At 38.9% G+C, this 66,832-nt stretch overlaps 7 protein-coding genes across 8 annotated transcripts; 6 read left to right on the forward strand and 1 right to left on the reverse strand.

The window, feature by feature from the left end:
* The first annotated feature begins 183 nt into the window (after positions 1–183).
* Positions 184–4,242, forward strand: LOC139641766 (TPA-induced transmembrane protein homolog). Its single transcript, XM_071516352.1, has 4 exons — positions 184–315; positions 723–883; positions 1,820–1,890; positions 2,025–4,242. The coding sequence occupies exons 1-4, from the start codon at positions 249–251 to the stop codon at positions 2,203–2,205; spliced, it is 480 nt and encodes a 159-aa protein (XP_071372453.1). The 5' UTR covers positions 184–248; the 3' UTR covers positions 2,206–4,242.
* A 3,275-nt stretch (positions 4,243–7,517) lies between these two features.
* On the forward strand, positions 7,518–9,982 carry guca1c (guanylate cyclase activator 1C). Its single transcript, XM_071516364.1, has 4 exons — positions 7,518–7,712; positions 8,260–8,409; positions 8,891–8,978; positions 9,846–9,982. The coding sequence occupies exons 1-4, from the start codon at positions 7,518–7,520 to the stop codon at positions 9,980–9,982; spliced, it is 570 nt and encodes a 189-aa protein (XP_071372465.1).
* A 2,741-nt stretch (positions 9,983–12,723) lies between these two features.
* On the forward strand, positions 12,724–13,143 carry thrsp (thyroid hormone responsive). The gene has a single exon (XM_071516365.1). It carries the CDS (start codon positions 12,724–12,726, stop codon positions 13,141–13,143), a length of 420 nt encoding a protein of 139 aa, XP_071372466.1.
* A 377-nt stretch (positions 13,144–13,520) lies between these two features.
* ndufc2 (NADH:ubiquinone oxidoreductase subunit C2) lies at positions 13,521–16,683 on the reverse strand. Its single transcript, XM_071516348.1, has 3 exons — positions 16,463–16,683; positions 15,155–15,298; positions 13,521–13,715 (listed from the first exon to the last, which is right to left on the reverse strand). Exons 1-3 carry the CDS (start codon positions 16,599–16,601, stop codon positions 13,666–13,668), a joined length of 333 nt encoding a protein of 110 aa, XP_071372449.1. The 5' UTR covers positions 16,602–16,683; the 3' UTR covers positions 13,521–13,665.
* An 815-nt stretch (positions 16,684–17,498) lies between these two features.
* rab30 (RAB30, member RAS oncogene family) lies at positions 17,499–22,894 on the forward strand. Of its 2 annotated transcripts, XM_071516346.1 has the most exons (5): positions 17,499–17,627; positions 20,030–20,128; positions 20,220–20,303; positions 20,393–20,576; positions 21,084–22,894. In XM_071516346.1, the coding sequence occupies exons 2-5, from the start codon at positions 20,036–20,038 to the stop codon at positions 21,332–21,334; spliced, it is 612 nt and encodes a 203-aa protein (XP_071372447.1). In that variant the 5' UTR covers positions 17,499–17,627; positions 20,030–20,035; the 3' UTR covers positions 21,335–22,894. The 2 variants fall into 2 exon arrangements, with proteins under 2 accessions (XP_071372447.1, XP_071372448.1); XM_071516347.1 differs by lacking the exon at positions 17,499–17,627 and having other exon boundaries at positions 20,009–20,128.
* Positions 22,895–23,846: 952 nt separating this feature from the next.
* prcp (prolylcarboxypeptidase (angiotensinase C)) lies at positions 23,847–37,780 on the forward strand. The gene is made up of 9 exons (XM_071516360.1): positions 23,847–24,313; positions 28,968–29,108; positions 29,200–29,301; positions 29,648–29,829; positions 30,668–30,825; positions 32,668–32,840; positions 34,858–35,025; positions 35,465–35,652; positions 36,503–37,780. The coding sequence occupies exons 1-9, from the start codon at positions 24,134–24,136 to the stop codon at positions 36,705–36,707; spliced, it is 1,497 nt and encodes a 498-aa protein (XP_071372461.1). The 5' UTR covers positions 23,847–24,133; the 3' UTR covers positions 36,708–37,780.
* Positions 37,781–41,561: 3,781 nt separating this feature from the next.
* On the forward strand, positions 41,562–42,524 carry LOC139641760 (protein FAM181B). The gene has a single exon (XM_071516343.1). The coding sequence runs from the start codon at positions 41,562–41,564 to the stop codon at positions 42,522–42,524; it is 963 nt and encodes a 320-aa protein (XP_071372444.1).
* The last annotated feature ends 24,308 nt before the right edge of the window (positions 42,525–66,832 follow it).

The raw sequence follows: 66,832 nt of genomic DNA on the forward strand, positions 1-66,832 counted from the left end.
TATTCCTTTTAAAGTGTGGTATTTTTTTTACAGAACAAACTGCTATTGTGTACAAATCAGTATGTTTGATTTCTACAATTCTTTCGAAAATTTTCCATCATGGTAAATGTACAGTGATTGTCAATGTGCTGCAGTACTATTGCATGTTCACTAGATTATATTTAATCTCACAACACTCCTAGATTAGCTCAGTGTGCAAGATAAAGACAGATCTGAATGAAGTCATCTTCTGGAAAGTCAGACTGTGGATGGTCATCATCTTCATCTTTCTCCTCATCGCTGCTGTGATTGGGATCTCACTGGGCGTGTGCTCAGGTAACGTTTCCAGGAATGTTAAATATGTTCAAGTTATCAAATGTTAAAGGCATAAACAGTTTGAGAGGTCAGGTAAAGATTCCTCTATTTAAATACTTCTGTTCATCTACTTTAAGAAAGGGTTTCTGACTTTGATCCATAACAAAGCCGTCTATTATGTTTTCAAGCACACGTGACAAGTTCATGGCCAGCTAAGGGTCAAAGTGGAAGTGCTTGATAACATAACACTCTGCAAGAATATAATATTAACACACTTGGTGCACCAAGCTTGAGGATAATTTTATAAGTCTAAAATAATACAACGATAATGATAATGTTTAACAACATAACTCTAAGTGCATTGTAAGTACTGAACGGACATCAGCGTATTCAGATTTGAGGCCTTGACCCAGTCTCTCTTTGAGCAGTGATCCATGAGGATGTGGATGAGAAGTACGACTCTTCGTCATTTGAAATCCCTCGGTATTTCAATGGAAGCTTCCGACTGACCAATCAGATCTTCACAGCAGAGCTGCTCACTCCTTCTTCCAATCAGAGCCAAGCCCTCTCCACTGAACTTCGAGAAAAGGTTTGTCTCAAATTGGTTATGTATTTCAAATGATGTCATTAATGGTTTATATTAATTGGTTAATAATTGATATTCAATATATAGTACATTAATATAGAAACTGTGGATTCAGCTGCCAACCACTAGCTTATTGGGTTTTGTATCGTCTTTTTGAATGTAGTCTTTCAAACTATAGAGGCTTTGCAGTTCCACACCATGCTAGCAACCACTTATGGCTCCATCATGGAGGTCCAGCGGAGCATTGGCTGGGCACAAGTGATGGCTAAATATATAACAACCGGGCACAAAAAGAGATAACTAACAAAGCTTGTGGTGTGGGAGTAGGTCAGTTCATTAACGTTAATAGTAAAAATGAATAGTCATGTTAAGGTAGATTTGTTTCCAAATTAAGGTTACTGTGACACTACAAGTTTTAGCTAAAGCTAACTCAGTTAACCCAAAGAAGTTGTTTTTTGGCTTTAGCTAGCGAACTATAGCCATTTAGCAGAACAACATAATGTTAGCCACTACTAACACAAACATTACTAGATATGTTTCTAGTGTGCAAATCGGACGTGTTTACGACAGTGATGGTTAACTGACCAGATACTATGATTAGCTAGCTATGCTTACTTTATCTAAACTCAAAATCCATCACATGTATCAGTGGCGAAACTTTCAGTCCCAAGTTAAAAATGGTACAGAAATTGACATCTATTCTGTACTGCTGAGAATTCATACATTTAGAAACATGACCAGCAGTTGACAGCCATTGTTGCCAAGAGCCGAGGACCCGAAAGCCCTCAATATCTACGAGTCATATTTTTGTTTCTGAATTAGCTCATACTGTACACTGTGGTGCAGAATAAAGCTCTCAAGGCGGTGAAAGTATGTTTGTATCAGCCAAACCTATTCACTCCTATTGTCTCCTTTGTTTATCTTCTCTGCCCCACCCAGCTGGCTGACCTCTACAGATCCTCCCCTGCTCTGGGGCGATACTTCTCCACAGCTGAAGTATATGCTTTCAGGTAAACACACACTGCACTGCGTAGTTAGAACTCACACTCACATCTGCTCCTGCTCTTTTTTTTTTGTCATTTTTACTTTACAGGCAAAATGTGTTTGAGCTTTAGTGCCTCAGTGTGTTTCACTCTCCCCACAGGAACGGCTCAGTCGTTGCCCAGTACCGGCTGAAGTTTCTCATGCCTGCAGAGCACGATCAGCTGGAAAAGTTCACGCTGAGTCGGGAGGTGGTGTATAACGTGTTCAGACAGTTTCTCTACGACCAGGAGCCAGAGACGGAGCCGATGTACATCGACCCACTTTCCCTAAACATGTTCTAAGAAATGGGAGAGAAATGTTCTCTTAGCTTCCCTACTTCTTATCAGTCCAACTGTTGTCATGTACTGCAAACCACAACCGATTTGTTGGCAAAATTTGACTCATCCTCAAAACGGACTGTATTTTGCATTCTTTGCCATGGTAGGTGAGATAGTTAGTAAGCTGTGAAGTCCCGTAGGTCGGTTAAAAGTAGCATGTGAGTTGTCAGTCTGTAGAAATTCATCATATGATGCTTCTTTACCACAGGAAGCTGCAGCCCACATGCTTCCAGTCACATTTCCAGTCTTTTGAAATGAAGACAAACACAACGTTACTGTATGTTGTATGGATGCTTTCATTTTGCTTGGCAAGCTTTTCATAACCAGTCTGTTCCCACGCTTTATCAGACTGTTCTCAAGGGTATCAGTCAACAATGCAGGACAGGTCATGACAAGGGACTGATGACTGTCAACCTGAGTGGGCTGACTCACCACCAGAGACTGCACTTCCTGTATTGGGGTTTCTCATGTTCTCGAGATTAACATGTTACATGATATTTCAGATTTCAATGTGCACCGCTACTACCACTATCGACTGCAAGCCTATTAATAGAGTACTGGAATCAGTGTCAGTGTTGTAATTAACGTTTTTATATCCACTCCCTGACTTTCACTGTGATTTTATATATGAGCTTTTGTGCATGTAAGAAAACTTGTGGCTGAATGAGCTGTTAATTCAAATGTTTTTTAAATGGAAATGCAGACATTTTAATGTTTTTTGCATATCGTCGATATTCTGCTTCAGACAGAAGTTTCAAACCCCAAATTTTCCTGTAGAACGCTATAACAAAATTAGCCTAGAGAGCGTCATAGGAAAATTAGAGAACTCCATTCCCATTCAAATCTACACCACAGAGACTTAATCTCTATGATCTACAGTCTTGAATGGTCAAATTTTGGCTTGGCACACTGGGGCTGCCATGGAATATTCGATAATGTTGTCATGTGTTGATTTGGTGCATGAGTGCTTGTGCGTTACCATGGCAACGACATCATTTAAATGAACGTTCCAGTGGCAGTTGTGATGAACATTCTAACTTTCTGGGTCTCATGTTCTGTCCACACATAAAACCTCTTTGGACAACATTATCAAAACTCTATGGAAGCCATGTTAGGTGAACCAAAGGAAATCACCATGATGCACTAGGAAGTGTCCTTTCCATCTACAGAAATAGAATGGATAGAACAGTCATTCCCATTAGATTTCTGTGTTTCTATCCATTCTATCCAAGTTCTGTGTGTGATCCTTTTTTTTTAGCTCGACTCTGAAAGCTATGCATACCCATATAAAACTACATGTGCTGTACACTATGCCAAACCTTAATGCAGTACAATATATTTACAATCTGTATTTGGTGAGGAGTGTATACACGCTCCCATTTTATTTTTTCCCCAACCTTCAAATGCATTACATTTTGCACAATGAAGTTTCAAGTCTGTTTATGGATCTTTTTGATATATTTTTTTTGTTTGTGATATATACAGTAGGCCGAGTAGTCTTTCTCATTTACCCTGCTGTTATTTTAATAGTCCTCATGACTGATCAGTAGAGGGAGTGCATGTTCCATGTGCAAGTGTGAGACCATCTTAAGGTGTGACTGGCCTCTCCCTCCCTCTCTCTCTCTCTCTCTGTTTATGCATGTGTTGTTGCACTTCACATTTATATTCATAATTTTCTTCTTGGTAGTATTTGTAGTAGATGTTTGTAGGTAATAGTACTTGCAGTAGGTCCTAAGTTTAGGAATTAGAACTATGCCAGTGTGTCAGTCAGCAATCTGTCTCTTGGCAGCGATCATATAAACATGTCTGCCCTCTAATAAGATTACAGATGTGATTAATCTTTATGCCAAATTGTCTCGCCGCAAGGAGCCATTCGGTTATTTATTAGTCCTCATTTCCAGTTGGCTGCAGTCTTTATAAAACGTGATGGAAAACAATACAGCCTTCTTTTGGGAAGCTTAAGCCAACTGAGACACTAATTGCCATGTAGTCATTTTTTTTTACAAAATGTTATCAATTTATGTTTCTGGTAAGAATACATCTGATTATGGTTGATGGTAATGGTTTGATTAAGATAATTCTATTTCCATAATCCAGACCCTTTATGTAAATGCCAGGATGTTGCACTCAGATGTATACGGTTTTTATCTGTCATAGTCAGGTGCTTTCCACTAATCAGTTAATTTGTTGATATTTGGCATATAGCTCAGATCTTGTTAAGTTATTAGAATCACTATAACTTACTAAGGGTCAGCTAACCTTCCTACCTCAGGTGGACTCTGAAATATTTACAATATCCAAGAATAGTGTAAAATATGAGGTTTGCTTATGAATAGCAGAGTCCATTTCCTTGAGTTTCAAATAAAGATAAATAATTAGATAATTATATGACACATAAAAATACAAAAAAATGCCCAATGGAGAATTTTGACAGAGACTTAACCCAACACCATTGAGATATACTGAAGAGACCTATATTGAATAATTTAGCTTAAAAGACAGAATCACTTTGAAAGGAGAATATTATGTATATGATATACTAATTCTCCATAATATATGATAGGAAATATTCAGCATTTTTTTTTAACTTACCCAAACAAAACAAGAGAGAGGAAGTTTCTTGACCCACTGTATTTGAAGTGGGATGTAAATTTTCATGTTCACCACAACGAGTCCTAAAAGTCTTTGCTGCAGCGTGACAGTCACATGCTGGCCAAAAGGTTAAGTTTAAACAAGTGCATCAGGGAGATCCAAGAGATTTCATCAGTATCATACATTAAACCCAATCACACCACCTGCACCTTGAAACCCAGCTCACACATTGCAAATATTGCATGCAATATTGCATATTGCAGCAAGAATAAACAGCATCAGCTCTCTCTATATTCAAATTATCGATTTAGACTGTACAAGCAGGGTTTACTTTAGCCACTCTTTACTGTATCTTGTGTCCTGTAGTTGTGTCTCTTTAAATGCTAACTCAAAGTAAACAGTTTCTGGGTTTGAAGAGGTTGGCAGCAGTGGCAGATTATGTGCCGTGGCACTAGACAGTCACAGGAGAATAGATCTAGGTTGTATACACCTGATAGGCTAATAGATATTAGCTGCCAGTCCTGTCTGTTGTAACTGGTGGTCCACCTTAATCCTGTTTTGAGAATTGTTAATCGTCTAAAGGGAGATTTGCTATAACAAGCACGCCAAGCTTTGATAGCCTGGTTGGTTTAAACAGTGCTCTGCTTCTCTCTTGTATAGGAAAGCCTTTGCCGAGTAGTTATGCAGATGATCCTCTGAAACAGGTCATGCAGAACCACGCATAGGTCAGCCACCGTCTCTTCCAGAGCAAAAGGTCTTCATAGGTCAGCAGCGCTGGTTAAACGTGGATTTATCCGTTCTAGAGTAGTGCAAGCCATTTATGTATTTATATAAACCCAAACTCAGTCATGGAGTAAAATGTACTAAATATGTACAATGCAAAACATGCTATGAGAAAGACTTGAGTTGGTGTATCATGAAAGTGACAATTATCTATGTTTTTGTACAAAAATGTGTGCAAAATGCGTAGAGTATAATTTCATTGCAGATGGGATATCTGTGAAGTATCTTGATTCAAGTGAAAAAAAATGTTTTTACATTTATTTTTATAATTTTTTTTTTTTTTTTATATTTTTTTTTTATATTTTCAGGACACACAGTTAACTTTTTCCATTTTAACAATGCAGTGCAGAGATTCCTAAGGCCATGTTAAAAACTCAGTTTATAGTTTTTGACCATGTATGTTTAACTCAACAATGACATGAATCCAATGAATGGCAAGAAATAACACTGCAGTTACCATTCACATTTTGTCTGTCTGTATTATTTTATTGCAAAACAGCACAAACTCCCAATATGATGTGCACTGCCGCAGCATCCCTCACACTGTAGCCCCTCCAGAGGCTGACCTGGGACCAGCAGTAGCCATCTTTGGTCTGGCCTATCAGAAGGTTAAACCTATATTTACCCTTCATAATGATAAAGTGTTCACTCCTTTCCATTTTTATCTTTTGTTTCTTAGTATTGGACACAATTTTAACTGAAAAATGAATTTGACAGCTACAAGGGCGACTTGGAATGAAAGGCTCTCAGTCCTCATAACTTAAATCTAGCAAAAAAAAATCAAAAAAAAAAATCACTTTATTCACTTGTGAATAAAATTGTGAACATTGTACATGTGTGTGATTGTTGTTTATTTCATATTCTGATTGTTCTTCCTGATTATTTCATATTCTGATATATAGGACTATATTTATTTCTGGTGTGTAACAATGTATGGAAAAGCAAAAATAGAATTTCTATAATAGGTTTCATGTGTTACTTATAGCTCAGAAATATCCTTAAATCCCCCTTCATGTTATGTATAATAGTAAAGAGGATAAGTCCATTACACAAGGAATTCCCCGAGTTAATCATCTGTGCGTCGGGAATCCCAGTTGAGTAGAAGTCTATGATAGTCTTGGTCAGTGGGTATATCTGGGAAAGTTTACATTAAGATTATTTATTTGCATGTATTGATTGATTGATTTTATTTTATTTTATTTATTATATATTATTATTAGTGTCATACACCATACTGGTACTCAGCCCACATAGGCTTACAAGACAGTGTGAAACAAAGTGATCAAACAAAAGCTACAATACTGAAAACATAGAATGCATGTTGTCCATCTACAATTCACCTTTATATATATATCTATAAAGAAATGTACAGATTACATAGAAGAGATTACAAAAAATATGGCACTTATAAACATCTTACACATCTTATTTCAAAATACAATTTTGAAATAAATAGTACAAAAATCAATACTGAAACAGAAATATGTCAATCAAACACGCAGCTGTATCCCGTGAGCCCGTGGGTGATGCTGACATTCAAGGCAAAGCTCTTCAATGAAACACCATAATCCTCCGGGAGGCAAGAGTTCAAGATGAGGGAGAGGCCCTCCGTGCACGCTAGACCCCAACCGAGTCCATATAACCATCCAATCCCATTGCTATCCAGCGTAGTGCATGTCAGAGATGTCCCGAGGTTCTTGGAAGACTTCAGCACTTATCCCATTAAAGGGTTATCTCTCCTTTTGGCAGTCAGAAGACATAAAGATTAAGGCTTTCGTTGCATGAGGTTTCAGCCAGGCTCAGTGCTGCCTGACTCTACTACCTACTACCGTCGTCCTCAACCGTCCCCTGCTTCTCTGCCAGCTCTCTGCAGGAATCTGAACCTCACCTCTGGAGGAATCATGGGCGCCCACAACTCCAACCTGGACGACATCCTGGAGCAGGACATGCACCACTGGTACAACAAGTTCATGAAGGAGTCTCCGTCGGGCCTCATCACGCTGTTTGAGCTCAAGACCATGCTGGAAATGAATGGCATGACGGAGGAGGCCAGCAGCTATGTGGACCAGGTCTTCCTCACCTTTGACATGGACGGGGTAAGATAATGCAAACACCTACGTATATTTGCCTTTCCCGTGCCAAGGAAAACTGTATGATTGTATGAGCAGCTAACATACAATATCACTGGTGATTTGCCAAATAACTGATAGTGAGGAGTTGGGTCAGTTGAGCGTCAGTGCTCAATTTCAAATGGATTTACATGGAAACTTTAACACTTTAAAAGGAGCTATGAGCGATAATGGTGGTTTCTGACATTTTAGGAGGGATCAACAGAGGTTAAAACCTTCTCAAGACTGTCATGATCAACTGTGACCCATGAGCTCTTAAAATAAGTTTAGGATGAAGGATTATAAATGGCACCTTATAGGTGTATGATTTATATGTAACTAACTGCTCTAATTTCCCCATAACTGAATTACCCTTAAATATGTTACTACAATGAACAACCCTCTGCTTAGAATGATCCAATCTCTCTTGCATGAGTTCAAGTACTGAAATCTACTATTGGTGCTCTTGTTGCAGTAAGAGCATAGGCATTTGTAGTTCCCTCCCTAACTGTCTCTTTTATCTCTTCTTTTGCAGGATGGATATATAGACTTTGTGGAATATATTGCAGCAATAAGCTTATTACTGAAAGGAGCAATAAACCAGAAACTAAAGTGGTACTTCAAGCTCTTCGATCAAGATGGAAATGGAAAAATCGACAAGGAGGAAATGGAGACGATATTTAAGGTGTGTTTTCTTTTAACGTTGCATCAGGAGAGTTTCACAGATCGAGGGCCCCGGGCAGTTTATAGTCTCTCTCGCCTCTTGTCACTGTTCCCTGAATTGTAAAGCTTATCTCTGAAAGGGTAGAAAAAGGTTTAACTTGCCATGAACTAGACGACAGATAATCCAGGGGGCTTCTTATGTAATCCTGAGTCTAAAAACAGCCTTCTCCATAACCTAATTCACTGACTACAGTAATCACCTCACAGACTACATTACATTTTTTTAGTAGTAGTAGTGGTGGTAGTAGTAGTAGGAGCATTAAATTATATTATTAAAAGTATATTAGCATAACATATCATTCCATTATTCAGTCTCCTGGTTAGTCCCGCAGGCACAAAGCCAGAAGCTGTGAGATCGTTGAACGTGCACAACTTTATATCAAGTTTTTAGTCCTTTGTAAGTTTCTGTTTAACCCAATTAACTGAATAAACTGTTCTACCAGGCTATTCAAGATATCACCAGGAGTTACGACATCCCACCAGAGGAGATAGTGACTCTTGTATACGAGAAGATTGATGTCAATGGAGAAGGTAAGGAATATCTTCGACTCTTGTCAAACCAGTATTAACATAATAACATAATCATTCAGCATCCCTTATCATATATGCACAATTTCTCAACATAAAGCCCGGAATGTTTTCCTGGTTGGTAATACCAGGCATGTAAAGTAAAGTTATCCTCAGATGCTTCTGGTGTTAAGAGTGAAATATTGCATTAATGGGAATGACTTTGTTGGCAACGAGAAGTTGATAAACACATAATTTTCAAATTTATGATTTGTCCCATATACACAATAGAATATCCTCCATTATGACAACCCCACAGAGGTGTGGCCATGTCAACTTTGCTCGAGTCCCAAGTCAGTCTCAAGTCTTGAGGCACAAGTGTCAGGTCAAATCTCAAGTCTAAATGTAGATTACCAAGTAAAGTCCAAGTCAAGTACATGTCATTAATGTCAAGTTTCTAGTCAAGTCTCAGGTCTAAATGTAGAACACCAAGTCAGGTCAGAACAAATCAAGAGTCCAATATCAATTTAATATCTTAAAAAACTTAAAAGACTTGTCAATGCAATATTGTTTTAATAGGATAAAAACTTGGTAAGTTTGAGCATCGTGAGAATGATCAATTTCAACTTCAATAAGTTCAATCATTCCATACAAATTCAGAAAACAATTGAAATTCTCATAACTTTCAATCTAAGTAATTTTCACCAACACAAGATCTAACCCAGGTCATCATAATACAAGTCAAAATCAAGCCCCAAGTCACATGAACCCAAGTCAAGTCAAATCTCAAGTATTCTATTCATGCATCAAGCCAAGTCTCCTCACCTCTGCAAACCCAAACATTAAAAATACAAAGATGTAATTGTTCATCTTTGCTATGTGTTTCCCCAGGTGAGCTGACGCTGGAGGAGTTCATCAGCGGAGCAAAGGAGCATCCTGACATCATGGAAATGCTCACCAAAATGATGGATCTTACCAACGTCCTGGAAATCATCGTCAATGGTCAACAGAAGAACGCTGTGAACTGAATCCTCAGTTTCTAACATGCTGGACTGTATAGAGAGTTTGAGAAGATCATTTCCTATCCAAAGGTAACGGTGGATTTTAAGACGCAACAATGATGAGTAAAGAGTGCAAGTGCTTGATGAGAGCCAAGTCCCAGCTCAGTCAGGACAGGCTGAACTGATTTGGGTGAAAAAAAAAAAAGAGGAGTCCTGAGCACTTGTTTGCCGATATGATCTCTCTGCACGTCACCTGTGGGAAGCAGAGACTCGGTCCTCTCCGCTCTGCTGGAGCTCTCACTTTTCCTCTATGCCCTGCTGTTAAGGTTTAAAACACTTTAACAGGTGAGATGTTCTGAGAGACTCAGTGAGAGGTGGCCCATCTGCTTTCGGGTTCCCATCAAGGTACGAGCAGATGGCTCATCGCACCTACAAGGTGCATACTTCACTTCTGAGTTACTTAATTAGACAGTTGGTGATCATTAAACGCTGTACTGGGTTCTTGGATTGCAGATCTGTTGAATACGAAGTGACAGGCAGAGTGTGGCACTTTAGTCTAAAATGTCTTGGACATCTTTGGGATAATTTGTGTTCATATTTGCATTTGAATTCCAATTGGTCCAGTTTAGATCATTTCTCCAAAAATATCTCCACTACAAAAAACACCTTCCTATTCCAAATTGGATCTAAATTTCATTCTATTACAAAATGATTCCACTTAATGGGCGATTACATTTGTGAGGACCATCTGAAACACAATGTAAGTGCAATGTACATTTTTTATCTTGTTTTGTGTTGTTGCCATTCTTGCTATTGTTGTATAAAAACTGCATGAAATCTACACTTTATAAAAAATGTAATCCTAACTGAATAACCATGGAACGATTGCAAAATGTTTGTCATCATGTACATGACGTTTACTGAAATGTTACTGTATTTTGCTTAAAAAAAATGTTGCCTTAACAATCAATACAATCTTTTCTTTTTTCTAAAAAGTTTCCTTGCATTATTTTTTTTTAAGAAAAATGCATCACCATGGATTGTTTACTGTATGGTTGTTCAATTTTCCTCCAGAATAAGACACAGAAGTCTATTTCACAGGCCTGTACCCAAATTGCATCCTAAAAAAGAAAATGGCATCCTAAAAAAATATCCATCACATGTGGATAGCATATCTATTTTGTTTTATGTAACACACAAATTAGTATGTTATGCAGATGGGGAATACAGCAGCAAATAGTTGAGAGTAAGACAGTGTTAACCAATAAGGGGTGACAAAGGCAAATAGAGTGTTAAAGAAAAGAAGAAAAAAAAACATTATAGCACTTTGAAGCATCACTCCATGTGGGTCAGTGAATGTATAAAGAAGGCAGGGTTTGGAACATTGCTCTAGGGCGCCATCTTGTGAGTAGAAGAATTCAACCAAGTGTTAAATTGGATGTGCTGGGAACAGATCTCTGGTGGAGAGCCAAGTAAGCTCAGTTACTCTCACATGTATAAAACACTGCACAATCTTCCAGTACACATGTTCCTTCCTTGTAATTAATCACAAACATAATGTATTTGAGTACATGTGAACAAAATCAATTCCTATACCCCTTTAACTCCTACAATGTGAGGGAGTCAGTCAATGTGGCAATATAGCTTAGTTGGTACATTTTATACCTTTCTCAACAGAGGATCCAAGAAATGAGACAGCAGCATTGAGAAACTATTTCTGTTAAATTAAAATAGGATACATGTCAATTAACGTTAAGGAATCAGACTCAGAACATAGGATGAAGGCAAATGCATGGTGCCCAAATGTCAAGCTGTAAATATACATCACTACATTATAATTTAAATCCTATCTGCACCTAGGAACTGCTGCCCTGTTCTAGCAAAACAGGATAGCAGCTATATTGTGTTCTTCAGTGAGATAAACTAAGATTATGTTGGGGTTTTTTTTTTGTGTAACACAGCCCTTTGGCTCCTCTCGTGAACTTGTCTGCCAAGGGACAGACTGTCTGCAGAGCATTCATTTCCATTTGTGCAGAAAATACTAGAGCATGTCACACACATGAAAGAGCCTCAGCATCAACATAATTTAGTTTGGAGGGGGACCCATAAAAAATGATTTCACCCGGCCCATCTGCACCCATCTTATCCTAAACTGCTTTGTCCCATTTTTTTTTTTAATTATTATATCAGCACCAAACTAAAGCTTGATTTTCATTTCAGTTGCAGACTGATACCTTACTCAGCCAAACTCATTTTACCTTTGCAATGTTATGTGCAAACAGACAAGAAAAGAACTGGGAGTACATATCTGTAAGATAACCTCCTACTCTAAACAAAGTTGACCTTGGCTTAACACCAAGCTTTAGGTCACATCAAAACTTGACATCCATCAGGCCATTTTTGAACTAGAGAATCAATAGAAAACCATCTTATTCTTCCATATTTAAGGTCATCCAAATTGGTCTGCATGGTTAATGATTTAACAGTATATGATATGGGTGGATACTGGTCAGTTGCCATTACAAACTCAAAAAAATGGCAGGTTGTGTAAATCAAATAAAGATAAGACTTTGACTCGACATAGCACTCCAAACGTTCCTAAATCTATCGGACCATCCAATTACGTAACTGTCCTGATCAACCCACCTCAGGCACAGACACATCGTATAAATACACCAGTGTCTCTCCTCATGGCTTTGCACTGCACTCAGGCTTCCTACCACACCACCACAAGCACAGGAACAGCCCGCCAAACCCAACTGGAAACCATGCAGTCTGCCGAGGCCAAAATCAACAGAAACAGCGTGCTGCTGGCACTGAGGCGGTACAGCTCGGCCGTCCGGGACATGGAGCAGACCGTCCTCCTCCCCAGCCTGCTGCGGGACGTGCCCTCCGATGAGGTGTGGGACTGTGAGGCGGCGGAGGAGTTCTGCAAAGACTTGTATGAGAGCTACCAGATGTTTAAAGCCATAAGAACCACGGCGGAGAGCGGCCTCATCCCGCTGGATGAGCGCAAGGCCAGGAGCAACACGTCTCTGAGCAAAACCCTGGAGCCCCTGCTGGAGTCGGACCCAGAAACCCTCTTCCACTTCCACCTGAGAGGACTGTATTCTGTCATGAGCAACCTCACCGAGAAGACCCAGAGTCTCACAGACAAATACATGGACATCATCGGAGTGGCAAATTAGACACCAAGTCAGATGTGTGGACATCAAGCAAAATCTTGTTGGTGTTTGAAAACATGTAGCAAACTAACTTAATCATCTCAAATGTCAAACTGTTTACATTCAATAATAACACCATGCTTCTGACTTAATGAAATGGAATAAAAGTGCTTTGCCTTCACTTGATCATTTGTACCTTTTGAGTTGCCAGTTGCACTTGGAAAAAGCAATACTATGCATTTCTTTACACATATAATGCAACACTATTCTTGTTAATGTATGAACAGATCAGTGTATTTGGCTTGATTAACATCCAAAGACACAGAGAATTAGGAATTTACTGTCTAAAATAATGACACATTTTATGAGTGAGGAAAAACATTCAGTCGAAACAAAAATAATTACATTTGGGTATGGTTTTTATTATGTACATAACTATATTTCACACAATATGTGACAGAAAGCTTTCACAAAAAGGACAGCACAGACAGATGGTAGTCTGCAAAATGTTCTCTCTCTCTCTTCCATCTCGCCAGCCGCCAACGCTTAGCGCACAGGATGGAAAGGCTCGACAATCTCTGCAAAGGTCTTTTTGTCTGGTGAGATAAAGGGAAAAGAGAATACGATTTGATTACACACAAACGTGGGCCGATATATTTTAACCTCTGATTACTCTGTGTAGACCTACAGAATGTCCCAAAACACTTCTTACTATACAGAAATCATAGAACAAACTACAGACCATGGAGATCATATCCCCATTTATTGACTGGATTTGAATAATTTGGTCTATGATCAATATATGATGTATGCTGATAGAAGCAGGGCAATATGATACTATAGCTCAAGATTATCCCTCACATCAGAAATGTTCTAAACTTTTTAAGACCCTGGAAATGATCAAATTCAATCTTCATGCTTCCCAGCCCTGTGTAGGAACCCTTCAGTAGAGCCACATGATTTGACAATATTGTCTTTCGGGCGCAATACATGAGTAGGTCTGCTGTGTACTCAAGAATGCAGACTTCTCAGCACATCTTATTCATTTTTTGAACACTAAGAAGCCAGATTTGTGAAGGGAAACCATTGTTGAGCACGCTGCCTTAGAAATCTGTAAATGTCAACTATACGCAACTTCATCCTTTGAATTTTTAAATTTTGACAGGTTATAGGAAAGACCATGTCTTGCTCTCAAACAGTCTAATAATTAATTGATTCGTCGGATCTGTTCAGAACACTGATCTACAGCTTTCCATATCAAAGCGTCACATTTTGTTGGCTCATATTCACAAAACAATTGTTTGTCTTACATGAACATTGTCCTTAAGGGAAAATCTTTGACAAGGCCACAAGGAGAGCACTGAGGCTCTATCTCAAGAATCTAATCAAATTCAACCCTTGCTGTTCTGCCCATTGATTTGTTATATAAAATAAGATGAAACTGTAATGATCTCCATGTAGGAAATTGGGTCATTGCAGCAGCAAATAGTAGAAATAAGAATACAGTAAATGGGGGGTATTTAAACATAACACAACTGACAATTACAACACTAGAATATATCACATAGAAATATATGAATACAAAGTATGAAAAAAATATGAATTCTAGCACATATGAAAGTGTGCAGCCATAAAACATAGAGACAAAAGAAAAAAATAATGAAATATAAGTACAATATTAAAATATACCAAAAATATAACATATAGACAGTATAAAATAAGTGACAAAAATAAGTAGATATAGGCATTATGTAAAAAATGAGAATACAACAAATACGTGAATTAATAACACACACACAGGCCATACAAAATGTGTGTCATATTCATATTAACAGGTTTAAAGACGACCATACATATGTACAGAAAGTGTCTAAGCATGCAAAATGATTATGATATGAATGTAGCCTAATTGCTTTAATGATTTTGCAAAAGAGGTGTTTTGGAGGGAGAGGGTATGGAGAAGTCCTTTGCAATGATGTTGTTGTGTCCTTCTGTCTTTTGTTTTATGATCAGAAAAACTGAAAAAGCTACTTACCCTTCATTGCAAATTCCTCTGGGTGGAGTTTTATATACTCGTTCATGTCCCGGTCAAGTCTGGCAAAGGTGTAATTTTCATATTTGGTGACATGGTAGCCAATGAACCAACCAAGGGTTGCGAGCAGGAATTGCCGATGAACACCTGGAAAAAAAGATCATGTGGACCTCAGCATACTTCAAAATATGACAATACAAGAATGTCAGAGCTGCAACACTCAAAGCACAATTAAATGAATGGTTTGAAGCCTTCAACCCTGCCAGTCCCACTGATGAGTCCATCATTACAAACGCATGTTGCACAGCCAAGCTTTGTTCAAACCCACAGAACTTTATATTAACTTCTAGTGAAGATCCCAAGGTTTCCAAACATACCAAACATCACACACAATAACATGGAAATGTGTATAAACTGATGCACAAGACATGACATGATGACAGACGTTATATAACTTCAATGAAGCGCTGGACAGGAAAGACAGAATATGTTTGTGACACTGACATAATGTATGGGAAAAAAACTTTGAAGCTCAAGGGGTTCAAGGGGTCAAGCTTGCCGTAAGCTTATGTAGGGTCACATGGCTTGCACCTTATACTTTTCAAGGAGGAAACAAGGTTTCTGCAGGTTTTAGAAAGCTAAATTTAGGACTTTTTAAGACCTTTTAATACTACCTGGAACTGAATTTAAGACCAACTTAAAAACCCTCCAAAAAAGAAAGAAATCTAACAAAACCTCAATTATTTGTGCCTGAACATGGCTTCAGAAAGTTATTAAACTATAAATAAGCAATGCAAGAAAAAACACATCAGATTGTTAAGAGATATTAAGTCCATTTGTGTTTAGTAAAGCGTAGATGATGCATACTAACCCTGCTGCATACTACTAACCTGTTATGTGGACATGCAGCAAAATGAAACCTGTAGCCTAATTACCAAAGAAAATGAACCTCCAAGGGCTACATTTGAGACATTTTAATACTTTTTAAGGAATTACATTTAGATTATTTATTTTAAGACTTTTTCCAGACTTTAAGGACCAGGTGACAGGGTTAGCACACACACACACACACACAGCACACACACAGTCATCATAACATGGATGTGTCAGAGATGTTTTCGTTGCCCCATGACAAGTTAATACTCTGCTGCGACAATGCATGTGTCGACTTTATCGTAATTATGCCACGAGTCATAATGACAGGGGAGGCTGACGAGGCTAAGCTTGCACACTTTTAATTAAAAGTTACATACGCTTGAAAGGAAGGTGTACCATAATCGCAGAGTGGAGGAAGGAAGCTAACATGCTAACCTGATTTCAGCGGCGGCCTGCGGTTAATGGCATTATGGAGCATCGCCGAGCACCAGCCGACGCCAGCCAGCCACAACGAGTTCCTGTTCACGATCCCCGGAGGAGGGAGAGACTTTGCCTCGTCCGGCATTAACCCCATGGCGAGACTGTTTTTTTACCCCGACCAGAAGATTTGTTACTGCCTTCTTCTGAGCTATCACCTCTCATAGGAAGCCAAGGGCATAGTGTGTAACCTAATAAGACGTCCGGCCACAACAACAATTCAGAAGCGTTTGGTTCCGCTCTCATCTTCACCGGGCGCTCGTTTCGTCACCTAGCAACCTACGAGAGGGGGGAGCGTAGTTATTATTTAACACGAAATAACTAGAAAAGGTAGCTAACGTTAAATTTCCTAGAGAAAATACGTGGGATAGCTGTATGCAACTGTAGTAGTAGTAGTATTGGTAGTAGCAGTAGTGGCAGTTGAAGTGGTAACGTTAGCAGCAGTAGAAGTAACGTTAATGTTAGCTTAAAAGTAGCAGCAGTAGTAGTAGCAATAACATTAGTTCTAGTAGGAGTAGCAGTAACGTTAGTAACTTCGTACTAGTAACTAGTTTTTTGACCAGTGTGAAAGGGGCTTTAGTGTGACTGTCTTAACAGTGAGTCAACAGTGAGTTTATAGTGTATATATGTAGCCTACCTTATCCTATTTTATTGTTTGTATCCTATGATATCACTATAATGCTATAGACTTAACGTTAGTTCTGCTGTGTTATGTGTATGATAAGCTTAAAACATTTAACGTTATTATATGATAACCAATACGAAAAGAAAAAAAATGCATAACATGTTTATTTTCGAGGCCTTGGCATGCGGAGCGCGATTGGCAGACCATTCAAAATTAGATTAGAAAGCCTCAGGTGTTTTCTCAGTCATGTGAATATTATCAAAGTGGATTTTTTTTTGGTTGAAATAACACTTATTTAAATGGTACTCCACTTCAGAGCATTGCACATCAAGCGCTGATGACATCATTGGAAGTGCAGTCCTCGGTGGAGAGACAAGCTGCTGAGCTGCTGAGGACAGAGGAGGAATATGCCCTGCCCAGCTGCTGCTTCGCCCATCTGATGAGTTCACCTATGCATACCAAGTAGTTTAAAGTCGGGGGGATATCCCCGTGTTTTTGGTAAGTACAAATTATTTTCCAAGTTCGATCCGTGAGGCTGACGTTGATGTTTTCCTCCTGCATCCTCTGATAGTGCCAAAATGGCTAGTCACACGGTAGCCTGCTAGTTGCTACTGTTGCTAGCTTCGCCCTTATTCCACCCAGATTGAAAACGGCACATTCTTGGGAAGAAACGTAACGTTATCTCAGATTAACTCAGTACGAAATGACACAGTGTAGTTGCTTTGCATTACAGAGCAAGATATTAAAGGGCGAGGAACGAAATGCGACACAGGGATAGAAAATAACACATTTGCAAGCGGATTTCAATTGACGTTAGCCATAAAACATGACTCATTTGATCATGGTTGTCAAGTCAGTGATTTCAACTATTTTGCCAGCAACAGCCAAGTCGGCTAGTTCCTAATATGTTTCACAAGGGGATATTTGCTTCTTATTTAGTAATCACGTAGGCCCGATTCACAGTCCTGATCTCTGTAGATTTATGCTGTTGCAGAGAATATTAGAATTTGCATTTTATTAGTCATGTGCACAGCCATTTCAAAAAGCTTTTGTGTTTTGTCTGTTGTGGACATTGACTGACAGTCGCAGAAAAGAGCCATTTTAACTTTGCGTTACATTTTGCAGGGTATTTTCTCCAAAAAATGTTTCCAGCTCTCATGGCTCCATAATCCCCCCTCAAACTGATGTACACCCCTCTAAACCAGGAGCACAAGCCACAAAAATAAATAAATAGGGGAAACACGTTGTGCAAATATTATATAAGATACAAATGGGATAACCACTTGGAGAAGTGCATGAGATGGTACATTTCTTATGTGTTTTTTTTCTGCTCAGTTCATGAAGCCATACAGTATGCTGTGCTTATTGGTTACAGCAGGCCTGTAAGAGGATATTTTGTCCTCAGTGGCGACTTATTAATATGTATTGCATACCAGTACCAGAGGCAGGGAGGTGTAACAAGTGATAACAACACATGAATAGCAAATTGATAAAACTGAGAAACCTCCAGGGCCTGTTTGGAGTGAGTAGCTTGCAAAACGGGATGGAAAGTAATAGAGTTCAAAGGTGCCCGCCCCCTTCATGCATTTTTCCCCACTTATTTATAGTGTACAGTCTAAATACTTGACTATAAAAACTAAGTAGTGTGCCTGTTGATGGTGAGTAGCCTTTTCCAGTATACTGCATTTGTAAACAAATTAGTGGTTATTTTCTCGAACATAAGTGCACTTTAAATCCAATATTGTTATTCTGTTTTCCAGTTTTGAATTAGCTGGCATTACGGAAATAATATCCATAAAGTAGTGGAGCAAAAAAACCCAAAAAACTAACCATATTGGCATGCAACATGAGCGATGGTAAAATGAAAATCAGTTCGCTCCATTATAGTTCAGAATTTAATTTTGAATGTTGACTTAAGGTTTGACTTCACTATGTTGGAACTGTCAGGTTGAATGTTGATATTTTTCACATAGCCTATACATATGTACTTGCAAAATGAGGTTTTAATAGTAAATGGTAAATTTAATATGGACCGTAACCACTGTTGGGGTTGTTTATGTGCCTAACATTTGTGCTATGGTTGCTGCGGACATTGCTTCAGTCTCACCCAAGGCTGAGATCAATTTTTTGTCCGTATATTAACTGAGTCTTAAAACCTAGTAAAAGATGCTGGCTCTTTCTACAATACATTTTCATAGTTAAGGTTTACAAGGTTTCATTGGGCTTTTCTCTAAAAATATGTCTGTACCTTCAAATACTTCAGTTTAGAAAACAACTAAGTAGACAATAACTTTGGTTTTTATCATCATCATCATTTGACCTTTTTGCTCTCTTTTTATTCTAGTCTCACCTGTACAGATTTTTTTTTTTCTCTTTGTTTCCAATGTTATCGTTGTATTTGAACAAATAACATAAACCTAAACTCAAATCTACATACTGTCAGGTAGATTAGATTGCCAATTTAATCCTCTGATGTACACTTTTCACTTGACTACAGTGACTACAGTTATGTTTTTTAAACATAAAATAATCAAGCAAACTCAAAACGATGTATGTCTAAAAACACACACAATTCTATCAGCCATTGAAAGCACTGAGGGTCAGGGTCTATTTCACCCACAACTCTTTTGATTTCTATTTGTTAAGGGTATTTAGGCCTTATAGAGAGTATGCTCAAATTTCATTTATGATAACTCCTGACAACACTAGCCTAGACCTACAGTATATTACAACAGTTTAGTAGTTTCACTGGTATCCTACATGTATTTATTTAAATTTCAAAGCATTTCTGTCGCACCACCATGTCCTGGAGGCAAATTTATTCAGTGAGTCAAATTCATTGATTTGGTGTTAATATGTTTACTCATCGCCCATTTTCTTTTCTCCTTTTATTTTTCCAGTTTAGCATGAGCATGGAAGATTATGACTACCTGTTCAAAATAGTTCTGATAGGAAATGCTGGAGTTGGGAAGACGTGTCTTGTCCGGCGCTTTACTCAGGTTTGTACAGGTCTGTGCTTGTGAGTTTTGAGTTACTGAATTACAGGGGAAAACACAAATTACTAGACTATTTTTCTATTTTTATTTTTAGGGCCTTTTCCCACCTGGACAAGGGGCTACTATTGGAGTTGATTTCATGATTAAAACTGTGGAGATCAAAGGGGAAAAGGTCAAGGTATGCAGAGTTTCAAAAAGGTATGCTCCTTATGTGTTGAAAGAACAGCATGGACAGACAATTAACCATTTCAAGCATTTGTTTTACAGCTGCAAATATGGGACACGGCTGGACAAGAGAGATTTCGCTCCATTACTCAGAGTTATTACCGTAGTGCCAATGCCCTCATCCTTACCTACGACATTACCTGTGAGGACTCCTTCAGGTGCCTTCCAGAATGGCTGAGGGAGATTGAGCAGTACGCTAACAACCAAGTGGTGACTATATTAGTCGGTGAGCAAGTGTTACTTTCTACTCTTAATAATTGATAGGGCTGTATCGTCATCAACATGCTGATGGTGCATTGTAAGAAAAAATGTTGTGTGAACTATATTTCTTTCTAGGATATGTCCTAGTTTTCTGAGCCCACTTGACATGAGACCATAAACTTGCAAGCTGATAAAAGTAATTGTTGGATAGATTCACAGAAAAAAAGCCAATTTTGTCTTGTCTATTGTCTAATTTCTGTGAAATTCTCATCACTGAATACATAAAAAACACAGAAAAAAACATTTTTTGTCTGAAAAAATTAGTCACAGTCCCCCCCACACACAACCCTTGCTTACATCTATCCCAGACAAGCATTCACACACACACACACACACACACACACACACACCTCCCCTTCCATCTGTGCCATATACACACACCCACCACCATTGTTAAGACAATGTGTGTTGTGACGTGAGAAGCCAAAGTCTTACTTGTTACGTTGACAGATGAAATGTGTTTTCCTCACAGGTAATAAAATCGATCTGGCGGAGAAGAGAGAGGTTCTCAGACAGAGGGCTGAAGACTTTGCTGAGGCTCAGAGCATGCTGTATCTGGAGACCTCAGCCAAGGAGTCCGACAATGTCGAGAAACTCTTCCTTGATCTGGCCTGCGAACTCATTCGAGAGGCCAAGCAGAACACGCTGGATAACAATGACACTGCCCCAATGCCCGGCGAGGGTAAAACCATCAGTTACTTGAGCTGCTGCAGCCTCAATTAGAGAGAGCTCGGCCTTACGGCCATGGTAACCAAGTAGCCATTGACTGTAGAGGGCAGATGGCAGAGCCCCAATGCCTCCGTCCTTCTGAGCTGGCATAAGGCCACTTCTTAGTCCCATCACTTTTAGTCCATGCCTTTTTAACCTTCAACTGTACAAGGGAGTTAGTCAACCTTCGTTTGGCCTTCCAGGAACAAGTATGTTCAGAGGAAACAGTTTAAGATGCTGCCATTATGGAGAATATTGTCCTCAGTGCAACAGGATGCAAAGTACATCTGGCTTTTTTGCTGCCTGATGCATCCAGGAACTCTTTAATATGTTTAAGAAGCTCACTGAATTTGTGTGGGGCTCTATTTTGTCCTGTTTATAGTGAAATGGCAGTATCTCCTTGTTTGCTTTTTAGGATCCATTTTCATGAAATCTCAACATTCACCAGCAGTATTATGTGAGTAAAAAGCTCTACCAGCTATTTTGTTACAGACTCAATATAGCTAAACACATGTTTCATAATCATTGGTGAAGGTTATCAGTTAATGGTAACCATATGTTTACATACAATATGTTTTAGTGATTACCAAGTCTGATCAAGTTGCAAATAGGATTTGCAAACTTAACCTAAAATCAGTTGCACAATCATTTTAATTCCCACCTCAGTTTCTTCTGCTCTAAGAATTGCATACAATGTTTTTAACCTTCATAATAATTAGGTTTTTCTTGAGTGGTTGTTTGCACCTGTCTGTCATTACAAACTGTGAAATATTTCTTTTCAATAGAACATTTAATTTTTACTTGCTGCTATAATACATGTTTTCATGTCAGATAACAAACTGAAAGACATTTATAAAAATACATTAAAACAGTATTCTTCATTAACAACTTGCGTCCCTTTTTGAGCATATTTGTAGTACTTAACGATAACAAGTCAGTTGATACGGTGTGAAACAGATGAAAACGCCTCTTAAATTGTCAGCTCATCAGTAGAAATGGTATACAATTTAATTGACATTTTTATTCAACTGTCATGTTTCTTTTACCCATGGAAGTGTATACTCCTGCCTTTTGTTGTTGCTGCCTATTCATGAAATTATATCACTTTTTATTTGTTTGAAGGGGTATGTTCATGTAGTTTTGTATACGACTTGTATTTGTATTTCATATGCTTTTTTCGTGAAATTTCTTGATTGTCCAGCATGTTCTGCCATAATTTCTAGTGTCTAACTTTATCTTCTATATACTTGCCATAATTGTAATGTACTGTATTGCACAATGCCATATACTGCACACTTATTTTTTAGTGTCATATTTTGTCTTTTGTTGTACAGACTTGTAGTTGATCTTGGCACTTTGCTTTTATACTTTACTGGTATTTTTTTTTTCTTTTCAATAATCCCTTTGTGAAGCTGGCCAGAGAGTATTTTGTTTTGCCGTTTACCTTAGAGTTAACAGTAATTACCCATTGTTAATCCCTTGCATCTTCTTTTCAACACATTATTGGAAATACAAAGGACAACGCTATGGGGATATTGTATTTCTTTTACTTTATGTGTACAAAATAATCCCAAAAGTTACTCTGTATAACATTAAATAATTACACTAAATATCTCATGATCTTTGTCATTTTATTATTGGCTATTTCTGATCTGTGTACTGTAAATGGTGAAATGAGTTGCAGATTTTGATATTCCTGTGGTGGCAGATAGGTGGAGCTAGTCAGAGGCAACATTACAGTAAGATGCACCAGTGTGCAAATTGGAGTTACACAAATGTTTATCAGAGGTAGAGATAATCTCATTGGTTGAGTTAAACCCCAATGGGTGAAGGCAAAAAACAGCTTTTCCTGCTAAATAAAGTTAGACTGAGGCTTGCAGTGAAAAAGGCAAGAGGTAAGTAAGAGGTAGCTAACTTTATGAAGCCTAGCGTTATTGTTACTGACAAAATGCAGTCTTGTTTGTACATTGTTAATATAAAACCTCCTTGGTCTACAGGGATATCTAGGTTAGCTGTTGGCCTAGCTGACTTTCCAGATCAAATTAGCCATACTAGCCTACAGCTATCTAGGTTAGCCAATTAGCTACCCTGCTTGCCTTCCAACATCATTTATTTAACCTTTATTTAACCAGGCGAAATCAATTAAGAACATGTTCTTATTTACATTCTCATAAATAGCCCACCATGGTCATGAATGAATGCAAGAAGTCATCTCCATTTACGTTTTTTATTTTTATTTTGACCAGAATTCATTCTGCCATTCAAATATGCCAAATGTTAGCTAATTAACATTTAGAGTCTCCTCATTAACTGAGATTAATGTTTTTTTGTACATGGTCCCTGACAAAATAAACAAATAAACAAAACTGGTTCTTTGGCTCCGCCCACTGAGGGTTAACTCAACCAATGACATTATTTCTGCCGCCAAACTCCAATCTGCCACCAGCGCGCAGATCCAGAACTCAGACTCCCATCATCCCTTGCGAGTCTACTTACAGTAGGCTCCTTTCTGTGTCAACTGTCTGTGCTCTTCTAGATCCAGGTCATTTACAGGATAACTACTGTAGTTGAATTAAACAACATAAAGCTGTGTGACGACGATGAGACCGCTGCATCCCGGACCTCGTGCTCTCTCTGCTAAATTTAGGCCAGAGTCTGACACACCTCTCCCGATTTGCTGACAAGCGATTCTTACTTCCTCTCCAAGGGAAACAAGACAGGTCTGCTCTTCCCAGTGCGAGGATCATGCGACCTCATTGTGTAAAGATCAATTTGTGAAGGGGTTTTGCTTGACAATCTGCCACAGTAGCAGCGATGAAGGCGGACTTGAGGACTGGGGTTTTGGAGAGAGCTGCAGCTACGCTCCTTCTAACGCTGTTTCTCAGTTGTTTACATGTGATCGCGCTCAAATCACAACTTTTCACTAGGCTTGGCGTTTTAGATTACTCCACTGAGAAGACCATCAGCTATGAAACACTTTACTTTGACCAGAAGGTGAGTTTAAAATTATCCTCAAAACTATAACTTACCAGAATTGCACAAGTCTTTTGAAATAGGCTACATTTTTATTTATTTTTTACAGTATGATTTGCACAACTTGGTTCCTTATTTCGCTTTCATTTACTTGTTTCTGTTCTCTTTAAGTTCCCTATACATAGTTGGTGTATTGGCTGCATTCATGATCTAGTGGAGTGTAAATCCACATAAATTCAGTTTACCCACATTTTTAGGCTAACATAAATCCTCATGATTGGAAATCATACATCATATTAAGTAGGAGCAACTTGATGTAAGTTGTTATGAGGATATGGTATGTTAAAGAAAAAACAAAGTTATGCTTTTATGAAAATCTAATTCATTTTTGTTTATTATACTGGCTGTTTGCCTTATGATAAACACCGGCTGATTATAGTTTAGCCAGCTTTTTATTTGCCACTACATCACTGGCTGCATTGTTTGTTGTGTACTCATAACTACACCACTTGCTCTTTCTGTAATTTTCTCTGTACTTAATTCTGCAAAAGTTATTCATGTGTTGTGTCTGCAGACAATAGGTACTTCCCTCTGGCTTCCTGTAGTGAGGGAAAACCATCACAATTGGCTCTGTTCCTGCCAGCAGAACTATATCTCTCCCTCCTGGCTCCCTGCCTAAAGAGGTCTCCGGGGCCCAGTGAATTTGAAACGCTGTACCTCAAGGGGAACCACAGCTATTCTTTCAGCCCTTATTTTTTCATTTAGTGTTACTCCACTGAGAATCAAATTGCATCTTCACTGCGGTGGTGAGCAAAGCATCATGTTCAGTGACTTGTGAACGTGACTCATACAATCACAAGACTGTGCTTGTGTCTCAAAGCCCCCTCTACTCTGTTCCCTGCAGTCAGAGGTGTAGCGGAGGGTAAAGTCACCCAAACTCAGTTTACCCATCTTTTCATTTGCGGAATAGCCTACAGTTTACGCATCTTTGTAGGCTGACATCAATCTTCATCATGTAGCCTAAATTCATAGTACACATGTTAAGTTGTATAGGGTCTTTTAAGGAAAGAAACATATAAATTATTGCCTGAAAATCCTTCTTATTTACCACCATATCACTAATTCGTAAGCCTTTTCAGTGCATTGAATTTAAAATTATTTTGGGGGGAATTTTTTCTCTACAGCATGAGACACTTGGGATGTGTTTGAATGCAGTCTGTTGAAATGATCATGTAGTGTGTTGATATTTTTCACACACTGCATGCACAGTTATACTACCCACACTAGTACATACCATGCCAGTAAACAGCTAGTGATGGTGCATTCAGGCGTTCCCCATAAACACGTAAACTGGGAAATGTGTTTACTGAACAGCCGGTATTTATAAGGTGGTAGTGCTCAGGTCTGAAAAGTAAACTTAGTATGCGCTTACTATTGATGTTTTACAATGTTTTATGCACAAATATAAGGCTTTGTGTTCAGTCCTACCTCACAGCCTGTAAAACTGAGCCTGAATTTCCTTGAACGTCAAACTTTGTTGAGCATTTAGGCACAATGTAGCGCATTGTCAGACGTTTACCATTTTGCAAGGACTGTCCAAGCACAGAATGAGTAGACATCTGGACTGTGTGGTCCAATAAGTAGTACAGTAAAAAGAAAATACTCCTAATGCTGTTCCAACATGACTGATATGAGTTAACTTGAAAATACCAGTGAGCTAGAAACACTTCAGTAGGGTTTGAATGTAGGAGCATATTGATATACCACTAATCCCTTAAAATAACCTTACATTTACATTCATTTACATTCATTTGCCCCTTAATTCATGCCCCTTAATTCATGCAAAATACCCTTAAAATTAGTTAGGGAGTTATTAATAGTGGAGACCCCATCAAAACTAAAACTATGCATAAAAGGTATAAAAGAATCCATTGATTACTAGTGTCTTAATGAATAAACCCATGAATAGATCCCTTAAAAACCCATGATACTAACCCTTACTTTTTTGAAGCGATGTTATTTTTAATGGATAATTAATGTTTATGTAATGGAGAAATTAAGGACATTTCAGGGATAAAATTAATAAAAATAATAAACGTTATTTATATATCACTTTACAAAACAAAGTTACAAAGTGCTTCACAGTGGAAAAAATACAACATGAGTTACAAAAAATAGAGTAATATCAATATCATATATAAAGACAATAAAAAAAATAGGCTACATTTAAAATGAGACACTAAGAAAAAGTACCAATGGGGATAAGGGGTTTGGTTTTGTAGTATTGTACTACAGTGTGTTTATTAGCAGTACACAGAATGGTTAGTATGGATAGTACATACTGTATGCACTTCACAGTATTTGGACATGGGGACAATGCTCCCACCTGACCCAACCCACGGCATCCTGCCTCATCAGCCGGGCCATCAAGAAGATTGAAAAGACCATTTCCTCCCTTTTGATGCCCATTATCCTGTCTGGTTTTTGTCTCAGCCAATCAACACAAAATAGGATGCTTCTTCTTGGTAAACACCTAACATCTCTATATTCCTTTTTTCATTATCAGTAGCTTTAATACAGCAGACTGCTGTTTGCACAAATAAATCATCAATTATGAGGCCTTCTCTGTGTTTTCTGTGGGACAGGGTGGTGTGAAGAAAACAGCAAGTGATCTAGCAGTTGTCCAGAGGAAATCCTCTCGACTGCGTTTTGCTTCCAGACAATGAATGGAAGTGTCCTTTAGCATCCTTTTGGCAAATTGACTAGTTTAGTTTACGGTTTGTTCTCTGCTCGTTTCCCACAGGACTCTATTTGCAGGACAGTAGCACAACAGATTTAGCTTCCTATCTTGTGGTATAACTGCAGTGCTGGGCGAATAGATGTAGTGTGTGCATAGAATTTCATTTGAACACCCTGATGCCCAAGTGCTGCCTGCAGTAACCACATGGTGGCACTAGTTAGCAGGATGTGGATATGTTATGAAACCAATCTCATAGTTTTTGTGATGTGCATACTGATTTGGGGGAAGTGATACTGTACACACCAGGGGTTCTGTTGGTAAGGCCAAGTTATATATTCAACCTCTTTATTTTCAGTATTCAGCTCATAGTTGTTTATAGGAATATTATAATTTAAAGTATTAACATTGCAAGAAACTTTGATTTTGCTAATTGGAGAGCTTCATTCCAAAATTAGATATCTACTGTTTGAAAAACTTTAAACCCACAAATAAAAAACAATTGATGCCACACAATCTAAACAAATTATGGCACTTCTAAAGAACGGAAAGTAACTTAAATGGTTTGTTGACAAAATTGCAACACTTCTACCCTCTGGGTTCTCTATATTTTTTCCTATTTTGGAAAGAACTCTTCACTTTTCCAACAGTGAAAGTTACTTTGCTGCTGAAAGCCTGAACCTTTCCTTTAAACCGTCTGATGGCTCCTCTCACACTTAGAAGCACTGCCAAGCGCTAAGGAGTGGAGGCTTGAATGAACACATTCAGGCCCCAGAATCTTTTTGCTGTCATTGGCTCATAAAATTGCTGGCTCCTTTGTATCCACTGAGAAGGGAAGTGAGCGAGAGAGGGGGAAAAAAACCCCAAAACAAAAACATTTTGTATTAAGTGTTGGGGCTGTTTCAAGGGTTGGACGACTCCGCCGAGGCGCTGAGCCTCATGGGGCTGTCTGCTCTGTGAAGTTATTGGTTTCTTTCTGTCTTTGTTTGATGCAGAATGCAGGAAATATGGTTGAAAGGGGAAGATACCCGAGAATCCCTGAGGTTTGATGAAAGGATATCTCAGAACTCATCTAAAGTGGAACTAATGCGGCATCCCTTAAACTGGCTCCACGTTTTTTTAATACAAATTGAGGCTAATTACCCTAGTATCCAGGCTCAGGGTTGTCACTTCGCAACACCAGGGTTGGCACGAGGCCAGGCATCCACTGATCACACCCAGCTCACAGCAGTTTGTCTGGAGCGGAGCGGATCCTCCAAAATGCTCAAACATAGCTGTTGTATCTTATAAGATGCCACGTGTGGCAGTTTGACATCAAGAAATCATTACCACATTAGTTTTTGGATGTTAGCGTGATTACAGTAAACATATAAGACCACTGCAGAGAAGATTGGCAGCCTTTGTGTGCCACCAGGTCTGATCATATGGGAAATTTGCTGCATTGCTTTACAGCACACAGGGATATTGCTTTATGGCACAAAACAAAAAGATAATAATAAGTAATACACAACTTTGTTCCAGTTCCACTATTCTAACTGCATAGTTTCAAATGCTATTTGCTGTTATCGGCTCTTATCCTTCTTCTTGCTCTACAAATCAAACACATGCAGAGTGATGCCAGGGAGGGGGAGGGGAACAGTTTGCAAGTTTGCAACAACAAGCAAAAGGATTCATGGGAAATATGGTCTTAATTTCGACACTAGCACTAATAATATCATTGGGATTAGATACAGGCTACCAGTCATCATGGTCTCATTTCTTTACAGTAATTATACCAAGGTTTCACCATTAATTTGAAGATATATTGGTATTAATTTTATTATGAACTTTCTAGCACATTTCAGCAACACAAGAGTGTTAATGATGTCTTCATGAAATTATATCATCTTATGTCCTTTAAGATACTAATTTTAGAATTGGCTCATGTTCACTTTACAGATTGATCATTTTGGATTCTTAGAGGATGGCACCTTCAAACAGCGATACCTTGTGGCTAAGAAACACTGGAATCAGGAAGGAGGCCCTATTTTGTTCTACACTGGCAATGAAGGGGACATCACCTGGTTCTGCAACAATACTGTAAACACCCAAGTTTCCATTCAGCTTCCTTGTATTCACATTTTATCTAATCTTCAGTCTAATACAAAGCCTGCCATGGCCTTATTTTTAGGGCTTCATGTGGGAAACTGCGGAGGAGTTGGGCGCCATGCTGGTTTTTGCAGAGCATCGTTACTATGGAGAGTCGCTGCCATTCGGACAAGAGTCTTACAGTGTAAGTGAAGATGCAGTGTTACACTTGGAGCATATTTTAATCTGATACATTCTGCTTAATTACATACAGTATTGTCTTTTTAAGCCATATACAGCACTGACAAATATATGCTTTAAAAATGATCCCCTGAAATCCCCCCTGAAAAAACACTCTTTGAAAATATTGTTGATTCCATCCTAAAATGCCAGTATTTAGTAGCAAAAGGTCTTAAAATAATGAGTAAATATTTTCCAAAGTGAGGTTCACTTTCAATGCCAGCAATAATCCTTTAGGGGTATTTGTTACTTTTACTGTTTTCAAATGGTGGCCATCTCATTTTGGAACAAAACTTGTTATTTACTTGCAGGACAGCAAACATCTGAACTACCTGACATCAGAACAGGCCCTGGCAGATTTTGCGGTTCTAATTCGGGAGCTGAAGAAGAGCGTACCAGGAGCTCAGCTCAGCCCTGTCATCGCTGTCGGAGGGTCCTATGGAGGGATGCTCTCTGCCTGGATGAGGATGAAATACCCCAATATAGTTGTAGGGTAAGATGTTTATTCTGATTGTGAGCAACTGCAGGCTAGACTTACTTAACGCTGCGCTAGGCAACTTTGCACATTGGTGGCTCCAAATAGCTGCAAAAAGTAACCGTTTAACTTCGGTACCCAGAAGTTACATGAAACTGCACACAACACACTTGGGTTACCAATGCAGTCGGTCTGATGCTTTATACCAAAGAAAACCAAAGGGACAAAAGAGGCAAAAGATCTAACGTTGGTGAGTCCAGCTTTCTCTGGACGGAGTGCTCACTCACTGCTGTTTAAGAGACAGTGTTTTGGTCTGAGGTTTTCATTCATGTGGGTGGAGAAGTGACCATACCCGACACCAGACTTTCATTTGGGCAAATAGGATGTATCTACTGGGTCTCAGCTAGGGGGGATGGGAGACTCTTCTGTACTGCAGCCCCACTTTGTGATGTAGGCTGATAGGATGGCTGTATTTTTACATAAACATTTTGCCTAGTGCAGCTTTAAATATGTCATTATTTGGCTTTGTTGTATCACTGTAGTTTTAGCCCATATTAACTAATTTCCTATGCCTGTCCTTGGAGCAGGCTGTTACTCATATAGGCCTATACTGGGGTTAGGTGCCCTTACCCAGGCACACTTTGGCAGAATCAGGTACTGTTGTTGTTGGGGATCCAACCAGCAACCCCTCGACTACTATGCAGCCTCTCTAATCAGTCTGTTGTCCTAGCATGCATGTTACTTAAGTGTTCAGATCAGAGATTCAGATCACCTGGGATGACGGCTGTGAAGTTGTAAGGTTGAGAAAAAGTGGTAATGTTTTTGTGTCTCCAAAGTGCCTCTTTCTGTGTTTCAGAGCTCTGGCAGCCTCTGCACCAATATGGCAGTTCCCTGGTCTGGTGCCATGTGGAGACTTCTACAAAATAGTAACACAGGACTTCGCCAGAAGCGGCTTCAACTGTGATGTAAACATCAGAAGGTCGTGGAAAGCTATTGATAACGTCTCTTCCACTGGTGAGTCATGCGGTATAAACAGAGGGAAGTAGTTATGTGAGAAGGTAGTGGGAGTCTGCTGTTATTGATAGTTTTGGATGGGCCATCTGCCACCATTGAACTCTGAAAATACGGCAGGCAGTGTGCTGATAATTGTGAGTTGTTATGATGGATTGATTTAGCTTTTGTATATTGTTTTATTTCAAGCAAGTAATACTCTCAAGGTGGTAAAAAGGTGGTTGTCTGACAATTTATTTAGGATAATAATCTATAGGGCTGCTTACTTTGTAACCTTTATAATACCAAATGCACCATGCTGGATTTTTATCTCCTTTCACAAAGAATACCACTCATTAAAAAAAAATCCTACATAGCCCAATCAATATATGTGAATAAGACCAATCCTCCCCCAAAGCCAGAAACCAGAGAGCTGATACTGAAACTTGTGATGTCATCGGGTATACAGTCTGGAGCTGCTCCATGCAGCCGCTGCAATGAATGACGAAAGAGTGATTTTGTGGACCCACAGAATTAATAACCTGTTTCACACTCAAATTATCTTTGTTCTTTAGCATTCTAGTCAGTTGAATGGATGAGTGTATCCTCATCCATAAAAAAAATCCCCAAGTACTCTCCCAGTCCCCCATCTGTCATAATCCTAGACTGTAGGAATACCAAACAGGCATTCTTGAATTGAGTGGTATTTTGGATTTCTGTCAGTAGGTAGGCAGTAAAATAGACTGATAAAAAACTTGGTAACACGTTAGATTAGGGGACACATATTAACTATTAATAAATTGCTTATTAACATGCATATTAGTAGTGTATTGGTTCATTATAAGTCATTACAAACCACTTATTCTATAAGTAAACCCCATTATCTATGGGTTTTCCCTCAATAGCCTCCTAGTTTGTGTTTATAGCAGTAAGGAAGTTGTTGAACATAATTGGGCTTTTAGTCTGCTTTGCTCAATATGGGGCTTATAAAGTGCTATTATCACATATTATTGAGAGAAATTATTAAACTATTGAGGGGAAAAGCCAAAGTTAATAGTTAATATGTGTTCCCTAATCTAAAGAAAAAACTTTAATTAGGCTTGTTAGGTATTAGGCTTATTAAGTAACAGAATATTTCTGTACTTACATTAAATACTATAGGTTTATTGTTACTTGGGTTACAAAAAAATCTCAAAACACTCACAGCCAGGCCAGACACAAGCTGCATTTAGAGTTTACTAAAGTTTTGATCAACACCATCATGTTATAGGACAATGAGCAAGCAGTTGTGACATGACCTCGTGTTCATCATTGTCAGGTGAATTAAATGTAGAAAAATGTGGGAAAACATGTTGAATGTTGATATTTCTTCAGCCAATCACAATGATCCAGAAGACTCAACTAGGAGATTGATGATTGTCACCTTGTTTGTATGTTAGTTGTCATTTTCTTGCTGTTGCCCGCACATGAGACACAGAGGAGGAAGTTGAAATGGACGGGGAGAACCAATCAGAGAGCAGGAATGAAAGTAGAAATTGGCTGTTACATGAAAGTTTGTTGGTTGAAGTGATTTAAGAGACAGCGTTGCATCGTTGTGTTGCACAGTCAATTATTGTGCTGACTGGTGGCACAAAAAAGAATAAAATTTTATATTTTAAAATAATTCCTCTGGGGGCGGAGCCATAGCACGCTGTAGTGCAAAGGTGCAAATTCAGCTGCTGGTTCTCTATGCTGATGCAATGCGGACAATTTTTATATAATATGGACAAAAATCGAATGCAGTTCACTTAAAACCTGCCAACACAGGGATTTATTTCCGCATTCGCAATGACTTTTAATCATTTCTTTTTGTGTTCTTTTGACAAGGTGATGGTCTTCAGTGGCTGTCAGAGGAGTTTAGTTTATGCTCCCCTCTCAAAAAGAAGGATGACTCTGTCAGCTTCAAGGCCTGGCTGCAAGAGACCTGGGTCAATCTGGCTATGGTGGATTACCCATATGAAGCAAGCTTTCTGCAACCTCTTCCTCGCTGGCCAATCCAGGTAAACATGATCACAAATTAAAACAGTCACCAGCTAATATAAGAATCAATATCTCAAAATGAAGTGTCATTATTTGTGACCTGGACTCCAAAGAATTAATCAAGAAAGTTTAAACATTTAGTTAAACTCCAAATTAATTTGTTGTCAAAACTATTCTGTTTCATTTGCAACTTTCAAGTTTATGTTTGCCTTTAATTAAACGCCTGATTTGGCCTGACAGCCTCTCCTTAATTGAAATGAATGTCTGATTCAGCCGATTGTGCGTTACAAGTGTTTGTTGTGGTCTTCCAAACTTTTGTTTACAACAGCTGTCAATTAACTTCATTAATATTCATAAGGATCTAGTTTCCTTTTGGATTTTAAGTATTCTTTAGATGAGCAGCTACAAGTAAGCCACCGTTCTTTTCTTCTCTCTTACCAATAGTCCTTTCATTTGCACACTCCTTCAGATCTCTGAGGTGTTCCTCTGAGGCCGCTCACATGGCAGCACAGAAAGAGGACATTTTGCCCAGTGCATTAGACAAAGGTTCACCACACTCAATTTGAATGGGACTGTAACAAATACTTATCTAAACACTTCACATGAAAATAGGCACTAACTTGCCAGAATAGCAAAGTATCTACAGTACGTGCAAATTACATACTGTAGATATTTTACTATTTTGCAAACACACACACTTAAAGTTGTTTTTTCACATTTTTAAATCCTCTTTTTCTGTTCTTCACTTTATAAATGTCCTTTGTTTTCCTTGAAAAGAACTTGTGACAGTACAGCGGCTGTTTTGCGGAGCCTGATTGACTTGGGTGCAGTGTATTCTACCAGTCACCTTGGCACGTCACGTGCATAAACCAAGCCCTGCTATTGACCCTCAGCTCGAACACCCTCTGCGGCGCCCCACACAGCAGCCTCATACACAAACTATTTACTATAGCGATAGATTTTTGTTTGGCTCAGCTATCCGTTCTAAAAGTGTAAGCTGACTTTTACAGAATACCAATGGACACATTTTTTGCCACGGAATAGATCCAGGTGCGACATGCTAGGTGAGATAAACACTAAATGGTCATTTTGAGTTTTTTGGCTCCTCGCCTTTAATGTATGCGACCCCTATGGGTGGTTTAAGCGGTTTAGGCAGTGGGTGCAAAGAGGAGCTTTTTTAATGACAAAGCTAATGTGATTATCTGAGTGAGTGTGAGAACGGGGTATTGAGGGCTTAGAGGAGGGAAATCTGTTGGCAGAGATGAATGTATAAGCCTAATCCTATCTGAAAAGTAGGGAGAAGATGCTTTGGAGCAATTGCAGTTTTTTTTCACGGTATAAATCTTTGGTTGGACATGTCTGTAGCCCTCCTCATCCATCGACCACCAACTCCTCCCCAGCCTGCAGACAAAAGCCTTAGTAACAGACTCAACACTAGCGCAGCTCCCCTCCAACCTCCAAACAAGCAAGCCCAGTTTCTCCGCTTCACAAAGAGTGCAGAACAACAGCCGTGGCCAACTCTGCTGCTGCAACCATAACAACACGCAGCGCAGCCACTACAGTGAAATCAAACACAAGCTGAGACTCAAAACATTTTAATATCAAACTATTAATTTCGGGAAATCAGACATGCTCAAATGAAACGGGAGTAACGAGAGGAGAACCTCCTCAGTTTTAAATCATTGAGATCGTTTGTTAAGCAAATGGAATGTTTTTCTTCTCATGCCAAGATTAGAGCAATAAATTCAAGTTAGGCTTACTTTCATTCCAGTGAATTTCATATGCAAATCAGGCGCCACCACTATGTGGAAAAACACTTTATGGGCCACAAGAAAACAAGTCTTGTAAACAGCTCAGCTCCAAGGGAAGCAGATATTTTGATAGCCTACTTTTTCACTTTAATGTTATTTGCAAACATCATGCTTGGGAGGTATTAGTGCCTTATTGAAGCTATTTATTACCTGCCTAAACTGTAATGTAATCACGAACCTCTTATTATTATTTCTTTAGTGTTATGAATGTTAATGTGTTTTCAAGGCGGTGTGCAAGTATCTCGGTTTCGATTCGGCGGTGTCTGACTACCAGCTGCTGCACGGCATCTCCCAAGCAGCGAAGGTTTACTACAACTACACCGGAAGCGCTTCTTGTCTCAACACATCCCAGACTGCAACTGGCAGCCTGGGTCTCATGGGCTGGTACTATCAGGTACAGTAACACACAAAAAAAAAGTAAACATCCATCTTAATAAGTCATTCAGTCTCATATTCAGCCTTGAAATCTCATTTTTCTTAAAACAAGAGAAGAATTCTGCCAATGAGGTTAGATAACTCCACTTGTTTCCAATGCAGCTTCACTTGTTTCAGGAATTTTCTAGAAATTAGTGTCAGTATCTTGAAACAACTGCACTACTATCAAGAAAATGAAACTTGATTCTACAAAATTATTGAAACAAGTTAATTTGCATTGGAAACAAGTGAAATTATCACCCCATTGGCAGATTTTTTCACTTGTTTTAAGAAAATTATGATTTAGGACTCAATAATAGACTAAAAGGCTAGTTAAGATGGAGATTCTTTGCAGCGTAAATCACCGGTGAGAGGCTTTACTTGTTGAAATGAATGTGGGTTCAATCCCTCTTCCCCAGGCTTGCACAGAGATGGTGATGCCCATGTGCACAGACGGCATCCAGGACATGTTTGAAGCTCAGGACTGGAACTTCCAGGCCTTCTCGGACGAGTGTCACACGCTGTTTGGCGTCCGGCCGCGGGCCGACTGGGCGCGCACAGTCTACGGGGGAAAGGACATCGCCTCCCACAGCAACATCATCTTCAGGTAAACGCTGCGTGTGAAATCCCAGACCCGAGGTTGAGTTACGATCTGAATCTGGTTCCATGACTTTTCTGGGCTTTTCTGGTTACAGTGGAAGCAATGTGCAAGTTCTGCCCGTCGTGTACTGACCTACTGCAGGTCTGAAACATGCTCCAGTTCAGCTGGTGTGGCCTTCTTTTGACTAGATACAGTACATAACAGAAAGACAGACAGAAAGAAAGAAAGAAAGAAAGAAAGAAAGAAAGAAAGAAAGAAAGAAAGAAAGAAAGAAAGAAAGAAACTTTATTTACATACTTTACTTACTTTGCTTTACTTCACTTGACTTAATTTACTGACTTAACTTTACTTATTTTATTTGCTTTACTGTTTTTACAGTTTGTACATGGAAGGAAAGAAAGAAACAAAGCAAGAAAGAAAGAAAGATACTTTATTTACATTACTTTGCTTTACTTATCTTTACTTAATTTATTGACTTAGTTAAGTTAAGTACTTAGTTTACTGTTTTTACAGCCTGTACATTGAAACACAAAAGAACAGTCACGGCACACAGACATGTAGACATATTGGCACTAGAATATACAACAACAATTATACCAAAAGTAGTCTGAGATGTTTTTTGAGGCAGTTTGTTGAGAGCCATGATGGCAGAGGGGACAAAGCTCCAAGCGAGCCTTTTTTTTTTTTTTTTTACAGATCCAGGATCAGTATCTGTGGCCAGTCCTTAACTCTAACACATTATACCCTGTATCAATGCCCCAATATGTCATACTTTGTGTTATAAGTGTAATGACATCTGTACCCAGACTGCCTGATCTTATTCTCAGCATTCGTTCTCTCTGCTGTTGTATTTCAGTAATGGAGGACTTGATCCGTGGTCGGGCGGCGGAGTGACTCACAACATAACAGACTCTCTGGTCGCCATTGTGATTCCTGACGGAGCCCATCACCTGGACCTGCGCTACAACAACGACTACGACCCTCCGTCCGTCCGCGCGGCCCGGGCCATGGAGGTGGCCTACTTTAAGGAGTGGATCATGCAGGCTAAGAAAGCAGCTTGAGCTGCGCTGCTCCATCTAACCTCTAAAAATCTGCCAAATTGTTCGCCTACTGGGATGTTAATGATGTCCAGGATTTCCCAGCTTTCAGTTGTTTGACCTGGTGCTTGACACGGTGCTCTTTGTCTTATGCCAAAGTTTATCCCTCTTTTAATCAATGTTGGAGATCATTGTTATTTTTTTAACTGAAATTATGAAATTTTAACTTAATTTTTTTAACTTCACGCTTCACTTCAATTATAGTAAATGTCACAAATCAATTCAGATGGCTTTTTATGTTTGTTATTTATGTTAAATGCTGGAGCAAGAGAACAAAAAACGGGTTTTTACCTAATTAGACACACTCCAATGCTTTATGTCAAACCATATGTTTTTGAGGACTTGGAGCCAGAAAGCATAACTGTAATATTGGGCAAAAATAGATCTGCATATCAAGGAGATTTATTTACATGTGTAAGTATTTTTTATTTGTCTATTTATGTGATGACATTGTCATTATCAAAAGATATTTGCAGCAGATGGTCAAAGTTGGGTCCACTTTTTTGTTTTGACTCTCCTGTAAAATTTACCAAATCCTACTTCTACCCCTCTGGCTCCAAGCGCTCACTTTGTCCTTTTCAATCAGTGTGAAGGAGGGATGCATTTGCCAGTATTCACATCTTTAATTTCATCTTTTCATTCCACTTAGTTTCATAGGTATGAAATAATTCTACCAGTCATTCTAAACCTTTTCTATAAAGTGTGTAGGTCTGTTCCTTGTTACTGTCAGTTGCTGTCATTTAGCTCTATTTGTTCTTCCAAAATAAATGTATGTTGTAATTTGGCACACACTGTAAATTAACTTTTTAACAAGTCTCAGGAGAAATAGTTGGCAGCGGTTTACCAAACGAAAAGAGATCCAGTTTATTTCTGTCTTTGAATACTTTGCACTACTCTGAGTGTAATATTAAACCTGATTTGTAATTGTTTACAGAAGGAGAACCGTCTTCTCACTTTTTTTTAATGAATGTTTCACAGACAATAGCTTTAAAATGCTGTCATTCTCAAGAAACTTGTCTTCCAGTGAGTTGATTAAAAACCTGTGTATGAAATGAATGCATAATCTCTTTAATTACTGTCTTTTAATCATATATGGGCACGCCTGCTCTCTTTGTAATGTTTTAGAAAGACTGGGAGTTATTTAGGTGTCTTCCGTCTAGCAGGAACAATTACGTGTGCTCGCGATTTAATAAAATCCCAATCGGAGGAGGCCAATAAAGCGAGTGGTGGGAGGTTATTGCAGCAGCGCCTGCTGACCTCGCCCCTGTGGACCGACCTGTGGGATTCCCCCTGGCACGTATTCATTCACTGGCCGCCTTTAAAGCTCTAAATTGCAGCACCAAGACAGCCCATGGTCCCCGGTTTGTTCCCCCCCTGCTAGTAATATTATTAATACAACACATGGGGTGCCGGAGAAGGGTTGATGGAAGGTTAAGAGTGAGGCAGTGAGGGGATACAGGAGGCGGCAGGGACGAAGAAGCCTTTTGTGCTTCACCATGAAGTCACAGTTGTTTTTTTTTTCTTTTTGAATGTCAAGATAAGTAAAAGGGCTTTTGCTCAAATGCCATATAAAAATGCCAGGGACTAAAGCACCTCGACTGACAATGACAGAAGTGTCTTCTTGTTTTGTAATTTTCTTTGAACCATTTGGATCCAGGTTTTTTTTTCCCCTTTGCTTTTTTTTTTATCCAGAACAAGTAATAGTTCTTGACATGACATGACTTTGTGAAGCAGATGGTGAACATGTCCTGCGCCGGTATGTGGGTTGATTTTCTACCCAGACACACAAAGGCTTGACTTCTTAACATTTTGTCACAGGGTTGACTGAATCTCGGACGCCCCCGCAAAAAAAAGAAACATAGCTAAACATGGGGGAGGAGGTCTCCGTCACTAAATGCCCTCCTTAGACTTTTCTCAGGACTTTGAGAGGTCATTAATTTTGCTAGCCTTTTCTATGTCTCTGACACCGGCCATCAATCAAAGGTGTTATTAGTATTCGGCTGACCCTAAACTCTGAGTATGTCCCTGCTCAGACAGGGACCACACACTAGTAGGAAGAGATTAAGCCTGTGTGTGTCACATCACGTTGCAGCGAGCGCTCTGGGACGGCCCAGGCTGCAGCCTACCTCGCTGCCTGGGGGTTGGGTGCTGAATAAGTAAATTCCCCGGGACAGAGGGCGTGGTGCTAATGTTTAACAATATCTCAACAATATGGATCTGTGTACTTAACAACTTTGCTGGGTGTGGGAAGAGGCGCGGAGGATTTCTTAACGATTTTCTCCAAATTAAAATTCCCCCTAAGAGTGCACCTTACTCACAATTTAATGAGTTTTTCAAATAGCAATCTATAGTTTGGCCTCTGTGATTAATGCCAAGATAAACACTGGTCCATTAGAGGAATTTAACAAATAACTTCACAATTGACCTCGCATTGAATGTCTTGCAAGTTTAAATCAGTCAAAAACCTCCTCGGTTGTTCTCCTAGTTTATTTTTTCCCCCAGTTGGTCTGCCACAGCCCGTCCCCTCTCGTCCTCTCAGCCTTTATTCCACAATAGAAACTTGTTTCCGGAATCTGAGCGTCAGGCTCTGTGATGTGAATGACCCAGCAGCACAAAAGCCAAAGCCCCCTTGACTGGAAAAAAGGGGGGGGATATGGCTGCCATGAAGGCTGTGATGATGTCACTTTGCCAAAATTGTGCCGCTAGCAAAGAGAGTGAGGCAAAATTGCTTTGGGCAGGCGTTAAAAAGCTCAATACTCCTCCGCTGAGTCCATGAGATTTCCTGATGTGGCTGCTGTTGGCCTGCAGTTTCCCCCACGCTTTTCACTGTAATAATTTAAAGCTTTGAGTCTGACACTATATGTCCGAATGTAATGCCAGGTAAAAACTGCTATGACTGAATAGCCAAAGTCTCCATAGTTCCCCCACATGCATTCTTTGTTTTGCTGTGAAATGACAGAGGGCTTTTAATTAGCAGCTTTAAAAACAAAGAGAGAAAACACAAATGGTCTTTGTTTTGTAACTATTTGTTGTTCTTCGATTTTAGTTTTTCTGGGAGTTCCTTTCAGTCAGGGGTTTGTGTCGGGCCACAGATAATTAGATCAGTGCTATCAGTTTCACTGTCCCTTTTCTCCCCAGGAATTTACATAAGAAAGAATTTTTTAACGGTCTCTCTCCCTCACCGCTTTAGACTTTTTTCCCTCCCTCCGACTCTTAAATGAGTCACTGCCTCACCTCAACATGCACTTTTAAAAGAGGAGGAATCCTCTTTCAGTTATTCAGCCAAAACATCTCTTGAGATAAAATGAAAGAAAAAATAATAAGAATAATAAAAGAAGGAAAAGCTTTCATGTTATCAGTGAGTATGGGATACATAATGACAAACATTCCCATTAAAACAAAAATTTAAATATACATTATAAAATGTGTTAATGCATTACACACTTTCCCATATATATTTTTTACTATGTGTGACAGTCCATCCATTCAGAATCACAGGAGAAATTCACAGGAATTTCACTTAAATCGGGATAAGCTCTCGCTCCATCCCGGACTTGGACAAATCTTCCAGTGTATTCACTGCTGGCCAAGAAACTTCCTGTAAATGCATTATTGTTTACAACAGAAGTTTCATACCCAGGATTTCTTAAGGTCAACATTTCTTCTGGCACACTGAGCTTGAACTGCACTTTATTCCCCTTTAATTTAACAGCTCCGGCAGCTTTTCTAGTTAAATCGACTGTTCATTATTGAGACCCATTTTACGAAGGGGCTGTGAGGTGCAATTTAATGAATCTCTGGCACAAAGCTCCCTTTCACTGCCGGGCGAAGAATAGAGGCTATTTAGACCCTGTAGGGCTTTATGTCAAAGGCAGCCCATAATAGTTGTCAGGCCAGGGCAGAAATTCCCACTGGCCTGGGAATGCACTAGAAATCAACTTTTGCCATGAGCAGATTAAGACACAAGCAAGCAGTTGGGAAGATTCCCCCAAATAGTGGCATCTGTTTGGGCACAAAGATTTTCCCACAGAAAAGAAGCCTCTCATTACTGTATACCAGAGGCTTGATTTTATAATCTGACATGTTTTGATGCATAATTGAAGGGTGATTAGATTGCTAGTTAAGCTCTATTTGCTGATCCAAATAGGAACATCCATTAAAGTAGTAGGTACAATGGTGACTAAATAGAGTTTGGAAAAATGTGAATATAGGGGAAACATGTGAATAATGACACTGACTAATAGTGGAGGAATTATTGTTTCTAGACGGACATGTACTTTCGAGGAATTCATGCTTTCTTTTGCTAAAATTGTTTGCTAAAACAGAAAGATGTTTGTAGAGCACTTCTACTCAGCAGAAATGCCCTGTCCATTAGGATTTAAAAGGCTTGTCTGGCCAGTGTTACAGTAATATCCTCCAGTTTCTTGAAAGCATTTTTGGTTCAGAGCACACATAAACAGTTAAACTGGAGGGGGAGAGTTCTAACAGTCCGTATTGTCTTCAACTCAGCAGGGAATTTCAGACAAATCCCTCTTAGTTGCAGGTGGTCAGGCATAAGCAAAGAGTTAAGTCCTGCGGTCCCGCTGCCCCTCCTCTTTGATGTTCTGACATCATTAGTCCGGCCCCCTGAAAGATCTCCCCGCTTTCCTCAGTGCCCGTCACTTTTACTCTGGAATGTTTACAGGAACTTCATGAGCAGCATCAGGACCAAGTGTTTGCAAGCTTCCCTGTAACAGGAAAAAGACATGCTTTGAAGAAACTTCTGGTTTGGGGATCACAGCGGACGCCACAGGTAAAGCCGCCGGGCTCAACAGAGTAATGGCTGTTCAGACTGCAATCATGAACCCCCAGTTCATGAATTTCTGCTTCCCTGGATCTGTGATGGAATACGACATGGACAAAAGTCTGGATGGGAGTCTCCTGGGTGAGGCAGAAAATGACGGGGACTACAGAGAGACCACTAGGGACCTACTGAGTTTCATAGACTCAGCCTCCAGCAATATCAAGCTGGCTCTGGACAAGCCAGTAAAATCCAAGAGGAAAGTCAACCACCGTAAGTATCTGCAGAAGCAGATCAAAAGGTGCACAGGCATTATAACACCAGGGAACATAGCAGACGCCCCAGTAAAAAGACAGGGCTCCCCTCTGGCTCAGCCCAGCCCTTTGCAGAGCAAAACTCTACCTAAGCGTGACGGGGTCCAGGCCAATTTGCAGAGCAAGAGCTTGGCAGCCCTTTTCAACCCTGTGAAGGATATTAGGGGTGAAAAAGCCAAGAAGCCACCCCTGAGGCATCGCAACCTTCCCCCCTCATTCTTCACTGAGCCTGCCAACTGCTCCAAAGTCAGCTCCACGTCTGGGATGACCCTGAAGGACTTGGAACGAGGCAATCCTGAGGCTGCGGAGTTCTTCGAGCTCTTGGGGCCTGATTACAGCAACATGGTCAGTGACCAGGACCTTTTTCAAAGCGTTCCTACTCGGGCGCAGCAGGAGATAGCAGGCCCGGATCCCGCTTCCTATGACGCCCACCATTTAGTCGGTGGTCTCCTCTACTCTGAGCCCTGGACTACCTGCTCTGGACCTTCTAAGAAACTGGGTGACAGCCTGCGGTCAGGCCCGGCCCAGCCTCCTGCCTACTGTCACTCAGAGGCTGCTGCTGGGCCGATAGACGACAACACACTGTGCACTTTGGCCTTCCCAAACTTCTTCACAGATTGCTCCATACCTCAGGTCACCTATGATTTAAGCGGTGGTTATAGCAGACCGAATTTTTCATCTCTATGAGACATTGACAGTGTTGTTGTTAGAATCGCTCATAAAATAAAAGCATATAAAATTGTGGTGCAGAATTTAACAGTAGTCTAAGAAAATTTGATATCCCTGTATCATGTTTGCTTATCTGTTGTGGAAGTTATATTGCTGTTGGATTTGAACATTTTGTATCATCCTTGCACAGCAGCCATCTGTGTGAAATTGCCATTTTTCTATAATTTAAAAACATTGTGAAAGAGAAATTTACTGTTCTACACAGGTATGTACTTTTCTGGATGCCTTGTAGTTTTCAACATCCCAGTGTTAATTACTACACTTAATTACAACTGTGTGTTGTTAAATTGTTTCATATGAATTTATATGATTTTCTTCATCTCAGGCATTTTCAAAATACATTCTGAATGGAAATACATTATTACGTTTTGGGCTACATTTCTGTCTTGTCGCCAGAGGTATGTTCATTAGGCTGTATCCAACTTGATCTGAGAATTTGTTAATTTTCCATTAGTTTTATATTTCACAAAAAAAGAAACTGTAAAACATACAGAATACAGAAATAATTGTTGGTTTTAGTCCGCTTAACATCAGTTTATGCTATAGGAAATGATGTTATAGATGTGTTTGCCACTTCTGACAGAACAAGCTACAAACAAACTCTGTGAGGCACTTTTTTTTGGTTCCCCCAACAGTTATGTGCACAGCAGTAGGGGAGAAAACTCATTTGCTGAAATGATGATTACAGCAACGTGTGATGCCAAGCTTGCATGATCGCATTCTACAGCTCAGAATTGATTTTCAGGTGGCAAAATTATCGTTTGTATCCATTTTTTGGGGAAAAACCTTTAATGTATCTAGCTATTGTGAGAGGACAAAATAAAGCTGGCCTTTATTACTATCACAGCAACGGTGTCTGTTTTGGTGTTCATGGCTAATCATATTGGTGAGGCATGGTGAAGGAGTTCAGGAGTACAACAGAGTGAAAAGCAAAAAGAAAAATGGTGTATGCCTCTAAAATATAACCGTACAGTGATGCAGTTACACAAACATATAGGCCAATGCAATGATATTTCACTTTTATGATACCAAGTGTTTTTTAATTACAGATATAATGGTTTATAAAGTACTTTTGATTTTACATAAATGCATTGAGAGAGTTGAGACTGACCATCTACAGTAGATGCAATGCAAGTCACGCTTAAATACTATTTACATTCTCCTTTGTTGAGATCTCAGACAAGCCTCAGAAAATCCATTTTGTGGTAATTTTCTCGCAGAAATACATATTTAAAACGTGCAAAAAGACCAGAGGATGACATTTTTGAGTGAGCACAAGTAATAGAAAAAGGAGTCAAAGCACTCAGCACTGAATATCAGATCAGGTATTTGTTGAAAGTAAAGAAATGCTGCATAATTTCTTTTTCATTTATTTTGGGGGTGGAGAGGAGGGCGCTAAACAGCCTGTGCTGGACAAACAGGTCATGTTTGTTTTTTTTAATGTTATGAAATTAAAAAAAAAGTTCATGTTCATGTATTTAACCTCTTGACATCATTACCCTTAATTAACCTTGCGAGTTTAAAGACCAAAAACACGCTCTTATTTCCATTAACGACCTGAGGCGGTGGTTACAGAGGGAGGGAGGGTGATACATATTTTATGATTACACTCACACTTGGAACACACTCACAGCACAATTGCAGTTTTGTACTTTTGGCTACCAAACAGCTCCACTGGGCTAGTTGGTGGCCAGTAAGTGTCTCAAGCATTGGGACAAGTGTTGAGGATGAGGAGAGCAGCCTTTCATCCATTTCCCCCAGTTTTGACAGTCTTCTCACCTTCACACAGGCTCGCCTCTCCAACAATTAAAATACCCCCGCCCCATTAACATTATGTGTTGTTACCGCCCTCTACTGGCTGGTGAAGGTTTGTTCATTTCACCTTCTAACACTGCTGCTATAACCTCATAAAGCCACAGCAGTCTTTCGGCTCAAATGTCAATCTAAAATCTATGGACACTTCCCTTGAGGTCGATTATCTGCTCCTTGTCTTTCACTGCATCCTCTTCTTATCATGCACTATTTATAGAGCAGGTGGGGTGGGGTGGGGTGGGGGAGTTTGGGGTGTTTGAGGGTTTTATTTAATCATATTAGGTTTGAGCCTTATTCTGTTTTGCTTTGTTTTGTTTTCTTTAATTACATGAGAAAGCAGAAATTGTGTTTTCACGACCTACATCTTGAAATCCTTTCTCCAATAAAACATACTTGAAATAAATATCAATCTAAAATCTTCCTTGTGTTCTCTTAGAAGTAAGAGATGGAGTGATAGTGTTATGAGTGCATGATCAGAAAGCTGACAATCCTGATGATCAGTCAAACTTCATCTGCATTTTACAGCCTGCAAACTTCAGGAAAGTCTAAGGAAAAACAAAGCAGAGTGAGAACATGTCAGCTGTGGCTAGACAAATGATTATTTTTTTAAGATTATCCAATGACACAATGAGGCTATTCTACTGATGGCCAATTGTTTGTGTGAGATGGCCAGCAACTGCTATTTAAAGAGGAGAAATTTCAAATCAAGAGAAGGCTTGAGCTCACTCACCCTGTATGAATTTCAAACTTCCTAATCTGTAAAGTATCAGGTTTAGCAATACGACAATTTTAGTTTTTAAAGCATTTACTTATCTGGGAAAGGCTGACTGAGCGTGCATGCTCTTTTTCAGCAACACCCTCCTTCACGCTTATGCAGGTTCACACATCCACACTGGGATCAGCACAGAAGTCTCCAGTTATTTACCACTTAGCAGCTCCAAATTAGTGCAAATTAGTGGTGAAGTGCCTTGGCCTGGACAGCAGTTGTTCAGAAAGGCGAGTGTGATTCTCTGTTTCAACTGTTCATCAACCCAGAGCCCACCTCCTTCCTCCAATTTCTAATTAGAAAACAATATAAAATGGTAAAAGACCACAGATGTGACCTTTAGTGTCGACTCCCCAGGCCTGCAGGAGGCTGTCCAACACACACACTAGATGGCAGTGATGTTCCATTAGAAACCCGACGCCGTCCACTCTGGAGAGATTCCCATCAAGACAAACAGCCACTTCCATCTGATGTATGAGATTATGTATGCAATCATGGTCTCGCGTAGCCAGAACCGAGTGCTTCTTCAGATGTGTTTCCAGAAAATACATTTAGTGCTGAATTTAGTAAGTTGGAGGGAAACGAACAGCTTGTAAACTTCCCTGTGATTTTTAATCTCTCTGTCTTTTTCTGCTTAGATTTAAATGGATTCCGACAGACCGCCGTTAAGATGCTTACTCCTGTAAGCGCATTATATGATGGTTTACGTTTTCACTGTAATGTATGCTCTACTCTGAAGCTAATATTGTCCACCAGGCTGTTTTTTTGGGGGGTTTTTTACCCGCCACCAGCTGGCATTACTGGCAGGATGGTCAACACTATCCGATGTGATAGGCAGGCCAAAACCATATCTGGCAACCTGCAATACAGCAAACTATGGACACAGGAACCATATGGATTTTCTGTCTCGGGGTTGACACCAGCTGATGGAATCAGATTAGGCCTACTGTTGGAGCCACAACTGTATCATGCTTTGATTTATGGCACATTGGAGATGTAATGTTTGTCAAAGCGATTAACAAGATCTCTGTTGGCGCAGACCTGAATAACAAGAGACAGATATCTAAGTAAACCAGATAATGTACAGCACATTTTCTCTGGCAGGGTATGGGGGTGTGTGACGCAAACAATATGTACACACACAGCAGACGATATGAGGTGCTATACGTGCACACACACACACACACATATATCACATGCAAACACAGGAGAGAGGTAAGACAGGAATAGAACCGGGAGGGGAACGAGGCTCTGCTATAAGAAAACTACTTTGCATGTGTTAGTTATTTCTCCATTGTGCTACACTGGAGATTGAGCATCTTTCCATACTTGCCCTCTCCCTGACCTGTCACAGCTAGTCCTCATGCCTTGTTAACACCGCTGGGGTGGAAGCACCACGCAACTTGATCTTCACAAGCCTCTCGCCTATCTCAGCGACATGCTACCCTTGTCTCTCCGTTCAAGTTGAAGGAATCATTTTTATACATCTCTGTTTCATTGCAAGCCCAACAAAGCCTACTGTAGGAGGAGGAGTTCATATGCGGGTTGCTGCAGCGTGGCATTGCAAATTATATATTTTCATGTATTTGGGGTATGACACTCTCTTTGCAAGAAAGATGACAGCTGTACATGCAGGTGTGCAGATTTGAAACCACTTGCTTCCTCTGCTGCATATGGTTAAATAAAACAGGTAGCAACTGGCTGATCGTTTCTGCTGATTATAACATATTTGCTGATTAAATCATCTTCAAAATTCACCCAGTGCAACTTTTAACTCATTATAATATCATTTCACCTGACTTTTCTCTCTAAATCCTCTCTGTCCAAATGCTGCCTTTCTGCTATCAGCACACAAATCTAACAACTGATATCTCTTTTGTCCTTCCTGAGTCCTTGCAAGGTTTTTGCTATTGAGGTCTTTGGCTCGACTCTAAACTTAACTTTAAATCCCTAACTTCGAAAATGTTATTTTATCATAAAGGCTGGAAGCTGCTGTAGGCTGCTTCCCACCTTTCAAGGCCCTTCTTTTGCCGAGTTCTTTATGAATTGTAAGCAAGGTCAGTAAAGGAAATATTACTTACAGCCTACATTTATCATATCCGCAGCTGTACTGCTGGCCTCAACCAGTAATAACCATTAGTAATACTTACCGCTAATATTAAATGAATGCTTTATCACTGCCTGATCCTCTCGTGTCTATGGGAGTGGTGTTATCCAGACAGGGAATTTGCTTACAGCGCTGTATATTTCTTTCTATATGCATTTCATGTCTCACCGCTTTCCATTTAAGCCTGCATTCATTTTCAGCAGCTATGATGCACTGTTTTCCTCCTCAGGGTGTTGTGGGTATGCTTGCTTACATCTGTGTGTTTTTGTCAGTGTGATAACAATTGCAAGCTGTGCAGCTGACAAAAGTCTTAGCTAGATTAAAGAGAATACTGCCTCAAATTTTTCATCCACAGCAGATGCTACCCGTATTGACAGACACAAATCTCTCATGCACACCGCATTAATAAATCTTATTCTAAAAGCCATTCCCTCTCCAGATGACAGATTTTAATAGATGCAGTTGCTCCTGTTACGGCTAAGAGACAACTACTTTAACTTTACCATGGTTGAACGGGCAAACCCCAGCTATTAAAAGAGTGCAGGAAAGCCAAATGAAAATGTCAGGGTAGTAAATTTAATCAGGTGTTTTACATTCGTAGGAAGGGCCTGATGATAGAATGTAATACTGTTGTTAAGGAAGCCAAAACAATGTATTTTTCTTATCTCATTACATGGAGTTATAATAACCACAGAATACTGTACCACTAATTGAGTTGTAAGCTGAATAACAGTAATTTTGACCACTTTGCTGAGGTGGGACTGCTGAGGTCTTTACATTGCAAACTGAAAAAAAAAACAGAAACAAAGAAAAATAAATTATATTTTTATCTGAATGTGATTTGGCTGTTACCTCTTAATTGAATTCTCTGTTGCTCTGAGCCGAATATAATCAAAAACCAACAGTGTAGGATAATGCAGCTTATAAACTGAAGGGGGCATATCTTCTCCTTTTTGGTGCATTAGCAAATTTGTCCTGCCACCTTATTTTGTTGGTTTTGTCTCCATCTTTTTTTAGGATTGCACAGAATCACTTGACATTCTTAAAGCAGAACAGCAGCAGTCAGCAGCCGACAAGAAGATTGTTTCAAACATATTAGCAATCAGCGACGCACTTTATATTATAAGGCGCAGTCCGAAGCAACTCTGCACCCCCATGACGCCTCGCTCCGCTGCTCACAGTTAAAGCACAAATCATGACCGGTTATTTATTTACTCGTCTCATTGTTTGTTTTGTTACTCAGCTGTATTCCAGCTCTGGGGACTTGTGTGTGTTGGCAGTGGGTTTAATTGCTTGAAAATGAATGCAGGTTACAGTCGATGTCCAGTGGCTCAGCGGGCCGAGCTGCATGCACATACTTCAACCGCATCATGAGCTGCGGAAAGGCCGAGCTAATGACCTTTGTTGCATGTCACCCCCCTATATTTCCAGTCACTGCCCACTCTGCAGCACCCAATAAAGAAGAAATGCCATGAAACAAAAGAAAAAGAAGAAGGAAAAAATAATACTTCCTTGGTTTATTGTCACCTTGTGAGGCATTTTTTTTTAAATACATGCAAGAACCCATTACTTAGTCATAAGTCCTCTTTTTTATGAATAAAACAAGACATAACACACAACCCGATATACATCTGATGATCACAAGATGTTTATAAATTCATAAATAATTCATAAATCACTAATTATAAATCAGTACAAGCAGAGAAATCATACCACTCTTCCTCTAAGTGCCTTTGTTATTGATCTTCTAAGCTACATCTTTACAGCAATGAAAAAAAAACCCAATTCAATTTTAATTGGCAGAGGCAAAATGGCAATAAATAAATAATTAAATAAATAGTTGTATTCTCCCTCAATGACACATATTCAGCAAACTCTGACACTGCAGCACTTTTGCTTTCTCAGTCTGAATTACAGTCCACTTATGGTTTGTGTCCTTACAGCAAACAACCAAGCAGAAAACAGTGCATTACTTTTCCAGCATTATCACTTTCTGGCTTTGAGGTAGAGAGACAGACTGGTGAAACAAGATTGTTGCATAACACCTCTGCAGAGGGCTGGATATGTGTAGCCTGTCTGTGGTAATTTAATGCAGAGAAGTCTGCCGTCGCACGCCGCACGATAACACTTTACTTTTTGTGCATTCTGCTCATCTTCATGCAAAGTGGGGAACGTGAGTAACATTCTCACCTCAAAATAGACTTTACACACTAAAAATTCCCTTCCAAAAAAGGCTCACAGAGCTGCTCAATTGTGGAGTTACAGCATGTATCCCTGGCGCTCTGCAATTATCTCTCTATTGAGTGTCTTGACGTATGACTTATGGCGTCCTGTAAAAGGAAATTTCTCCCTGGCTACTGTCGGGAACAAATGTTCAAGGATATTCAGGTGGAAGTTGCGTTGTGAAGACTCTATCTGTCTTTGTATCACACTGAGGGCAAGATCAGATCTAAAGATATAAATGATGTAGCTATCATCTGAAGGAGAGGGAGTCGTATTTATACCACCTGCACATCCCTGGAGAAGCATAATAATCTTTAAGAGCAGAGAAAATCCCATTACCTGTCACAAATTTCTTCCCTCATAATTGCTGGAGCCTCCCCTTTGGGGGGCGGGGAGGTGAAGGACGCCAGACATGCTGATAGCAGACTATCTCCAGGAAAAATCTAGGGGACGTCTATTTTTGTCTTGTCATTCCCATAACAAGGTTTGGCCTCTCTCGATCCTTGAAACAGGCTTTTGATGTAAAATATTACTGCAGTGACACAATTGCAACATCATTTGATGCTAAAGACCTACAAACCTTGAGTGTGTGTACTGACATGCGCAGACACACACAAACATGTGTGTGTGCACATGCAGGCTAGGGTTAGATCGATATACTGGTTTGCCAATACTGGCCTTTTATTTAATATTGGATATCAGGGTCATCAGTGTCATCTGATGTCAGTGTGATGGAGGTTCGTCCGCAAAACACAGGCTCTAAAACCTGTAATGAAATTTTATTGTCATTTCACATTTTATTTCTCTTTATTTACACATTTACACATTTTATTTCTCTATTTAACTGATCAATAATTTTGTTTTTTTTGTAAAATAATTCTTCATTTATGGGCAGTAATGTATCCCAGAGTTTCCCCTACCATTCAATAGTTGTGGTGGGTCACCCTGCCTTAAGGATCTGGTAATCCTGAGGGAATTTCATCACTATGGGTTTCAATGGAGAGTTTTAGTTTCACATGATGGTCTAAATGCTGTTTCAGAGGCTTTTACACCCTGACATGAACACGATTCTGGGGGAAACACTGAATCCTTGAAATTTTTTGGCATGAAAATTGTTAAATTTACAGATCATGAATATCAGCTCAAAATCAGCTATCGGCAACTTCAATAAAACAATAACGAATCGTATCGACCTTAAAAAACCCATATCGGTCAAACCCGAATATACACACACACACACACACACACACACGCACAAATAAATAAATAAATAAATAAATAAATAAATATACAAACCCCCAAAGAAGCAAGCCCCACACATCACAGAAATATACAACTAACCACACCAAGCCAAAAAGGTGAAGTTAATCACTTCAGTGCACGAACACTTTCCCCTCAGGAGCAGAGCAAACCCGCTGCCTCTGACCGGCATCAGAGTCTTAATGTACTACTATGTAAGCGGGGATCACAGGGTCCAGATGGTTGTTTGTTCTGCTCCCCCAGCTCCATTTGTTCAGCTTTACATCTAAGTCTGCCCAATTACAGTGTATCAAAATACCTGGGGTCTTCTCACCGGCTAAATGGTTCTGAATCTTTCTTTCTTTCTTTCTTTCTCCCACAGAAAAAAAAAACTTAATGTGATTTTTTTCAGCAGAAATAAGTCTGTGAAAATTTAAAGTAACAACCTGAAAGCTACTCTCTATCTCCGATTGATATACGGCAACACAGCAGTGATTTAACCTCTACTCAGTTCATGAAAGCTTCTACATTTCCTTGCTGTTGGGTGAAAACCTTGTATTTATCTCCAAAATGTTAACAGGAACTAAGAAGAACAGCCTTGTTTTTTAGCTTCATGCCAATGCATTTTTTGACGTTATCCAGTGGGATTTTCAAAGGGTTTCATATAAGGTTCAGGGAATTTTCTCTATACCCATAGAGGAGCATGTAATGCTTCAATTGGAAACATGAAAATCAACAAAATTTCACATGACAACAGCGATTTGCTGTTCTACACGCCTAGCATTGTGTAGGTCTTTTCCAGGAAAAATCCTTGGTCACACAGGAAAGATGCGTTTTACGTTTCTGGCAGCAGCAAAAGCACAGAAGAAGAATACTTTCATGAGAAGAACTGGATAGTTAGCATGAGCAGCGATAGCCACCATGGCTGAACAGATAAAGAAAAGAGCTGCAGCCACCAACAGAGACTCAAACTTCATCAACAGAAAATCCAAGGAAGAAGACGTCACATTACCGCCCACACCGTTTGATTGACAGCTGATTTCTGGGACAGAGGACAAGGATCTCACAGATTACCACTTTAACTGACATGGTCAGACATTTTCATGAATGTGTAACTAGCTAGCGACAAAGTAACACAAGTCACAAATGCTAGCAGGCCTAACAGGGAGGCATTATATAAGTCTCACTTTCTTCACCAATCATTGTCCCCCACCAAAGGGGGGACTATGGATCGGTCTCCGTCCGTTAGTTTGTTTGTTAGTTAGTCACACTGTAATGTTGACTTTGTGCCGCTAGGGGGCAGCATTGACAATGAATGGGGACTCAGTGGTAAAGCAGGTCATACAGTTAAAGTTATCATACAATGTGGGGGACAATGAATGGGGACTCAGTGGTAAAGCAATACAGTTAAAGTTATCATAGGTAACATAATAGTCTACACACGCTACACACATCAGACTGGGTTGATGTGATGAAGTGAGAGTCAATGGAAAATTTTTGGGCAAACCTCTAACCACAAGACACTGTAGTTATTGTACAGTTGATGGACTGTTGTACTGTTATTGCATCATCACTGCACTACCACTGTGCCGTCAGTGTTGACTACTTATATCATATTACCACTTACCTACTGTGCAATACCATATATCACTTATCATTTAGCATCTATATTATTCATAACACTCACGCTCCTGATGTTGTATGTTATATTGTATATTGTATTATAAATTGTATTGTTGTGTACATTGTGTAATGTACGGATTGTATTTATTGCATATTGTAGTTCTTATATTTTGTACTGTATTGAGTAAAAACAGGACAATTACAGTTACTACATTTCAAGATATAACTTTAAGCCTAATTCTGAGGAGAGTAGGCAACAGAAATATATGGTCAATCTGTCCTTTCATTGTCCCATACGAAAATGCTTATACAATTTCACTCATATTTCAAGTACACTCAGCAATCACTGACTGACCCAAGGATGGAACTACATCACTGGTGGGGGACAACATGTTTACTATTTGCTTGTTTTGAATGCAAATGTCTTAAGATAGATAAAATTCACAATATGATAGTTGTATAAATCATCAGCATCTCCTTTTCCATTCCTGTTCTATCACTGTCTCTTGTCTGTTTGCTTTGTTGGCTTTCATCACTTCATCCTCTCGCCTGTTTAGCTGATTTGACTGATGTCCAAGAAATTGCTCTGTACAGGTATAACCTTGGATGAGATTCTTTTGTTTGTTTGTCTTGTTATTCCTCCTGCATCGCCGCGTGGGTTGAGCAGTGCGTTTTCGTGAACGATGGCATGCTCCCATTTTTAATGAAGTGTTTACCTTGTGTCTGGTTACTGGCAGCGCTTGATGTTCCTCATGGAGAGACAGTTAGAGAGAGAGAGAGAGAGAGAGAGAGAGACAGAACTGCTACTCGTGACATTTTGTTTTGTCTCATTTCAAGTGTACAGACGTCTGCTGCAAGAGCGATACGCATTCAAATATGGACACGTGCAATGAAAGTGTAAAGGAGGAATAAACCCAAATAATTTATGTGGTTCTGACTATCAAAGAGAACACTTCTCAGGGTATAAACTTGTGCTTTTGCTTCTTTTATAATCTTGCTGTGTTAGGTCATCTGTCAGTTTGATACTGTACTATTCCTTAAGGATAAGATAATAAGATAAGATGAAGTTTATTGATCCTCGAGGGGAAATCAGGTCATTGCAGCAGCACAAATAGAATAGAGATAGCAATGCAATAGATCAAATATATTGAAGATTTAAGCTACAGTGTCCTCATCATGCTAATACTGAGGTCCAATTGGCTAGAAAGATTTAATGGCGGACTCATACGGATGATTGCACTTTACTGATGTATGAACTTATTGTGCAGAAGCATACATACAGAATTTTCAAATGTGCATCATTGGATATTCACATTATCTCATTACTGTTAATGAATTAATTAGTATGTTCTCTAGGTAGAGCCTTGTGTTGCCTAGTGTTTAGGGTTAGAGGTAATTATTTCTTGTGCTTCCCTTACAGTGTGCTCCCTGCTGTGAAGCATATGGCTTCAGTAGAATAATATGAGAATTTCCTTCCAAAATTAGATTTCCACCATTTGAAAAAAGTTACACCTAGCAGACATGCAAGTAAAATTAATATTGTCCATTTTAAAGGGGCATTTAGTAATCTATCTCTATCAGTGACCAGTAGGAATTGCAACAACATCAATCGTGATATTCATGTGGTGTAAACAGCTACGCATTACACACTTTCAGGTTCTTTTTGACTTCTAAGTCTACTCTGGAGCAAAATGACTAAAAAAGACGGGGAACACATTGGGATTCTCGGGTTTCCATCAGAAAATTTGGAGCAGAACAAAACAAATAAACAAAAGCAAAAAAAAACAAAGAGGAGTGGGTGAAAAGATTAAAGTGAGGACCTGAGGAAAGAGGACTTGGAGCAATAAAGTGCTGCTGCTGTTTGCTGAGGCTGATTCACGTTGGAATTGGGAAAGACTGGCAGCGATCAGATTGTGTTTGTGGAAGAAACTTTGTCACAAGTAAGTAAATGATTTTCTTACAGATTGTATCTTAGAGGAATTTAGCTACGTTAGCTATGTCTGTTTTGTAAGGCCACCCCCACCCCTAGTGGCTGAAAATATCACTACAACAAGCCATTGATTGAAGATTAATTTGCACCTTTGCACAAAGTAAACTATATCAATGTGTTATTGCATGCATAGAGCATGAATATGGTCATTAAACCCCCTATGTGTAGAACTTGTATCTGATTATATCATCCTTCAATTAATTTTGATACCATAAAAGTTTGTCAGTAGAAAAATGAGACCATCGCGGAGAAAATTGGTTTAGTCTTTGCTTTCAGTCTGTTCATTCTCTGTATCCGCGGATACGAATTGGCGCGAAGCGCCGAACTGAACTGAAGTCAAACCAAACCAGGAAGAAAACAGACGCAGTTTGAATGCAGTCTAGTTGCTTAGATTGAATACCGTGAAGCTAATCTGTCAGATAGTGGTAACATGGACAGGACAAGACAGTACTGCTGGACCCTCTGCAACAAAACAAAACAAAACAAGAGGCCTGTAACAGAAGAGGCTAAAACAGAGGGAGGGCAGTGCAAGACCGAGCACCGGTAGCCCCGCGGATCGATCGGCTTGAAGTTCCCGTTCCCCGGCCAGCACTCATTCTATAAGAGGCTAAAAAAAAAGGGGGGAAAAAAACAACTTTATTTTTTGCCTATCGCCAATTAACTTGTAATGTTTTGTGGGTTTTTTTATGTTGCATACGCGGGCACTCAGCCATTTCGTTGTTAGATTTGGTGAAATCGAAACACCTAGCCTACTAGTTAGCTAAGCTGTGGATTTTTCATAAAATGGATCTCGCTATATCACTGGCTATCATTCATACCAAGGTGTATTTGACCAGAGGACTTTCACCAGAAAAGATTGTTGACATCTACGCAGAGCGGAAAAAGAGACATTTACTACTGCATTAGGTAAGATGGCTGTTTATTTGAAGTTTTGTATGATCATGAGGGTCAAATCCCTGCAGAGATATTACGGTCACTTTGTGCTGTGTGGCAATAAAAATCCTACTTAGTAGTTTAGTTTAGTTTAGTTTAGTTAATTCCGTTTAGTGTTTAGTTTGTTTTGGTTTAGTTTGATTTGATTTAGTTTATTTTATTGGCACTGTGATAAAACACATGATAAAAGTAAAGAGATAAACACACAAATTTGTGAGATACTGTGAAGTGTGTACATTGTTGACATGGCTCTTGGTGTAGGGAGGATATTTAAAAATATCACAAAACAACTATATCAAATGATATAAATCAACTATATTGTGCATGTGCCCCCTAATGTCAGAACTTTTACCAAGAAAGGCAGAATAAGAACTATTTAAAAAAAAAGTTAACTAGGTTATTTGATTTGTGGGTAGCGTTACTGTATCTTATCACATCACAGGCAAAAACAAAAATCATAACTACTTCTTCTGAAATAACAGGTAGACTGAATCCTTTGTCATAATCCAATTTTGCATGATAGCTCCTTTGTGCATTGCAGCTGAAATATCACGTCTGTTGAAAATTAAACTTATCCAGCTAGCTTGTTGTGCACAGGTTTACTTCTTAGAGGTGCTGGCAAAATGCAGAAATACAATGTCCATAACAAAAATAATCAGTAGGTTTTACCACACACTTAATCACTCATAGACCAAATAGTTACAATCATTTAACTCTTTAATTTTTTCTTATGCAATAGCATTTTGAGGGAACCATGTGTTTTGCATTGCTGTTTTGTCACATTCACTCAACCAGTTTTTTCATCCGGTCATTAATTTGAGAGTTAAAGCAATGAAGTTATAAAGACACAGTGCCTCTTTATGTCCTTGTTCGTTTTTGTGATATGCTAATGTATGCAGATTAAGGGTCTATTAGCATTTTTGTCCCAGGAGATATGTCTGCATGTACTGATTGTATTTCTGGGGCCAAAAATTTATATAGAGCAGCCAAGTTTTTCCCTCGTCTGGTAAATTGTTCCATTAGCCTTCCACCAAAAAATAATTGTAAGACTTCCAAATAACCAGGCAGCCTATTCTCCAGCGTTATCGACAATTATTACTAGTTTCCGACTACACAACTACATGTTGGAAAGATAGGCTTCATAAGTACTCAGTGCTTTGGATTCATACCGTATGCCTGAGAATCTATTTTCACTCCGCTATGTGCTGCGGAATGAAAAATAATCAATCCTATTTCATTTATTTCTCCTTCAAGACGTCCTTTAAGAAGTTAAATTTCCCTCTTTTCAGTCTTTATGCATGATGGCATCTCCTCAAAAGTTTGGCGAATATCTATCTAACTCTCCCGCAGAAACTCTGCTGGCTTGCAAAGTGCCAGGCGAACTCCATAACAGATGTGTGTAATAGGTGAAATCCTCTCGAGCAGCTGCATTCAATACTGGTTCATTGACCATACAAAGACAAATGACTAACAGCTGTTTTTGTTGCGGCAGTCACATTCTTAGAAGGTGCATTTGTTTCTTTTACAGTAAATCCCATACTGTACACTGTGCAAACTCCTGTGTAACAATTCCACAACCTGCCAAACAAAAACCAACCAACCAACTCAATTATACATCTTTGATTTATACCCTTTAGGCTTAATTATCATAGAACCTAGAGACTATACTGAAAAATTTAAGGTGATAACCTGGCAAAATATACTTAAATTATGACTGATTCTGTGCGTATGTAATTGTTAATAGATACACTACCAGTCAACACACCACATCTTTTTTTATTTTTACTATTTTCCACATTTTAGAATAATAGTAAAGACATCAAAACTATGAAATAACACAAATTATGCAGTGACCAAAAAAGTGTTAAGCAAATCAAAACTATCTTATATTTTAGATTCTTTAAAGTAGCTGCCCTTTGCCTTGATGGAAAGGCAAAGGCTTTGGAAAGAAATTCATACATAGGCATCAACTTCATTATTTATATTGTCTAAGAAACAAATTTCAAGCATTTAAGCATAAGCCTTTAGATCAAAATGGCTTTAAGATAATGAAAAACCATAGTATATTCAATCAGGTGGGACAAATGTTTGACTGGTAGTGTCCATGAGAAAATCTTAAATGAAGTACTGGGCTCATTTCTCCATCTTCATGGCGCTGTGTGTGCAATGTAGAGCTTCACAAATTGTAGATTTAGTTTTTGTGGAGTAATGGTAGAGCAGATAAGAGTGCTCTTTATCTTTTTATTTGACAGGTGGGTACTATGTGATTCCTTCCTTGATACAATGTAGTACCTCACACTATTTTTCTCCCTCTTTCTCCCTTACTGATGTAGCCGTTTTGCGCTGACTCATCATTTCCATAGACTTCCAGTGTGCACTAATGCTGGAAATATACAATAAAGACTTGGAAAAGCCATGGAAATCACCAGATCTGTTGTAAATGGCAGGCTTATCTGGGGGATGTCACCGCTCTCTGAAAAGTTTCCTCTTATTCTTTCTGAGAAGTTGTTGTGTCCTAGAAATATGCTGCACTGTGTCCAAAGCGGAGGAGGAGGAGGTACTCTTCGTCAGGGGCTGTATTATATCGAAATAGTGTAACTTTTCAGACAGAAAGGGACACTTCAGATTGATCGACATACCAAAACTCCCAATATTATCCTTCAAAGAGCAGTAGAGTGTTTGATAAAGACTGACCTTGCTGCAAATTATGTCAAATTATAAAGCTGTACTCTACTAACAAGGGAATCAAAATGATCAATTTCTATGTGGACAATGTATTATTCCTGAATGTAAGGTGAGAGTGAATACTAGATTCTAATTCAAAACTGTCTCCAACTAAAAATTACATAATAGATACAGCACATTATAGTATTGGCTTTACTAAAATTGGCAAGAAGTTGTTTGATTCAGACTGAATATTAAATGAAATGATTGTGATGTGAAACTACTTGCACCCAGAAAATAGGGTATATATACAGTAAATAGACCTAACTGCTATGAAGCTCATTGTCATCAGTGTGTGTGAGTCTGCCCCCTGCAATCCCTCTCAATTTGAAAAATGTGTCTTAACTCCACAGCTATAATGCAGCCTTATCTAAGCTACCAGATGCACACTCATAGAGAGCGGGTATGGAGGGCAAAACAAAATGTAATCACATGCAAGACGTTGACCGTAACTCAGATTTGATCACAGTTGATTGTCGTAAAACAAACAATTGCTAGTAATGACACGTTTTGGCTGTAATATTCCAACTTGATTTAATGTAATAGATCTAAAAACTGGTCCAGTGATCGAATTGAGAACAATGCTCCTGTCTCATCTCAATCCTCATGTTTCTGCCTGCACCTGCAATGCTATAACATAACCATATCTTACAAAACTCTCTATAAATGTATTTGGGGTGGGAGTGGGGGGCACATGGAGTTATTCACCGCTTTAGTTAATAATAATATAATAATAATCATTATATAGCACTTTTCAAAACAAGGTTACAAAGTGCTTCACAATCAAGAGAGATAAAAACAGAGGATAGATCAATAAAACAGAAAGATCAGTGAGGTAAAATATAAGTAGATACTACCACGACTACTATTACTACTACTAATCATAATATCATAATAATAATTAATATAGGTAAAATATAGATCCAGCCATAACATCAAATGGAATAAATAATAAACAGACAAGACAACAGGGATGAAAAATGAATAAAAGTAAAATAAAATAAATAAATTAAATTCTACCATGTTCAGTTTACTTGAAAAAAGTTTGGAAACCGATTGCCTCACTTTACCCAACAAACTTAGAAGCCAAATTAAAATTAACTTAATAATCAACTAAAAGTTACGTGAACAGATTGTTTTAGAGTAAAGTATGAGATAGATCTCAAGTAAGTTTTAATGAAATGTTATCAAGTCAATTACTCTTGGACCTTCAATTATCTTACTGAAGACTCATAAGTATTATTACACATTTACTTCAAATTAAATATCTTTGTTATACTAAGTAATGCTAATTTCCTGAATGCTATTTGTCTTAACGTGTTTAATCTGCAAATTCAAGATATGGCTATTTGATTTTAAAAAGATACTGACTCTGCCTGAGTTCCTCAAACAGCCTCACAGACTCCTGAACAGAGGTTGAAGGTGTAATGAATCTGTAAAAAAAAATAAAAATGCCGTGTGAATAGTATGACCATGCATTTACATGCACAGCAGCATGATTACTGACTCATCAATAAACTTTCATCCCAAACCAGTAAACCTGTCAAAAAGCTTAACCAAATAAAATCCCAAACCGCAGCATCTGATCCTCAACCATGAGGCCGCATTAATGTGCTCTATTGACATTCACATAAGCATGGGAATCTGCATACAGATGATGCCAAATTAAAACGGGTAGGAGGGACAAAGCTGGTTATCAGTTGCACCTGGTACCAGCTGTTCTATTATGATGCCTGGGAGCTGTGTTGTCGGTTTGTCGGCGGTTAAACTTCGACTTATACTGTACGTTAAATGTGTGAATTTTGTGTACATTGTTGGTTATATATAAACAGTCTCAGAACGTTGCTTTAATATGTTTGATATCAATTGTTTGTTTAGGTTATTGATGATTGTGTAAACATAAACTTTGAGTAAACTAACTAAACTTTGAGAAGAGGGATGCATTCATTTTGTAAGTGGAAACCTTTTTTTTTTTCTTCGACCCAGGTTTATTTGATTAATCTGTGAATTGCTATTTAATTCACTGGTATTGCATTCTGTTTTTGCAGTAAAAAAAATAAAAAAAATCATCTCAAATATTCCAAAGACCATCCTATCCACCCAGTAAAAAGTGAATGGTGAAGGAATTCCTTGGGTACTAATGTTTTTAATGACATTCTCGTGCAGAAACTGTTAGAATATTTGGTGCCCCTTTAAATTAAAGGCCATTAATTACATGTTAATGACTGGATATAATAGATGTAATAACTAATTATAGCATTAGAATGACGACTACTAGCTAAAAAGCTGCTTTTTACGAGGCTAGGCCCTCTCAGTGTTTCTGTTGTTTTCTGTTGTTATTTGTGTAGAGTTACTATGGACTAGGTTTGTATACCTATGTGAATATTGTACATAATCAGCATTGGTATATCTTTTATAAAATATACTGTGTTATTGTATGTATTCTACATTATAAGCATATGGAAACCGTAATGAAAAAACGCTGTTTCTGCACAGGTGTCGTCACTTTCTGTAATGAATGTCGCTCCTCTCTGTGGAAGATAAATCAATGCGGACAGTGTGCTTCTTCCTTTTTCAGCTAGTTCATCCTTTGCCTCCAGCACCTTTCAAAAGTGTGTAGTGCCACTTATCTAATACAATTACTGGTAAAAGTGCCTTTTTTTTTTTTAACTTGTACTGTATATTACTCAGAAGTTACCAGTCATTCCAATGCTTTAACTAGTTATTACCTCTATTTTACTTGGATATTACTTAGTTTTTTCTGGTCATTAACGTGTAATTAATGGCCTGTAATTTAAAGGTTTACTGAATATTTCTCTGTACATCTTTTAGTGGTCCCGTTTTTTACAGTAATCATCCTTTTTTATGAAATATGGAGTGGACTGGCTTCATGTGTAACTACAGCACCAAGCCTATCAATCAGAATAAATATCATTAGTATGAGTCCGGCCCCCTGTGACCTTTTCAGATCGCATTACGATAGCGAACACAGTGAGAAGGTCAGCAAGTGTCCTCTCCGTTTCCAAGAAGGAGTCGCGGCACAATGTGAGCAGGTCTGATTTAGACGTTAGCGGAAGAACAAGACAGGACGGAGGAACACGCTGATGAGGAAGCAGCCAAAAAAAGACGAGGATACAACTGCACACTATATAGAGGCGTGCGCTTGTCCTAATTTTGATACAGATTTCTGCATTTTACATACTGCATTAGACAAGAAATCTGGGGAGAGGGCCTTTTTAAAAGCACCTAAACTGTGGAATATTCTCCCTGAAAACATTAGATCTGCTGATTCGGTTGGTTTAAGAATTGTCTTAAAACCCACTTCAACTCGCTATAGCTTTTTGTTCTCATTGTTCAGGTGTCTGTGCATGTATGTATACTCATGGCTGTGTGCGTATGTGTGGGTGTGCAGGTGTTACTCCTTTTATTCATTGACACGTGATGTGCATATAACTACTCCTTCAACTCGTATGTGTGGGTGTGTCATTTTATTCTTTCTGCTCTTATGTGTTTTTATTGTTCTCGCATTTTCATTCTTGTCTTGTTTTATTCTTCGCATGTTTATTCTTGTCTATTATAACCAATTTCTGTAAAACACTTTGGTACAATTTTTTTTTTTTTTAAAGCGCTATATAAATAAACTTGAACTTGAACGTTACTATCCCCGACAAGCCATTCAAAGTCATATGGTAAGGTGTATCCATCTATGAATGGACATGAGTTAAAACAGTGATTCTCAACCTTTTTCATATCAAGGACCCCTAATTTACTTCACTTTAGAGCCACGGACCCCCATTTGACAAGATTTTGTCTCTCTGACCCAAATCTGAGAATATTTTTATTGTTAGATATGATTTTGTCCAGAATTCCTGACTATCTGTGTTGTAGGTAGAGAGATAACAGTGAAACTATGATCAAAATAGTCATTCTTCTCTAATTGTGTTAACTTCTTGTAAATTAAATAAAGGTGAAGTTTAACAATTCATCAGTTTGCTAGGGACCCCCTTGCACCCCCCTCAAGGACCCCTGGTGGCCCCCGGACCCCACGTTGAGAACCTCTGACTTAAAATGTTGAGGCACAGTTTACCTAATGTGCTTTTGTCTAATCTGTTTGTTACTTAGGACGTTGAGCAGCGATGGCACCACACTGACTGCCCCACAAACACATTCATGTTTGCCTAGCAGCTGTATCTGTGGAATAGACAGAGAGGTTTGACTCTCCTAAGCCACTTAATTCTGGTCAGGTAACACTGAACTCCAAACAACCTGCGCTTTGACCTTATTAATTAATTTCTCTGGGAGCTACCATGGATTGCAAAACATCAGCAGAATAGACTGCTGGTATACTTTTGGACAAATATAATACCAACTTGGAAAGAAGAGCCTTGGGCTAGTGAAGGAATTTCAATTTGCCTGTCTATCAATGATGCATCCAGAAGGTAAGCTCTCATGCATCCAACTGAAACATCTGTATACAGGTTCATTATTTATGAGTTTGATCTTAAAATTACCCCATGGTGAGGCTTGAGTTTTGGCTTTCCCCAACATTTTTTTTTTTTTGCCCTACTTTCACCCCTATGCCATCCAACAACGTTACTGAGCAGTCATGACCTGAATCTCTACACAACAGAATATCATGTTTTGACTGAGAAAATGCATTACATTGGGAGTCAGAATTTCAACCTTCCTTATTATTTTTATTCAAAATACCTCTGTAGTTCTTTTGGAAACTGTAGATATATCACACACATATCACATACTATAGTTTCCAAAAAAACAATCAGATTTGTAGTGGCTCCAGTTAACTGAACAGCACTCGTGGAGGCAGCTTTGTTTTCTGTCAAACGAAACAGAGTAGAGTTAATTTATGATGGAAATTTTGTAATCTGATTTTTCTGATCAATGACATCCTCTATATTTTGTTTCCAGTCAACAAAGAGTAGAGTCAGCTCACTGTCAGGGGAAAACGTGCAATGGAATTTGTTGTTGATGGGATTCATGTAACGTTGTTGCTCTGTCTCCAAGTGAGAAAAACAATTACTCAAAGTTTCAGTGTCTGATGTGTTGCATGAGCTAAGACACAAACTCTTGCTCTGGTTCTTTCTTTTCCATTATCAGTGAAACACAAATTACTCATAATGGATTTCTTGACTTTAACTACTGAGTAATTATTATGATACATAAATAAGCCAGTGAAAATTATGAGTGCAAGTCACATGTACCATATCTAGTGAACTAAAAATAAGATTATTTCTGAAATTCACAGATGTGATGTGACTACATGTCAACACAGCTCTATATGACCATTCTTAAAGAGCCAAGGTCATGCAATAAATGAAAGAAATTGCAAGATTATACAGCCAGCATAAAAATGTAGCCATACATCACTGTGATTTTTAATGACGATATTATACCATCTGCAACAGGACAGCATCTGTTGGCCAATAGTTAAACAGTTTGCAGGCCTTGATTTAGTTAAGCAGCAACACTTTACATGCGGCACATTCATAACGACTGAACATGCACTTTATAACAGCTACATGGCACATACCATGATCTTTACTGTATGTCAGTGTTCATTCATTCATGCATGTAGAACTTATGTCATTTGTGAATATTCACATATAATATCTAGGTGCAGAATGTGACATTTATGTAGCAGTGAATCACTGATCTTGCAAGAAAGCACGTTAAGTACAGCAGAAATTAATAAAAAAAAGGATTAACTATGATATGATTGCTGTTTCTTGGCAAACGCACCTTCTTGACAATCAAAGTTGTTTTGGGAGCATATTTCATTGCCATTAATTTTGTTTTGAGTAGTTCTGTATGAGACTGAGATTGCCTTTTATACCAAAACTAAGTGCTCTAATTCGTCCAGTGCCCAGAATCCTTTGGAAAGTAAATTGTAATTATTTTGGGAAATGTCAACCTCTGACAGAGAATATTTTCCTAATGATAACATTGGGAAATCCATTGCTGCCGAGTTATCCTGTGCTTTAAAATGTGATAATGTGATATTTGCACATTGGCTATTCTTGTACTGTGTAGGAGTTATCGTGACATTTAATGATTCCAGTAACAATCAAAGTACAGGCAGTGATAAAAGAGTAGCACACAGGGTTTTTTTTTCTGACACACAATGCTTACCTACCGTTTAATTTTGTAATTAACATACATGAATCTTAAGCTCATCTTAATTGAATTGTGTTGATTTTAATTAAGGGCTATTTTAAACTATAATGGGACACGCTGCTGCCAGTCTGTCTGATAAATGCAGGGGGCAGGGCAAACGAGCATGCTTCTTCTTTAATAAAAATCAGGAGATAAAGGTCTGAAGTGTGGATGCTACAAACCAAAGCCAACATACAACAGACATATTTCATTAATGGTTAATTCAACATGTAATATGTTTGACGATTAAGAATGCAAGCGACAGACAGATAGGTAGACAATCATTTAGGCATTTACACTTAGAAACATAAAAACCAATAGACATGGCTTTCTCTTCCCAGTATTTTGCCTGCTCTCTCTCTCTCTCTCTCCCATATCCATTTGATGCTCCCTCCCTTATGATTGCCATAAATCATGCATTTCCACCAGACAGAAGACAGCGGTTCAACTGCGTATTCCTAGAAAAGGTTATAACAGGAAAGGTGATTTTCTCATGCTGATTAAAGTCAAAGTAATGGACCATTACAGTCTCTCCACAAACCTCTGCTCCAGCAGGGGTAGACAATATGAAAAGGTGGACAGTTTCACTTTAAGGAATTCTCCAAATACATATTATATTACCATTTAATGAGCCATATACTTCAGAATATAATCTATCAGTGACATCCATGCTGTGCAGGCTATCTTACATGCACTATAATGGATTGGTGCTGCTTCACTGTGGAAGATATGGCAATGTGCAAGCATGGGATATACTGTGTAATATCATCACAATGTCAACCCTGAGATTTTCATGAAGTAGCAATGGTGTTGCTGATGAAACTGGAAACATGAGCTAATAATAGAATGAACTAATAATGCTGTATTCTCTTGTCATTTGGTGAAGACGAATGATAAAGTGAATGGACCTTGTGTTGGTTTACAGGAAATATCCGCCCTTTGGTTGTCTTACAATGTTAGATATCATCAGTTGTTCAGTGTAGTGATGATCAGTGTATTCCAGAAGTTGTGATGAAGTGTAGTAATTTAAATTTTTTTGGTGTACCCTCTTTCCCTCACCCTGCCTCGTCTACATCTGCTTCAGCTGAATTCCTACATTTCCCAGAATGCCTTTAGACAATCCCCAGAGAACGGGTGTGAACTTGCTGCTGCAGTAAAAGGTGGGTGCAAGGGCATTTAAATATAGCTAGCTTGCCCACTAATTTGTGAACACTGGGGCGTGTCTATGACTGTGGCCACGCCCCTTACTCAAAATGCAACCTGTCTTGTGGCTGCATTGCATTCTGGTCTATTGAGGCTGCCGTTGGTAGAGAAATTGGTCTCTTTTCCTCTTCTACAATGGATTTCTCTCTGTATGATTGCTGAACATCGGTGCAAAATGGAGAGTCTAGAAAGAAGCTCTTGCTCTTTGATTCTGAGGGTCTGACACCAAAACCTGACATTTACCGTTGATGTTTTAGATTGTTGAACATTTTTCTTCTATTAAACTCCATTGTAGCTGCTTTGGAGATATCTATCCACCAAACACCAAAATTGGCCCAGGAATTCAAGGTACATTGCCAAAAGCAGTTTTTTAACAGTGTTTTGGGGTTGGTTTTTCCTCTGGTCAGAGGTGCCCTTGTATTCTGAACAGCAGAGAGACAGTGGGAGGACTCATGGTCTACTGGTCTCTCCCATGCCCTGCTGCTTCCTGCTGCAGGGAGTGAGAGATGCCTTGGCATGATGATGATGTCTGCTTCGCCATGTTGACTGTTTGGAAAACAAATCTGTTCATTCCCACAGGAGCAACACTAAGCCTTCCCCACTTACTACGGAAAAGGTTTGTTTCTGTTGTCAGCCTCCGAAAACAGATTATACACAAAGATTAGCCAATTACTTATTTTGGTAGATTTGGATGCCTGATAGCAGAATGCATCTTTTAATCTCTTTAATCTAATCATTATTTTGAACCTGGCAGGTTAATTAAAAACAAATACTTATTTAGGCTAAAATTGAGCGCTACATGAAGCTTCTCAGTGAAAAAATCTAAAATGCTTCTAACTTTTTTAATTTATGCAAAACAGTACTCAGACGATGGGTGTCGGTTGAGTATGGCAAGATGTGGCACTCACAATACTTTAGCCTAAGTGAGCCCAAACTTCATCTTGTTGTCATTATAATGGAGGAATTCAAAAATCAAGCAAAGTTCACCAGAAATTTTCACCAGAGTCTTTCCTGTCTCTCTCTCTACTTTGAACTGTCTAATAAAGACAAAATACCAGAAACAAATGATGATTTCTTAATCTGAAAGTTGATTGTTTCTTTGGATGACATAATGTGATTAATCAGAAACAATTCCTCACCCCAAACTAAACATGATGCAAAATTAGTGAACAGCTTAGATCAATACAACATTTTACTTTAGCTCAATATTTATAACTGCAAATTAGCTTGTGCTTTGTATTTACCCCACACAATGCATTGTGTGCCAATCAGTGTTGAATTCTGAGCGTAACATCGCTAAACTGCAACAGCATTTATTGTAGGCTAAGAAATTTCTCAACCCTCTATAAGTCCTCTACATCGCTATTCATTTTGACTGTTCTGAGATTAAATTTCAGGGGTAAGATTTTTTTTTTTTACTCTGAGACAGTCTTGTGTTTAATAATAAATGCCTTTTCTTTTCTCAGCATTTG

This window comes from Centroberyx affinis, unplaced genomic scaffold, assembly GCF_046629955.1.
Source record: "Centroberyx affinis isolate AG114_WGS23_722 - 3 ecotype Tasmania unplaced genomic scaffold, CSIRO-AGI_Caff_v1 ptg000399l_1, whole genome shotgun sequence".
In the NCBI taxonomy this organism is placed as follows: Eukaryota; Metazoa; Chordata; class Actinopteri; order Beryciformes; family Berycidae; genus Centroberyx; species Centroberyx affinis.

Bases quoted from the DNA above. Each gene is read 5' to 3' on its own strand.
- guca1c (XM_071516364.1), top strand. From the start codon at position 7,518: ATGGGCGCCCACAACTCCAACCTGGACGACATCCTGGAGCAGGACATG. The intron at 7,713-8,259 runs GTAAGATAATGC...CTTCTTTTGCAG, and splicing joins TCACCTTTGACATGGACGGG to GATGGATATATAGACTTTGT. The intron at 8,979-9,845 runs GTAAGGAATATC...GTGTTTCCCCAG, and splicing joins GATTGATGTCAATGGAGAAG to GTGAGCTGACGCTGGAGGAG.
- LOC139641760 (XM_071516343.1), top strand. From the start codon at position 41,562: ATGGCTGTTCAGACTGCAATCATGAACCCCCAGTTCATGAATTTCTGC.
- rab30 (XM_071516346.1), top strand. From the start codon at position 20,036: ATGAGCATGGAAGATTATGACTACCTGTTCAAAATAGTTCTGATAGGA. The intron at 20,304-20,392 runs GTATGCAGAGTT...TTTGTTTTACAG, and splicing joins TCAAAGGGGAAAAGGTCAAG to CTGCAAATATGGGACACGGC. The intron at 20,577-21,083 runs GTGAGCAAGTGT...TTTTCCTCACAG, and splicing joins AGTGGTGACTATATTAGTCG to GTAATAAAATCGATCTGGCG.
- prcp (XM_071516360.1), top strand. From the start codon at position 24,134: ATGAAGGCGGACTTGAGGACTGGGGTTTTGGAGAGAGCTGCAGCTACG. The intron at 30,826-32,667 runs GTGAGTCATGCG...TCTTTTGACAAG, and splicing joins TGATAACGTCTCTTCCACTG to GTGATGGTCTTCAGTGGCTG. The intron at 35,653-36,502 runs GTAAACGCTGCG...GTTGTATTTCAG, and splicing joins CACAGCAACATCATCTTCAG to TAATGGAGGACTTGATCCGT.
- LOC139641766 (XM_071516352.1), top strand. From the start codon at position 249: ATGGTCATCATCTTCATCTTTCTCCTCATCGCTGCTGTGATTGGGATC. The intron at 316-722 runs GTAACGTTTCCA...CTCTTTGAGCAG, and splicing joins CTCACTGGGCGTGTGCTCAG to TGATCCATGAGGATGTGGAT. The intron at 1,891-2,024 runs GTAAACACACAC...CTCTCCCCACAG, and splicing joins GCTGAAGTATATGCTTTCAG to GAACGGCTCAGTCGTTGCCC.
- thrsp (XM_071516365.1), top strand. From the start codon at position 12,724: ATGCAGTCTGCCGAGGCCAAAATCAACAGAAACAGCGTGCTGCTGGCA.
- ndufc2 (XM_071516348.1), bottom strand. From the start codon at position 16,601: ATGGGGTTAATGCCGGACGAGGCAAAGTCTCTCCCTCCTCCGGGGATC. The intron at 15,299-16,462 runs GTTAGCATGTTA...CTTTTTTTCCAG, and splicing joins CAGGCCGCCGCTGAAATCAG to GTGTTCATCGGCAATTCCTG. The intron at 13,716-15,154 runs GTAAGTAGCTTT...TTATCTCACCAG, and splicing joins AGAGGAATTTGCAATGAAGG to ACAAAAAGACCTTTGCAGAG.